Genomic DNA, 72,089 nt, shown 5'->3' with positions numbered 1-72,089 from the left:
ACTCCACAGGTTTCCCTTGACGTAGGTCGCGTCATTAACCTCAATAACAGATAATTGAAGCACGCGATGTTATCCACTTGAAAGTTTGAAATTTCACGGTAGGCGTTTGGACAGGGCTTGCAATCCATTCTGCCGTCTATAACCCGTTGAATAAATGATATACTATTATTAAAACCATAACAGCTATAGTGTTAGTAACGTTTTATATTGCTATTTGCAACCACATCCCCCGGAACCAACAAGTCTAGGGAAACATTTTTTACTTGAATTTGAAAAAGTCCGGAAGAAAAGTCAAATAATTGATGAACATGATCGTTCCCTACGCGAAATCAACTAAACCATCGCGGTCTAAACACAGTTGGGTAGTCAATGTATTTATCAAGTGCTTGTCTTATCAAGGTCTCCTCGTTCGAGTCCACAAGAAGAATTGGAGTTTTCGTTCTTGGATTGTGTTCGTGGTGGTCAACACGTACCTCATTCATCTCCTTTTGACGTACGCTTACGTAATTTACAGATACCAATGTCGAGATAACGTTTTAAGCGGTTTAATGCTATTGATACCCGTCACCAACGTGGCTTATTTTATAAACTCGGCGTTGATCAACGGAAAACTACTGAGCAAGCTGTTGGACATATTTTCGGATGAAGTTCTTTGCGTGTCCAACCAAATTAGATTCCTGAAAGTGTACCATTTATGTATTCTTCTGTTCAATTTAATCAGTGCAACTATGGATGTAGTCGAACTGTGTCGCTATGACGAATCTACTATTAGGCTGGAAATTGAATTGAAATTGTACGGAATTGACTATTTGAAGAAGCGCCTTTATGTGGGACACTTTTTATTGGTCTTAAATGAGATCCTTCACAGTTACGTCATATCTATGCAAAACGCCATCTACCAAGCTTTGATTTGTTTCTCTCTCGCTCGTCTGCGAGACCAGGTCGTGGTGTTAACCGAAGACTTGTCCGACGTCCGTTGTGATTTGGCTAAAGTAAGTGAAAGACACACGGAACTATTCGCTGTGGTTAGAAAATTAGATGCAGTGTTGAAATGGAATGTCTGTTTATGGTTGATTGAAATGACTTCGACGTTTCTGCTGACTTCGATTATATTAAAAATAATCCAAGACCTTGATGCTTTTACCATTTTGGAGACTTTCCTGTGGGGGTCGAGAATCCCAGTGTTGATTCTGTCCATGTCTATGATGAGCGACACTAACGACTTGTCGTTACGAACCCTTCATTCGAGATCTGGAAAAAGAACACCCGTTTGGTCGGAGCAACAAAGGATGGAATTGCTGCTGCAACAGAAACTCAGCACCGGTTATCTGCATTTCACCCTTTTCAAAAGCATCGCCGTTTTTAACCACGGTTTCTTCGCTGGTTTGCTGCTGTTTTTGGTCTCTAACGCCACTTTCGTTCTGACGCACTTTTACAACTCCGACGCTTCGGAAAATAACACCACTTCATCCTAAAATCAGTTTTGTCTGATTTAAATGAATAAGCAAGTTTCAATAATATCTGAATAATGGAAAGCCACAAACGGTCAAAATATTACGAGTAAATGGAAAAGAGTTAAGTGAGACCGTTTTAATTTGAAATAACTCGTTACTTCGACACAAATGCCTTCGAGGCGGAGAAGAAACTGAAACTAACGAAGGCATACGTGCTGAAGTACCGCGCTATTTCTAATTAAAACGGTCTAACTAAACCCTGGTCCATTTACTTCCAATAAAATCAGACACTTGCGCAGTTAGACGAAAAAGCAGACGAGGGCTGCGTTCAGTTGCTAAGGTGACGTAGAATCTTGTTGAACGCTTTTTACGCTTGTTGTAAATTTTGGAAAATATCGTCTGTTGCGGCGTCTGCAGCTAGCCTTACAACGTTCTGCGACGTCACGTGACAGTTGAGCAACGTAAAAGCCTGCTCTTACAGCCGATGACTTCGTTGCTCAAAAAAACCGGAAGTCAAATAACCCGTTCAGTAAAAAACCGCTGACCGTTGAACTCAGCACTTTTTTTAGAGTTACTGAACGTAGCCCAGGATAGTACTTTGACGTCATACCTCAGCTTGACCTCGGTGACCTATGACGTCAGCCTAAGCTTCCCTTTGTTGTGAAAAGTACCATCATAATAATTAATTTTAAAGCCGATAGAAGACGGTGCGGTTATTGAAACTCACTTATTTAATTTTAATACCGATAATTATATCGAGATTATAAATGATTCATAAAATATAGATTTAAAACACCTATGAAATATTTCAGTGTATTAATGAGAATCCCCAAACGTAGGTTCTCTAGGCATGCCAATTCAAGGAAATTTCATTTGAATTTAACTTTTAGCTAATAAGTAGATTGAATAAACATTTATTTCCATTTAAGTTAACTGAACTCAAATTATTAATGAATTTCTCGATTTAAAAATCAAATATCAACAACCCTAAAGATATTAAACTCTTAAGTTATCTTGAAGATTTTTCGAATGGAAGCGGTACTTCATCATATTCCATAAGAGTAGAATTTTTATTCGTATAAGTGTCAAATTCCTATCTTCGGAGCATTAAATTTTTGCTGAGATAAAATTATAATTATTTTTTCCTGACATAACTAGATGGATAAGATTCTATTATGTGTAATTACAAGTTAACAGATAAAATGTTGCCTCAAAACTCTCAGTTAAGCTTCTAGATGTAATCACAAAATGCCGTGTTAAGAGATTTGTTTAAGCTACTAGATGTTGATTCAAAATTCTCAGTTGACCTACTTAATGTAGCGTCAGAGACCCTGTAAAGATACAATTTCTTTCCTTCGTATTATCGGTATTTTTCTAATTGTAGCGTTAGATTAAAATTGTGAATTCACTGAAAACTAGTAAAGAAAAAATAAAACATGTGGCTTCTGTAAATAGTGTATTTATTTTTCTGCACCCAAGATATTCTTAAGACAATTTTTTCTCTTCGACTCAAAAATCTTAGTTAGGCCTAATACAAGTTTTTCGCGTCTATTAAACCAATTCGCATATTACATACAGGCAAACCAACCTTTAGAAACCGCCATCGAGTATAAAATTTTATTTTCGTATTTCTACACTGGATGACACCAGCGTGGATATTTTGGCGCAAAATTTAGGGAAAAAAATAAATTATTATGTTTATTATATAATTTAAGTGCTATTTCAAGCTGAAAGTTTGTATAAAATATTTTAGAAAATATAGTTATTCAAAATTTCAGCTTTTAAATAACCACAATTGAAATTAGACTTTCGCGGGTTTTATAATTTTTGTTATTTCGGATTGTTATATGATGGCGCCATCTAGTAACAAGTAGATTATTACAAATGTACACACAATGGCGGTACCCCTGTAAAAGGGTATTCTCCCTTCTTATATGCGTATTGGTGTATAAAATAGTAGGTGGCGCGTTCAGTATACATCTGTAATACTTCCTAACGAATCTCTGAATGGGTTTTATTGAAGCGTCTATAGGGAATGAAATAAGCAGTGTGAACAGATACAGGTTTTTAAATGCACTTTCGTTTTGAGATATACAACTGTTTTAAAATCAACTAATGATTATTATATTTATTTGTACTTCGTAAATAATCACACTGATTAGATTAAAATGGGGTTTATTGATATAATATGTGACAATAGTTTAACATAAGATGACACATATTGGAATACGTGCTCGAACAACGATCTGAGTAACAGCTTATTTATTGCGCATCTCCGATAGGAGTCGCTACTCTCAGGTAACCGCGCAATTCAAACTTTCTTAACTTTCTATTCCTAGCAATGATAGGTCACCGGTTTGTCATATAATATTGCTATTTTGAAATATAAACTAACTTTATTTGTGTATATATCATGTCGAAAAGCTAAACATAATTTCTAAATTTCATATTGAAAATAGTATAGCAGGGATAATAGCAGACTATAATAATAAAAACGAATAATCCTGAAACGTTAGGCCTTGTGTGGCACGTTTTACACGTTACTTTCTTGTTTCTTATACTAAATATTGTGAATAGCTTTGTGTTGGCAAATTTATAAAATAAAAATTTTGTGGTCTTTATAAACACAATTCCAAAAAAAAACACTTTGGGCCTTTATAAACGCCAATTAATTTGGCGACCAAATTGGTCCAACTAATTGGCAGTGTGAACATCAAACGCTGGTACACTTTTAGGGGACCAACACGCAACGTTTTTCGCGTAGGTGGACGATTTTGAGTGTACAATTTGTTCGAGATATCCAACTATTTGAAATTCAAACAAGGTAATTATGCTTTTTCGTAACCTCCGCTTATTATCTAACATTGTAATTTTCGAAATAGTAGACAAATACTTTGGACAGGCTAAACCCAATTTCTACATTTCATACAGGAAACTGTATAACAGACTATAATAAAAAATAGGAATCATGCGAACGATAAGCGAGTTTCAATAACCGCAACGCCATCTATCGACTTTAAAAACAACTATTAGGATGGTACTTTCCACAACTAAGGGAAGCTTAATTGCAGTTCACCGAGATGATGCTGAGTTATGACGTCAAAGCAGGGCCGTAGCCAGGTGTTCGAGGTAGAACGGGCAAGCCGTTTCTTAGGAGGGCCAAGTAGTAAAAATCCTCGCACTTTGCTTTAAAACAAATGTTTCTTTGTCGAGTTTATCACATTTGCACAATAGTTTATTGGTAATAAATTAGGTGATGGCCTGCTTGAGTCCAGGGAGTGTAGGCGTAGCTTCTCCTTTTTTGAAATAATAGGGGGTTGGTGGAACCTTCCAGGGCACCGGTTCAAGATTTATCAAGAAAAAAACAGGTACATGCTCTTTAGGTACAGGAGAGTCAAGAGAAATATTCATTAAACGCTCCAATGCACTACTGCATTCGCGTATTTTGCCATTATACCATTCATTACGGAAAATGTGTAGCAATAATAAAAAAATTTAATGATATTTCCAGTCTAAACGGCTATCTACGTATGAAACAAGGAACATAAGATTCGCGTTTTCTTGTCTCAAGCCAAGAATATCAAGCTCTTGGATAAAACTTTCAAACGTGCATACAGGGTGTCAAATCTTGGCCGCGTCCCCTCTTTCTTTGATTTGTATTCCCATGGCGGACATTGAATTAACAGATGATTTAAAATTGCTCCGATTGCACAAAGATTTTGGTCCATCAGGCTATTCTGAAACGCGGTATTAAATCCATAGCTGCTTCTGTCACGGACCTGAGTTCACGTTTTCCTTCCACTGCTGAGCTTCCCAGGGACTGGTACCATGCCAAAGGCTGGTGCTTTAGACGACATTGATGAGTGTCAGAAAAGTTCTTAAAAAGTGTCCGAGAATGTGGTGGCTTCCACGGTCACAAAAAAACTTGGAAACTCAAAATGCAAACAGTACCCAGGCTCCGTATAGGTTTCAGTGTGGCTACTCCACGGATATACAACTTTTGTTGCTTGTGAATGCTCCTTAAGTTAATATCCTCTCTTTTTATTTCAGGCGATCGACACTGTCTCCCCACCAATTTCTTACTAAACTACGTAATTAAGGAGTTCACGGTACTTTTTTAGGAAATTTATTATCATTAACTGCAAGAATTTCACGTGTTTTGTCCATGAGTTGTATGGTATTCTGTTTCGTCTGGTGTAGCCCAACGGCTTTTTTAATTTACAGTCAAAGATAACGGCGTTAAGCAAACGACGTCATTCATTCTTAGTGACCACGACACTCTTCCATCCGACTAGGAATAAATTTTGTCCTGCTGGAAGCTACAACCTAGGAGCAACAAACACAACACCCCACACAAGGAGAACGCAACCCGTCAAAAGTCGTGGATTTTCTTGTGTACGTTTTTCATTGGCTAGACGCTTTAGCGCCTGCTGCCGTCGGAAGGGGAAAATTCGGAAATTGTCTTCCCCCCGCCCGTAAAGGCGTGTTTAAAGGCTAGCTGCGTTCTCCTTGTATTTGTTGCTCCTAGCTACAACTAAATTTAAAAAACAAGGCCCTCAGTCTTCATTGCCCTGGTCCAACGCTCTTTTTATACGTCAACGATCGAAGATGGGCGTCAAACACGCCACTGCGCCGAGTTCAAATACCTGGGTTTTATTCGTACTTCGACATCTATTTGGTATTCACCTCACCGGAATAGTTTTCCAGGCCCATAGAGGATGACAGAGCTCTTGGATTTCTCCGTCGGCATCTCCATGAAAACTTTACGTCAAAACCCACTTCAGACCTATTTTGGAAAATTGCTTCGCCATCTGGGCTCCACATACGGAGGCCTAAAGGCAGCAGTTTAAAATGATCCAAAGGAAAGCCGTTCCTTTTTCCAGCACCATGCGCGTAATTTAAAAAGTCAACTGATCAGCTCTTGTCTTGCCCTGTGACTATAAACTTTTTTTCACAAAGCTAAATCTCCGATCTCAGATGCTATCACGTCTTGAACTCGGCTTCTAGGCGGGTCCTTCCCTTCATGTGGACCTAGCTTCGGAACACTTTACAGGAGTTCCTGAAATGTCACCCAAACGGATCTAAAGTCTTTCGTGGATTTCGTAAGTATCTAGCCCTTTGCTAGCCATCCAATATCCCACACTAGCGTAATAAGAAATGCTTTTGCCAGATTTAAGAAACTTGGAACTTTAGATAACTCAATAAATATAAATTGAATAATAAAAAGTCAGAGGACTCACGATGCAAACAATACATTTCAAAATATTGTTTGTCAGGATTAAAAAAAGGATGTCTTCTTTTTGGCCTAACTGCGCATGTGTCAGATATTTTTTAATCTCGTTTATTGTCGTACTATTCGAGCCACAACAATTGAATATAACCCATTTTCGGTGGACAGCGTAGGGCGACCAAATATGAAATTTGGCACTAACAAAATTGCAAAGTCATAAAGGTATTCAAAGCTCATACTTCGGCGTAGGTGTGAACTTTCATGTTTATGCCAGATCAACGAATTCAACACTTCTGCCTTCAGTTTCAACAAAAACTGGGGATGATTAGCGCTAGTTAAGTTTAAACCGCATGTTAGAGGACGATCTTCTGATTAAGTCCATACTCCCATCAAACAAAATCTAAAGAACAGAACCTTTGGATCTTGACTTTATGATTTAAAAGTCACTAGATGACTTGGGCCTAAGGTGGTGCCTTGCTGATTATTATTGATTATTATTCACATTTAAGTGGTTCAACAAGGACTACTTGATCAACAAAATGTGGATGCCTCATTCCCTATCATACCCGGTCAGAGGTCATTCAACTACTTTAAAATAAATGTACAAACTCAATCGAAAATATTCGTACATACCACAAGCTAGTCCTTCAGTTTATGAGTTCTCCTAAACGTGTTAACGACCCCAAATTTCTAAACTAACAGTCAGCTCCTACATGTACGCTAAAGTAAATAAGTAAAAAACATTAGCACCATAATACAAAAAAAAACAAACACAAAGAGAAAATTTTTATATGGAAATGAATTGTTTTCAGATACAGCACATTAGGGCAAAAACTACGTAACCTTTTAGTGAGCACATTGAAAAATACTGATTTGAATATTTGAAAGAATTAAGATTCCACGATAGTAATTTTAAAAATTGGTTTAAATATTTCGATTAGAATAGAAAAAAATCAGAACTAAACACGGGTACTACTTTACAATTTAAAATTTTCTCAGTTTACTGTTACAGTTTCAAGGCTCAAATTTAAGTGAAGGGTTTTAAAATATATAAAAGTTGAGGAAAATCGAAGGAAATTATTTTATAAATATATTTAGCTTTTGAAAATTCCAAAAACAAAACCCTTTCAACCTAAAACATTTTCAATATCTGCACCTTCATAGATCTCAACTACTCCCCCTTAAATCAACCTTTCAACTGCTTTGATAAAAGCATTTTTTATTTAATATTTAGTTAAGGCACGTGCTTTGTAAAATGTTAATGTCTTAATGCGAATATTTAAGCTTTGTTTTCACCACTGGTATTATATCAACGTACAATTTAAATATATATATTTAAAAGACGTATTCCATGTTACGTAGATTTGCTATCTGGCGACTTAATCGGCTTTCTGTTCAATAAACGCGATTTCGTGCCATTTAAAATGAAAGTCTTCGAACAAAGATTTTTCTTAAGTAAATGTTAGCGTTATTTATCTTTAAATGACCTTCCTTTCCTGACATTACGTTGGTACTTTTAGTGTAAAACCTTTTGAAACTATAAAAATTTCATTTATTTATAGTTAGTAAGGTACGTCAGTAGTATATTATAAAGCTCTAAAATATATTTTATCATTTTTATGCACTATTGGTTACTCTGAATGATGCCAGTAGAATCGGCTAAAATACCATTTTAAAATATAAAGTTAAAACGCGTCAAAAATAATTTATATGACGCAAGTAATTCTATGGCCCACCTTACAATTTAAATACGCCCCAAAATCCTACTAAGGTAGGTCCTAAAAATTTATAATTAATGAAAACGTTTCAGTGTAACTTTTCCTTAACATAGTACTGAAATTAATTACAAGGAGGATAGAAATTGAACAATTTTGAGAGTGAATTCCTCATACTTGGAAATGAAAAAGGGAACCGAAAGTCCTTCTAAGGGGTCTAGAAAATAGAAGTAGGGGTTCACTTTTGGAGTAGATAAACATGGAGGGGAAATTAGAGCGCGTCATCTATAAGACTGTACGATACCCAGAAGCCCTTGCGGTTTTGGTAGGGGCACGTATGTGTCGCCTTGGAGTAGATCTACTCCAAGCTTGGTTTTCTGAGGATGAGTATCAGCTGTTAAGCCTGTGATACTAGAATTTTTTTCGCGATTGTTTTTTAAAATGTCGTTTAAAAGATATAGCTTTCGAGATCATACGTATAGTATTTTATCTAAACAAATAAAAGGAGCAATAAAGCCTTCAAAGGGTGCTTTTTTTCGTGAAAATATGGATTACCCGAGAAAAATAGCTTCCCAAGAAATGAAATCAATCGGCACAGAACACCTTGGAGAGTTATTTAAGGTAAGTGTTGAGTGTATTCTTTTATATTTAATGCAGTAAACTATAATAATATTTATATTTGTATAGGAGTGTATCAGGAAATTATTGAAATACCAGAGAAAATAGTTTTCACCGAAGAGGTATATGAATATCTGGATATCTTTGAAGGAAACAAAGTTACGAATCAGTCAACCTACATATCTTGCATACACAGGTTAATGTCAAATGATAAATTTACTGATGCTATGGAAGATGTTTTTTTTGGATTTCAGAAAAGAAGATAACATAGTTCATCACATTGGTGCATATATTCTTCACGAATTAATTTTGATGTATGGATACCAATGCAGTAAGTTATAGAAGAACTCTGTTAATCCTGCAAGCCAGAGCAGTGAAGATTACGCGAAGTGGTCAGAGGAATTGAGTAATGTTGTACTATCTGTCAGAACCTTATTTTAAAAAAGGGAATATAACCGTAAAGGGAAGAGTGGAGTTAGCTAAAAACAATTTCGAAAGTAACAAAGATTTACTCAAGATTTGGCCAGATTTGTGGGGAAGTAATAAAGATAATATTTATGTCTGTAATCCTCCGTTCGGAAAAGCATGCCTAAACTTTCTTGAATTGTATGGGAAAAGGTTACTCGGGTAAATTGCGGAGTGAAATTCAAGTTTTAAAACGAGCTTCCCTAAAGTCTAATAGTTTAAGGAAGCAAATGAAAAGTCAAAAAGCTTGTTCAAAATGCAAAGAAAATTGTTCTGAGCCCCAAAAAACTATAAAGGTGACAAGAATTTGTAAAACTAAAAAAGGATTTTTAGCTTAAAATATGCTATTAACTAGGTGAAAGGTTCCTATTTTAATGTAGGATAAAATGTTAAACTGTGATACAATATTTAGTTCCTATTTTTTGTGTGGAAAAGTGATACATATATAAAAAAGCTAATTTGTGATAGTTTTTTTAAGTTCATTGGTTATAAATAAAAGTTTAAAATCCATTTTTGCAATTTAATTTCAGTTAAGACCTATGGAATTTTCTAATAAGATTCTGCTTCGTTTTGAAAGGACCAGTTCATCCTTTTCAATTGTTAAGGACCGATAGAACGTAATTTTATTCGTCTTTTGATGTGTTAACAGTTTCTTCCGAAGTAACTGTTGCTCAAAATATATTTCAACAACGCCTTCGTTTGAAATAGTTTTAAAATGGTTTGGCTGAATTATCTTTAGTAACAGTGTTTTGGGTAGAATTGTACTATTGGGGATCCGCCGTAATTTTGTTTTTTATTTTATTTATTTTTGAACATTCAATGGATAATACAATTTTATTAAAAATAAACCCCCGCTTTTCGAGAAACATTGAGTACTTACGTTATATTTCCAATTTCAGTTATATTCCAATTTCATAAATTCCGCTTTACTTTTCTGCTAACTTTTACTTTGAGATAGGTCTAGTAGAACACGCGAAACACACTAGTGGTGTACAGACAATACGAAAACTTGGTAAAAATAGTCTAACCTAACCTAACCTAACCTAACCTATGATACGATTAAATTGGTTAGGTTAGGTTAGGTTGGGTTTGGTTCAATATATTATCATTATTATTATATCATTTTATATTATAGTTCCTTTGATTTATCCTGAGGTAGTTAATGGTTATGTAAATAATATCTTTAAAAGAATGGATTTAGGTCTTACCATTGATTTAACGTCATATCTGAATTGTTTCTACCCAGAGACTTATTTACTTTGAGTTCAAGTAACGGTTCTCGATTATCATTTGGCTGGAAATTGTATTCCCCCAATACGGGCACCCCGATCTCTCTAAAGCGACTCAAACCTTTGGACACACGATTTTTAGCGCCATCCCACTACAGCCAGAGCAAATATTTTTCCAGACACCCAGACCAATTAAAAAAACCGAAGCAGATAATTTCTAAAAGTTGCAAATTTTCTACGCTAGATGTCAGTTTTTAACTTATGTCCAAGAGTTTGTGGTTGGCATTCTCGCTGCACACCGATTTACACTCCAGAAGTCCACTTTCATCCCCTAGGTGAAGCTGGCAGTCACGCGTACACGAAATGGCCCCCTTTACTCCTACCCCCAAATTGCAAAAACTTATTACAAAAACTGACTCCTCCATTTTCGTGCCCCTGCTTTGGCCAGTAGGAGATTCTTCAGATGAAACCGAGGAGGAGACATACCATTCCGTGCTTGCTCGTAACGTCATAAGCATAGGTCGTAGCAGGAATCCATACGTCTAATAGGAATGCTTATCCTGACGGCTTTGGCCCCGCCTACGAGAGAAAAAATCCCCTTTGCACCAGCGTACTATAATTTCAATCGCGTACTATATAGTACGCCTTTTGCGATAATTGTACTATAATTTTACTATATTTCCGATATTTGTGCGATAATTAAGAAAGTTCCGATCTGTTAACATAAGAACGGCGTTTTTTTTTTCAAGGAAGAAAGGGCTGATTGAGTCTGAGAAGACCGCGAGCCCGGCGAAACACCATCTGATTAATCAGGACGAGATATGTGTAACGGCCACGCCAACGGGGGGATACGTGGGGACAGGGGTGGGGACACCCGTGGCGGAAGTATTTCGACCACCCGTTGGGGGATTGGTGGTCATCCTTACACGGCCATCCACAAACTCTGCCTCCCGGACGCCTGGGATTACAGGAGTGAGCCACTACTCCCGGCCATAAGAACGGCGTTTCCAGTTTCTTTTGTTACTCCTAGTAGGCTAAGAATTGAAATATTATACTCCTTGGAGTGTTTGGTTTGTACTCGAAAATACGGCCGACTTGACTAATCAAGCGTGTTGTAGTCTAACGAAAATGAAATATGTTAGTAACGGCCAACTATGATAAAGTGCTACCACGCTCTAGCGAGTAATCAAAGTTGGCCGTACTTGTGTACTATAATTTTCTAGAAAATTCGATAATTTTTCGGCTTCGATACTATAATTTCAGTTTTGGGACCTGGCAACGCTGCTTTGCACGCGCTCCCCTCTCACGCTGTTGTTTGTTAAAAAAAACCGTCAGCCACATCGAGACGAAAATCTGCCGCGATAAGCATTCCTGGTCGTAGCTAAGCCCCGCCTTAAAACAGCTGCCATGACATTATTTAACGTTACAGATCACGAGGAATAACACCACATATTACTCCGATGCAAATAGACACGTGACCACTACGGGTGTCTTAATGTCATGGCCGACTTAAACTCGTTGCTTTGGCAACGGAAACCGGCCACAACCACAAGCAAGCTTCGCTGTCCAGAGGCAAAACTTAGTAAACGCCAATTTGGAAAATTTCTAGTTAGTAGTAGATTCAAATACGTACTAGAATAATTTCAAACCGCAAAATCCATTAGTGGATGAGATATACCAGTAGATACCTTTTTCATTACCATAGCAAATAATGCTAATCGAAATAAAGAAACTGGAAAACTTTAAATTTATTTAATATGTTTTGACATGGAACAGCTGAGTTACGAATATATTTCGTCGTCTGAACGCAAGATCCACTTAACTTTATAAAGAAACGTTTGAAAGCTTCGTGGCTTTTGCTTTCGGGCGACGTCTTCCGGTAGAATATAGAAATAAAAGAAACTCGAAACATATATTTAGTTTTTTATTGCGAGTACGTTACTCGATTTACACAAAACTTAAGAAAGAAAAAACGAACTCTGAAGTGTAAAACAAAATTTTATCCGTAGTCAGAAATGACAACTTAATCGGTATTCAAAATATCCCAACTGAAATGGTCAACAACGCCCCACCGTACATACACACGGCGGGGGGACAGTTACATATTTGCATATTTCTTTTTATTGATTTCTACGACACAGTCAGCATTCAATTTCAGGCGAATATACTTAATTACGCCATTAACCCTTGAAAAAATCGGTTGAACCTCAAAGATAATAAAATATATTTTGCATCTATACTTTGCATCATTTACATCGCTTCGGAATGTAAAGCAAAGTATAACGTTACGTTCTTTATTAGAACCAAGCATGTACTTGTTTATAATTAAAGCAACTGTCGGCTCTATCATGGCTACCGGTATTATGATAAGGCTCTTGTGATTAGAGATGGCAGTGAATCTATCAGATTCTTCAAAAAAACGACTTAACGAAAGATCGTGGTGCCATCTATTAATGGCGAAGGGAGCTAAGATTCAAAATAGTTAAACAAAAACGTCGTCAGAGAACCATTTATAATTATTCAATTTAGACAACTTATACTCTACTTAGTGGACTTTAACCTAAATTATATATAAAGTTAAAAATTACTATAATTTTTGTCAAATTTACAAACAGGCAATCAACGCGAGGGACATTATGTCCCGTCTTTTAGGTCAAAATGTAACTTAAGCATCTGTTGAAAAAAGAGCTACTTCACCTAGAGCTGACACTTGCTTTTGGAAGAATGAGTATGTTGAGAACAATATCTGTGCTGAAGATGGCGCTACACAAGACTAGAGAACTTTATTTAATTAACACCTGGCAAAGAAATATAATCGGGATGGCACCTTAGTGTTGTGTAGCGCCATCTTCAGTGTAGTCTTAGTAATATTCTTCAATAAGAACACGCGGATGAAATACAGGAGCGATTCGTTTGAGTGCTAAGGGGTAGGAGCTTAAAGGCAGAACGTGAGGTCGATGGTGGGAGGAAAGCTAAAAGCAGTCTCAAGAGTCAACACAGTCATTCTCCCTAATTACAAATAAATACATTATCGTTAGAACTGAATAGTAGAATACTTAGGACCAAGAGAGAGAAATAGAAATCAAAACGATACGTATCACAGTCTTAATATAAGTTAATAAAACAAACTTACAATAAATGGTTTAATACTGACCCTGAATATTATTTATCTAGTATATATTATATCATAAAAATATGAGGTTATTCAAAGTTAATTTTCATTAAAAAACACCGTTATTTTGATATTCACGGTTTCTATCAAACGGCGTGTGATCCGGTATCGAACGGTATCCGCTACTCGAACCGTTTGGTTTTGGTTTATTGCATATATATTAAATGCGTTCAACAGTATTTCAAAATATTGTTGCGAAGTATACTCTCGAAGTTTTACATTTAAAGTAAAAGCTTAAGAAATAATATTTTCCTTCATTAAACTTCAAACACTTCATCACTTTAATTTCAAAACAAAAATATTAAAAAGGCATTATATTTATTTGGAGAAATTTGTTTTTATTGTAACACAACCTTTAGCCCTTATAAATTAAAAAGAGTATCCGTTCAATTAAGACTAGAAGTCGTGACCTTGACCTATAAATTATTTTTTGGCAACAAAGCGGCTTAACAATTAAAGAGCTCGGAATATTTTACGAGCAAGAATTAACAAAAAACAATTTATTCACGAAACTTTGAAAATGAGTTTCACTTTCCTCATTTTCAGCGGTGTAAAAATTATCGTCTTAAGGCTAAATGATTGCAATGAATGCTGCATATTTACGGAGCAATAGATTAAGGCACTTTAGATAATGTCGGTTTGAGTGGTCGCCAAACCCAAGAAATACCAAGCTTAATTTGTACTCTAGACGATAAAAAGTTAAAAGATTGTCGAAATGTTCGGTTCGATCGTTTCAAGTCGCTTTCGTGTTTCACGTCCAGCTCGTTTCTAGTAAAGCTGCAACGAAATTAAGCAAATTAAACAGCGATACACTCGGATACGAAAATACATACAGAGTGTCTGATTTTGCTCTGACATGGAAAAACTATAGTAGGTAAAGTTTCGAAATTTTCAGGGTATACGTATGACCATAAGTAACATAATAACTATAAGTATGACAATTAACGAGATTTACAACCAAACTGATTTTCATTATTATTGCGTAATCACGATGTTTTCTCAACACAAAGCCCTCTAGTGTTTAAAATATGCGAGACTACCGCTAAGCCGAAATATCTGGTTTCCGATAGATAGGCGATCGAATATTAGGCTAAAATTATAAAAATTAAAAAGGTTTCACTCGTCGCCACGAGCTCATGTTTTTTTTATCACGCGTGATTCGCACGCGGGCTTCAAAGCAAAGCCAAAGCCCCTAGCGACTCCATAACGTGCGCTCCGATATTAGGCTTAAATTTTTATCAAAAAGAAGTCATCCAAAACGGTGAGTCGCGAGTCCAAGTCATGGCTTGAAGAGAGTATCAGTGCCGAAAAAAGGTTCGGTTAGAAAATTAGCATTAAAGCAATAGCAAGTGTCATACTTATTGTTATTATGTTACTTATGGTATGACGTAGAAAACATTAATATTTTATATTTTAATTAAAAATTTGAATGTACAACTTTTATTCAACCTACCATAATTTCCTCGCTAAAAATTGTGATAGTCCCACTAGTGGTTGGTATAATAATTGTCTATTTAAAGGGAATATAACTTGCAAAGACATCTTTATGGAAGACCTCTTCGATTTTTAAAATTTTCCTGTACAATGGAGCCAAACATTTTTAAAGCCAAAGGCAAGAGTGGCCAGAGCTGCACTGCCGTGCAAAGCACAGAAGCATTAACGACCAAATTTTTGATTTACAGGTTTTGGTTTTTTTTCACCTTATTTTATACGTTAAATTCAATTTTGAACAAATTTTTAAAATTTAAAATTTTTGTTCTTAGAGAAATGACTTGTTGCAAAACGCATTATTTTAGGTTTTTGAATTATTTTCCAACCAAAAACGCATTAATGTGTTTATTTTCTTTAAAAGTCCAATCAAGACGCATTTTTTTCGCGTTTTAAGACATAAATAGTCCAACATATACGTGGTAAAAAGCATTTCTTTAAGGATATTTCTGAAATATCGTTTGGCCTGTAAATTGTTTAGTACCAGAATATAATTTGAGTTGAAAAATCCAAGTCTACTATATAAACTTGAAAGAAGTAAGTTGGGGTATCTTAAGGCAAAGAAAGTTTGAATTTCGCGGGTTTTCTCCATATTATGGTTTTGGTCGTTAATGCTTTTTTGCTTTGCCCGGCAGTGCGAACGTTGGTGTTCCACACCAAATACCTGCGGTTATATTTCCTTTACTAATAATAAAACTGAAATTACGCGTGTTAATATATTAAAATTCAATGGTGTACCGACTTCATTTAGTCTAGTATAATTCCCTCGCTAAAAATCATTAGTTCCACTATTGGGCGCTAGATGGCGAAACGAGACGCGGGGGATATTTTCCTCGCTAAGTTCTCCCTTTCATCATACGGCAGATATATTCGGCTGCGCTGACCTCTCCATAGAAAGACCTTGTCGGTAGGATGGCTTACCCTAGCAGTGTACGGGAAATAGTAAATGGTCTGCGGTAGATTCATTTCCCAGTTGCTGGCTCGTAATTCGATGAGTTCGAGCAAGGTTTTTCGAAAAGGCTCCTGAGGGACGGTCAGGAAAGCATCCTTCATCATGAAGCAGAGCTTCTCCATCTTCTCGGGAGAATCTTGCTCCAGGTACTTGCCCGCTGTCGTCAGAGTAGACCGGAGACATTCGATCTGAACGGGATGAAGCCAATAATGCCGTTTAAGGAAGGACCTTTCAATCAAATGTTACGTTTTGTAATACAAAAGACTGGTGAATCCACCCAGTGGCGTCACTAGAGTATTTAAGGCGGCGCTTGAGCCACCTGTATCATTTCTAAAGCGCCACCTAAAATTTCCGAAAAGCGCCTACTAAAATTCAGAATTTTTCAATTCACTCAAGTGGCGAAAAGTTTCTTCGAAATGCTTTCTTAAAAATACTCATCAAAAACTTAATTTTTCCAAACCAACTTTAGAAACTTCTTTGGATCAGGGCTTATGGCTTAAGCGCCGCCAGTTTTGAAATCGTGGTGCCGCCACTGAATCCACCCCTTGAAAATATGTAACCTTAGCAACCTGGAAGAGGGAGTATGGAGTAGGTGGATTAATAAAATTCTTATTTTTGGCACTAGGAGTGGTCAAAAACATTTTCGATTGCCATGGCAAAACGAGTGGGTAGTGCAACGTCTCCTTTTGGGAAATTTCATATATCATATAGGTCTACATTACGCCCGACTTTTAATAAAATCGGCAATAAACACCTCGGGTACCCTCCTTGTTTAGAGGTCGGGGATGGTTAACTTTTATTCAATAGATAAAGCTCTCAAAATTATTCGTAAAACTTTTTGATCAACTAATTTATATTTCTGTATTATCCGACTAATATTTTGATAAATTTGTAAAATTAATCGGAAAAACGACGTTTTTTTCGATAAAAAGCTCAAATTTTACGAATAATACATTTTTTTAATCATTTTTATCCGGTAAATTTCTATGTTTACATTTTTCCCCAAAAAAATCAATTTAAACATGGATAATGATTAACCGTCCCCGACCTCTATCCTTGTTAGTGGAAATGAAGTTTTTTTTTAAATAACTCATTATACAAACTTGACAATAATGTGTGAAATAGAATTTGAAATTAAATTATTCTATTCTATTCAATTATTCCCACGAATCATCAAAATACCTGAAACACCTTTTAAACTTCATCTACTAAGACCAAACACTATACTTCCGCTACTAAGGACAAACCCGCAATTCATATCTTTTTGTTGATAGAATGACTACCAGGCTACGTTATTAACGATAAATGAAGTTTCAACGTTTTTTTGCTCTCAAATTTCAATCAATTGAAGTCAATTTTACGTATTAATTTTCAACAGAACTTGGAAATAAACCATCGTTACTTGGAAGTTGCACGCAGCGCTCAAGTTCGTTCGCGGAGTAGGAGTTAACTTTACAATCCGGTGGATAAATTTGTCCGTATTTTAAAACGCCTTTAATAGGGGCAAATGATGGCAACGGTCATCTATCAAAGAGTTATCAGACGCTCAGAGCACGAGTGAGTTTCCCAGTGACAGACTAATATTTGGTGAACGCCCAAAAGCTGTCCAAGATGAAGTGATCCCAATAGAAAACACCACGTATCCAGTGGCGCGATTGAACAATAGTCAGGGTAGGCTTAAGCTCAGGGGTTCTGAACAAGCCAGCGTGGTCAACCCGGCAAACACAGTTTTTTGCCGGGGCATAAGGGAAAAACTGTTAAAAACCGGAAAAAAGTGGAAAAAACTGTTTTCATGCTAAATTAATCATTGATATATCTATTAAGTGACTAATTTGGTCATTGCAAATAGGAGACATAAAAAAAGGCCAGAAGAAGAGTGAATAGAATAGAAGAATATACTGCTTTTATTATTTATTTTGTATTGAATTTTGTCACTAGAGGTGGAAAAAACCATGGAAGTACGATTTTCCACACGGTTTTTAACAGTAAAACAATAGGTGGAAAAAGCGCGGATAAATCTAGGTTATTCCAGCCGGTTTTTTTCACCCTTGGCAAAATTGTGCCAACCCTGAGCGTGGTAGCTAATTCGCCACGAAACAAGTTTTTTGGAGCAACTTTCAGATACTCTATGTCGGAGCTGGTCGACAGTGGTGTACGCGAGCTGCTCCGAGATTGCCCCAGTATAGTGTCAAAACTCGCCCAAAGCGCTCGGAGAGCAGTCGAGATCATCCAGTGAAAAACGTTGTAAGATCGTGGGAAAAGTCCACGAACTAAATTTATCTACTTGTGCGCAACAGTCAAGCGAGTCGAGATAGGCGACTTTTGAATATGCCTGACTTAAAATTGTTTCGCGTTGCTTTAACCTTCTTTTTAGTATATTTCAATTATTATAGATATAAAGTAGAACCAGAAGAAAATAGGGGAAGTACGTATCTGTAGCTTTGAGCCATAGAAGTCGTCGTGTGACCCACGAAAATGCCTTTTTACGCATAATAAACCAAACTGAAAAAGTAGTTCCACTTTTGTTTTGATTCAACTCGGCTATAAACGACGAAAGCAAATACGCCTTAGCTCAATTAGCAGAGAATGAGAAGGACATTATGTTACAATTGTTCTATTTAAGAAAAATTGATTTTTTAAACGATGTATTCATCCGCGATTTCCCGCCAAACCGTTTTGGCGCGAAAATTCGTGAAAAATGACGCCTTTCCAAAGCTGACTAGAAGCGTACTTCCCCCTATTTTCTTCTGGTAGAACCTAATTTTTCTCAACATCGGGTTTTTAGACTTGGTTGAGCTTTGCTCAAAAATAGCGTAATAATGGTTAAACAATTAAAACTTTCACAACGATAATACAACCATAATTTATTAGGTTTACAACCGACTACTCTTTGCTGTCTTATATTCGGTACTTTATGGTTGGTGGTCAGAAGGTCGATTTTTAGTAGATAGCTGAGGTACCCTACGTTAAGATAGTATATTTCAAAATATAGAAACATGATGAATGTAATATAACCGTTTTCAACGAGAGATTGATATTGTACTGCTTTCTACGGTTTGTTAAAAAATGCACAGAAATTAGTAAATATTTTTAATTAATTTCTCCATGTTCTGAATGACCCTTTCTCGAACCTTTCTAGCTCATAAATAAAATCGGGACTCTTAATCTCAAAATGCCGGAAACCAACACGGTAATTGAGAGAAGGGCCTATTTTGGGTGGCTAGACCCTATATATCGAGATTGAACAGTGTGGCAAAACCCCTAGGGCCCGACGTAAAAAGGTCACCAACACGTTTTTTAGGGTACCGGTACGATAGTGGTCTATCGCCTTAACCTGCACCAGTAAGACCCCCCCCCTCTCCGTAAAGTTCAAGTAGAAGGGCCCGCAACGATATGATTGTCCCCGGGGCCCGAGTGGAGCGCTTACTTCAGCCGAATTTCCCATGGACGGAGGCGTCAATATGATGAAACAGCATTCGTAGATCAGGGTGACCAGGGTCAGTTTCTGGGAGGCCAAAGTAGCGTCGCTGCTGAGGTCAGAGTTGTCCCTCGTGTGGCTTCTTTGATGGTCCTTCAGTTTCAAGTAGAGTTCCAGCAAAAAAGACACGTAAGCGGTCCAACTTCCGCCGGAAGTAGAATGGTGACGACGCAGTTTGTCTCTCTCGTTAAACCATTCGCGACAAGAGTTGAGCAGGCTTTCGAGGAAGGTTTCATGGACTTCTTTCTGGAAACAACAACGTGAAAGCTTCAATAATCGAACTAGAACAGAAATCCCCAATTTCAAAATGGAATCTAAGACAGGTATTTGAGGTCAAAGTTCATAATTATTAATACTAATTTTTGCTATGAATTTTATATTATCAGAAATAGCTCGTGCAACAGCGTTGGATAATGAAAATACGGATGACTTTAAACCACCTCTTCAAGGTCATTAAAATAATATTAATAATATAAAGGTAAACGAAATGAGGTTATCAAAGTATTAATGATATGAAGTCGATAATTTCGGCGACACATTTACTTTACCTAAAAATTAAATTTTGGATGACCCTGAACATCATTTTCAAGGTCATTGAGAAAACACCAAGATATTTATTAATTTTCAGATTCAAATAAAGGGTTTGTCATTACAATAACAGAGTTTAGGCCCAAGTGATCCAGAAGTTTTAACCACCTTATCACAATTAATCAATTATAGTTCACTCGTTTTTATATACAAGTCCATTACTAATAAACTGCACAATGAATTTTACCCCAAAAATTAACCCATATATGCGTTCAGGAACAAAAATAAACTATTAATATCCCATTCAAAGCTGAGTCGTAGACTAAACTCTATATTCCACAAAGGGGCCAATCTTTTTAACTCTTTAAATATAGACCATATCAAGACGTTAAATACCTTAAAAAAAACCGCACGCGATTATGTGAAAAACTTTTGTTAATTGTAATACCTATAAAACTTTGTTTATTCTTTCGGTTTAAATTAAATTAATAGTACTCCTGTGTTAAAATGGGCTTAAAAGTCTATTGAAGACTTCACCCCGCACATAATGTTTGTAAAATCGAAAAGGAATATAAAATTTATTATTATTATTATTATTATTGTTTAAAATCGGTTAAGCGCGCTTTCCAGTGACGCACCCAGGATTTTTTTATGGAGGGGGCCCGGATTGATCTAATGAACTAAGTTGAGAAAATTTTAAGACTTTTAATGAAAAAAAAGCCTAAACGTTCATTTCGTTCGGGGGGGGAGGGCCCGGGACCCCCTCCCCCTTGGGTGAGCCAATGGCGCTTTCAGTTCGCCGGCTAATGCAATCAGATAAATATACAATCTAATTTTAACAGTTCGCGCACCTTTAGCTAATCCAGGGTACACGAAGAATTGAAAACGTCGTTTGAGCCATACTAAAACAGGCGTTATGTATAGGTATGAGTGTTCTCGAAATGCATTTGTTTCTTCGTGAGCCCGGGTGTATAAATATCTCTTTAATTTGGCGAAATAAGTACGAGCGTATAGCCTTAATTGTACAAAGGCCTAGGCGTATTTCAATTCAAACAAGTATTTACTCTGTATCGATTTGTTGAGTTTGAAAACTATAATTATCAGAATTTTTAGCTAAACACTATAAATATATTACGACGTGTGATGTAATATCGACAGAAATATGGCGTTGTCTTGAAGTTGGGAAATATTCGACCCCGAAGTTCACAGGACTTCGTGGTTCCATCTTCTAGAATCTAGAGTGCTCTGCTTAACGATTTAAATCATTTTAGGCGTTGCTCCTAATTCCTCTCACACTACTTCCCACTAAACCAAATCCGCCTGGTATCTCGCAGGTTCTGTAAAACTGCCTTCGGAATCAGGGGCGTGACAACCACGGCGGCAGTGGGGGCGACTTGCCCCCGCTACTTTTTCTTTGGGCAAACTTTCCGCCGAGTTGTATTTCACTCATTACACCATAGACAGTATATATCCCTAAGGGGACGAGAATACGCTCTGATTTTTAGACCCCAGCACAATCGCTTTGCGGCCAACTGCAAGAGCGCGTATCGATGCTAGGGCCCCAACTGAATAAAGACGGCCGTACTTTAAAAACGGGAGAATTCAAGGTCATTTGAAGCGCTTAGAAGCTTACGTTTGTTCCCCCCTCTTTCAATAACAGAGCGTCAATGAGAGAAACAGTGAAGTTAATGCAGTAGAAGCTAGGTGTTTTCTCGTCCCCTTGGGGATATATACTGTCTATGAATACACTTATTTACCACTGATGGATTCTTGCGGTGTCGCAATTTTAGTCAACCTGACAAGTTGACTAATCACGCAAGCCCTTTGTGTTTTGTTTCTTATAACCCAGCATTTATTCGGACGCAGCCTATTTAACAAGGTTGTGCTTATAATAATGTTAAGTAAGTTAGTTTTTTTATGTAGTTTATTACTCGAAGATCTATTTGATCCGAGATTCGCTCGAAGACCTATCGGTAGGAGTTATTAGTAAGTTTTTTAATTTCTTCAAATTTGTTTAGGATTTAGATATATTATCCCTTTTATTATGGACTAATCTACTTTTTCGCGTATTTTTATCATCCTTATAATAATGTTGTTGCCCCCACTCTCGTTAAAACGTTGGCACACCCCGGTTTGTAATGCACGCCGCTGAGGCTATTCCTTCCTCCCACTCCTGTTTGGAGAAAACTCGACCATGATGGCCACGGATCGTCCCAACCAAGTCTTTCTCCCCAAGTAGAAATAAATGCATTATTGCCCGAGGTAAAGCTTGAATGATTTTGGGGATAAGGTTGAAGGTCACTGGTCAGTGGCGAAGCGTGGGAAGGGCAAAGGGGGACATGGCCCCGGGCGGCTTAGATGTAGAGGACGGCCAGCGGCCTGGAAAATTGAAACGAACGCCGAGATTGTGTATCGGAAAAGTGATAAGAAATTATTTAAGGTGTACAATGTGCACTTTAGATTAACAAATCTGGGTATCTTGGCAATCGAACAAGAGGTACAAATTTATATTGACCATTAAAGAGTTTGCGTTGCAAAAAACACGCAAAGTAAAATTTTAATTATTAAACGACTTTTATCCTTTTGCAATCAACCCAGATTTTCTGCTTAATTGCGAAAATAGGGGGGGGGTGGAAATGACGGGTTTGCCCCGGGTGGAAGAAATACACGCTACGCCACTGCCACTGTCACTGTTCACAGGTATTTTAATTAGCCAATGATCCTTGCAGGAAGTTGGCTCGGTCGTAACGTGTTTCCCCCCCCCCCCCGCGCTTAACTCGCCTAGGAGCCCCGGATATGATTTTGTAGCGCCATCTCGTATTTTTTTAAATAATTTCGCGGGTTTTTGGAATTTCGTGATTTTTGTCTGCTCTTTTAGTTGAAGATTATAAGCACATGGATCAAAACACGCTTCTTTTATAAATCTTCAATTTCGTTTAAAATTACAAATAGTAAATAGTGAAAAGGTTGAAACTGCAAAGCTTCAAATCCTAAAATAAAGATCTTCGGCAAGTATATAAACGAAGTATCATTGCACTTCCGTTTGTTTGCCCCTGGATAGAAAACCATTTCCGGTTTGCGGGTTCGCGCCGCTAGGTGGCAAGGTTACAGAGTATTTTTCGCTCGTGGAACATCCTTTAGTGTTTAATTCTAGCCGGGGGCCCCAACAGTTGGAATTGGAGATACGCTAAAAATAATCTCGACATATTCATTATCCCTGAGTATAAATAAATACATTCTTGTTATACCCTAATAAAAATAATATAAGCCTGTTTGCTAGAGATTTCGCCGCTCGGATTTGGCTAATATGAGTTAAACCCCGCCATAGACGTAAAGAAAACAGATTAGTTCCGCCAGCGTAAATAGCCGTTTGTGGCGTCATCTATTGGCCGTACTAAGTACAATATTATTATAATTTAATAAAATATTTTTAAATGTTATAATTAAATCTATAAAGATCTAAGAGTAAATTATATGTTATTTAAAATTACTTTAATGTAAGTTAAATAATGTGTGTTTCATATATATATATTACAGATGTCGCTACAGGAGACAATTGGATGAGCCTTGCTTTGCGTGTCGGCTGCGAACCAAATCTACGAACATATGTTTTATCTAATTATTGAAACCGAAGTAGGGATAATGTATTACTTGTTAACTTTTAATACTAACTAGTTTTTATTTTGAAGAACGTTTACATAAGACTAAAAAAAATAAACAAGCTCAGGCTGCTCACCAGTCCTCTTTTCGAAGGAAGGTTTAGTTTGAAAATGGGGGGGGGGGGGGGAAGTGACGTAGACCCGATTCTAGTGCCACCTATGGCCAGACAAATATTAATTTTCAAGGTTTTTCCCATTAAAATTCGCTCTTCGAAAGTTCTTCAACGCCGGGTCTGCCATAACAAATCCAAAGGCTAAGAGCTCTTTTAAACCTTATTTTTTTGAAAATTTTGCCTTAATTTCAAATTAGACCTTCAGCGTTAACTAATTTATTTTGATCCATGATGGTTTTCCGTCTATTTCAGTTTATTGAAAATAATTATCGATAATCCATTGAAGTTTACAAACAAATATAAGAGATCAAAAGATCCTTCATGAATATATTTTGAAGGGCAGACATGTTAAATAAAATAAAAATATTAAAAATAATAAATTGCGCATGCGCGTACTAGGATTTAAAGCAAACCAATCACGATTTGATTTTTTATTAGGAAGGAGCTGCTTATAGAGAAATATCGGCGTGACGTATGTCAACGTCACCCACGCTTTTTCCTGTAGATAAAAACAGCTCTCAAAATGGCGGCCATAGCCTAAAGCTACAGAGCTATACTACTCTATTGTTAGAGCGTGAGAGGTGTGCCGAGCCACACTAAAAATTATCCCCAAGTTGATATAAATTCGTTCTTGGCTATAGCGTCAAAACAAATGGTGAATAATATTGAAACTCTAAGACTCGAGCGTGAAAATTGTAATTGATAACCCGGCGACTCATTCTCATCCTCGATGAATTCGTGACAGCATAACGATGATACCGCACGCTATTAACGCGAGACCGTGACAGTCGACGCGCAAAAAATAAAGAAAACAGATGCTGAAAAGGCAGAGTCGCATTCGCACTAGACGCAATCGCCGCTGTTAGGTTCATAAAAACCACCTATGGACTATATAATTGTAACCGTCAAAAACTGGGTCTAGAGGAAATCTTAGAGGGAAGGGACACCGTGATTGGTTTGCTTTAGATCTTACAAAGAGACATCCCGAAGTGTAACCCACTGATTTTGTGCAAACTCGGGGAATTGGTAGACCATGCATTATGAAAAACCCTAAAGCGAATTTATTCGATGGGCAACCGTTTTGCCATGGCAACAAAAAGGTTTTTGACAACAACAACTTCAAAATTTTGTTAAAAGGTAAAAATAGTTTTATTTTGATTAACATTAAAGGTCTAATTTGAAACTAAACCAAAATTAACGTTTAAAAGAACTCGAAGCCTTTGGATTTGTTATAGCAGACGCTGAGCTGACCATGGATTAAAGTATTTTATCCATGAGCTGACGAACTTTCAAAGATCGAATTTCAACGGGAAAAAACTTGGAAATAATTATTTTTTTGGCCATAGGTGCCACCGTGGTACTAGCGTCGGGTTCACGTCATATCCCCCCCCCCTTTCTGACAAGAGGACTGGCGAACTTGTTTATTTTGTTTAACCGTCTATACTGCAGTTAAATAATATTCCACAGTTGTTTTTATTAACTTTAACCAAAAGTGTATAACCTTTTACATAATTGTGACACTTCCTGTTCTGCGCACGCAACCGTTTTACTGAGAGCTATTCACAATATAGACTGCACATAACGCACTAGTCACGGCATTTGACTACTAAAATAAATGCTCTGACTACAAAAATTAATCGAAATCTAGGGGCTCACAAGTCAATTTGACTAGTGAAACATTTACCTAAATATTAATAATGGCGAATATGGCGTATCATAAATTCATCAATTATATTTTATTTAAAAAAATAACATCATGTAACTTGGACGGATAAAGTAAAATGTTGGCTGTCCTTCTGGTTTTTATACCCCCCTTTTTACGTCAGTGACTAACAAAATAAATTAAGATAGGAGACTAACTAGTCAGGTGGACTACTAAAAAAATATCGTTATATCCAACCTTGTTGCTAACGCGTCACACGTAGCCTTTGACAGCGCCTCGCTAGGGGAGATTTTCTTCCTGTGATGACGTCACTCCGTTAACTAGCTCTCAGTAAAATATTCCCTTAAGTGACCAAATTATGGAACAATATTACAGACTTATGCTCTAACTTATAGTACATTTCGATCTCCACCACTCTCCCCTATTTGGCTTTTCGTTGCTAGGCAACGCGTGTTGAAATTTTATATATTTAGGCTTAGTTTCTCTATTCGGTTTTATACGCCTTGTCGGTTTCAAACGAAAATGACACGCAGCGCCTCTCGTGGTGCGATCACGCGTAACTTGGTTAAAAGTTTTTACCCGCCCCCATTGAAATTAATGTAAACTTGGTGATAATTAAACGTTAATTAACCTACCAAATGGTATATGAAATATTCCACTGACAATTTTTTCCGTTTATATGAACTTAAATGTAATATAAAATCGTCTTGAAAAATCGTTTATCGCTTTGTAACGTTCAAAAATAATATTTTTTAACATCTACTCGTTTAGGTAAAGTTTGCGTTGTCAACGCGCGTATTAGAAAGCAAAATGAGATTTTAGAAAGTAGGTTGTAATTCGGAACGATATTAATACTTTTCGCGAATTTTGTCATCAGTTAATTATAAATATGACTTTAAATAAGTTTCCAGGTTAATTTAAAAGCTAGTTTCATAACTTTTCATCCATTGGTTCGTTCAGAATGTATCTTTAAAGTAAACGAAAATTTGAAGGCGGTGACTCTTGCCCAGCCTTAAGCCTCGGTTTAATCTACCGCGTATTTTGAAACTCAAAAACACGAGTACTATCTTTAAATGATGGCGAACGCTAATTGTAAAACGAAACAATAACGAAATACGCGGGATTTTTGACGTTAAATGGACTTAGAACATATTTCGTTATTTGTTTCTTATTACAAGGAGCGTTTGGGTTTTTCCGTTTGAAAATACGCGGCAGATTAAACCGAGGCTTAGTACTGGGCAAGATTCACTGCCTTTCATTTGCTTTCTAATACGCGGGTTGACCACGCAAACTTTACCTAGACGAGCAGATGCTCGATTATCTACATGACGCGGGAAAAATAATATTTTTGAACGTTATAAAGCGATAAATGTAATATAAAATCTTCTTGAAAAATCGTTTAAGTTCATATTAACGGGAAAAAATGTCAGTGGAATATTTCATATACCATTTGGTAGGTTAATTAACGTTTAATTATCGCCAACATTACATTAATTTCAATGGGGTGGGGAAAAACTTTTAACCAAGTTACGCGCGAGCTCGCCACGAGAGGTGCTGCACGTCAATCGCTCGCTCCCTATAGTCGCAAGCCAGATTTCCCGCACGGTACTGACGAGTCCCAAATAGGACGAAACCGGTCTACCGTTGGAATTTCTGGCTATTTTATTTAATTTAATTTTTCACTCGAAGATCTATTTGGTCCGAGTATTTCGTATGTTTTATCATTACTTTAAATTTGTTATGGTTTAGCTTTTTTTTTTACAGTTTATATTATGAACTTTCATACCTTTTCGCGTTGATGAAAATCCTCTCAATAGATTTACCGTTGCCTACGTTATTATAATGGCCCGTGCAACGGTGGGTAAATTGTAGCGACGCGACTAGCTGTTTCATTGTTTCTGATTCACGTAAGATGGCTCTCCGATCTGGTTCTAACAAAAACGCCTTTTTCAAAATTTAGGCTCAACTTTTTCCAATGAGACAAAACCATTTAATTTAATGAAATACGTGTCATCAACTTGATTTTCCTTAAATTTTTATTTTTCTTAAGTTTGAACGATGAAAATTTCATTACTCTAGTTCGAAAAAATCCTTCATTTTATCCTAAATTTGTTAGAACAGTTCGCTGTATTAGTTTTTTTAGTAGGTTTTGAACTCTGAAAGTTCAAGCCTTTCCGTTGCCTAGACAACGAGGGTTCAGATACGAGAGAGCCTAGTGGCCCGAATTGTCGAATTAAAATTTTCCTTGCCAGAGCCTTGATAATAATAATCTAGGCAATAAATAATGAAGATCCAAATTCGAGACAACCTAGTGGCCGAATTATCGAATTAAAAAGCGAGAAACGAATTGAAGAAATTTCCCGTGCACGGGTCTTGATTTTACGCGGGTAACAAGGGTTCAGTATGGTCGCATTAAAATGACAGAAAGTAAAGAAATTCCCCGTGCTCGGAACTTTATAATAACGTAGGCAATAAAAATCCAGATACGAGATAACCTAGTGGCCAGGATTGTCGCATTAAAATGCCAGAAATTAAAGAAATACCCCGTGCTCGGAACTTTATAATAACGTAGGCTATAAAAGTCCAGATACGAGATAACCTAGTGGCCAGGATGGTCGAATTAAAATGCCAGAAATTAAGAAATTCCCCGTGCTCGGAACTTTATAACAACGTAGGCAATAAAAATCCAGATACGAGATAACCTAGTGGCCAGGATCGTCGCATTAAAACGCCAGAAATTAAAGAAATTCTCCGCGCACGGGCCTTTATAATAACGTAGGCAACGGATATACGCCCGATATTAGACGACTAATTTTGCTTGAGTGTGAATTGAGCCAACATTCCCAAGTCTTTCAAAGTGCTCTTAATTGATGATGATTGCGGCCAGAATGGGAGGGTGAAGGGGGGGGGGGAAACGAAATTCTTGGCTCGGAATCAAATCGAGCCCTTTTAACTTTCACGAAACAAATCGGTCGGTTTGGGTAGACGTCATTTTGGAAAGCGACATTAAGGCGCTTCCAATAAAAGAGAGAGCGGCTCACTTCTATTATCTTGAAACACATTCGAGCTGCCGGCTCCGCTGACTTGACGCTCGTGATGGCTTGCAGACACAGCACTCTCACCACTTCCATTAACTGCCTTGACGAAAGAGCGTTGGGGTCTGCACCAACGAAACAATACAAACAAATTAGGACAATGCAAAAACATTCACACTAACTGAAAACCTTTATACCAATAGGTGCTTTAATGAAACGTCTTCAAGGAAATCGCCAAGAAGTAATATATCCGAGAACTAAGACAACCTAGGCCTCCGCGACACTTTTCTTAGTTTTAGTCGGTATCTAACATATTTGATAGGAATTTAGGGGCCCCCTGAAGCCCTGTGGCCCTTCTGCATTGCGCAGTCTGCGGGGGCCTCATTTACGCCACAGAGGACTCACCAGTTACGGTTTATTTAGTGGTTGTTGTTGTTGGTTAAATGGGTGTTTCCCCCCTCCATAAAAAAAATTGTTGGTGTTAACGGTAATAGTTAGTGTAGGTAGCTGTTGGCTCGCGTGGCACAAAGGGCTTGGCACCACCGTCCTACGCATTGTAACCAGGCCACCTAAATTAAAGGCTTTAAAAGTCGCTCGATGACTTAGGTAACTTTCCACCTGTAAACAGAACGTCATGTTTTTGTTCAGGCTTATTATGTCAATAAAAACTACCTGGTTAAATGGAAATAATCGTTGCATACCGATGATACCGTACAGGTGAAAAGTTTCTATTATTTCAACAAGCACTGTATAAACAGCAACTTGAAGGTCATGGCTCTCGGTAATCGGTAATATTACTTCTTGGCTATTTCCTTGAAGATGTTTTATTGAAGCGCCTATTAGTCCAAGTTTCGGAAAATTTCGTGCTCCACTAACGAAAAAGAGTTTAAACATCTTTATGGCTTCCCCTTCGTTATCCCCCTTTTCTTAATTCAGACTTCCCTTTCTCAAGGGCATTGTCATTGCTGACAATTTCGACAGCGCTTACAATGATGGATTTAATTCTTTGACGTCAAACGGACAGTGCTGACAGTCGTTCTCAACAGAGGGGAAGACGTGTAGGGGAAGTAAAAAAAAATTCAACCCATTTTCGAGTCTTTAGGACAATAGTTCCCCCAAAATATGTTTGTTTATTATTTAATATAATCATAAGTGTGCCTCTGTACAGCATTTCCAAAGAAATCTTCAACTATAGATAAGACCACGGCCAACCTTGATGACGCATTGCGGCGCGAACACCGCGTCATCCAAATTGGCCGTGATAGGACAATACAGCGACCGATTGGGGCTGATTTTTCGGAGGTCACGTGCCTGAAGTGGGTAATCGCTTTGTTACCCAACCGTCCATATTAAAATATGGTAATATGAATATTGAGATTTATAAAAAATACTTAAACATTAGTTTTATTCTTTAAACTCTCCAACAAAGCTGTGATAAAGCCAATACCGGTCGTAGCGTACTTGATTTATCACCATGGCCTATGCTATAAATAAGGCCTGAGCAGTAGAATCGACGTACCTAGCGAACTTGAAAGACCAAAAAAACATTTCCGAGCATGCACCGGCCTTGATTAATTACTTAGGTAGTGGTCATACTTATAGTTATAATTTTACTTATGGTTATATTATATTTTATCATACATTTATTTATTTCTTATTAGAATTCTAACCAATATACTCTTAAGCATTCCCAAAAAATGAAGGATAGAAATATGGATTTTTATAGGACCATATGATATTTTAGGAATTACACGATATCTGGGAGGCCAGGAATCCATAACTCTACTTGGAGTATCGCGTATGGTAAGATGACTCTGACGGCTTTGGCCACGCCTACGAGAGAAAAAATCCCCTCTGCGCGCGCTCCCCTCTCACGTTGTTGTTTGTTAAGTTAACATAGTACCGTCAAAAAAAAACAGTCGGTCACATCGAGATTAAAATCTGCCGCGATAAGCATTCCAAGTAGAAGTATGGATTCCTGGGGAAGCTTATGTTATTTCCCAATCCAGATATAACCTACCACAAATGAGCCCTGTTTAATTTTAAATAAAAATAACGGTTCTGGAAATAACGGTATATAAATATATTTGGAACCATCTTCCATCTTTTTCGACAATATCATTAATCAAGTCGATTTCGATCTAAATTGAGGGTCTATATATACTATCAAATAGATCATTTTCCCTATCGTCAATGGCGGGTCGAGCAGACAACGCCCAACGGGTGATTTCCGTTTCGAAGAATAAAATGTCTTTTCCCCCTTTGGTAAGGAAGAAGGATGTGTAGAAAGGCAGCAAATTTTAAATTAACGATTGGTTCGCGTGCCGCGGAGCGAACAGACGCCACGCTGGCACAAGTACTTCTTCTCCTAGAGGGCGTTTCCTCCCAAAGAAGAATCACCTCCTAATGAAGCCTTCTCGAGACGATGCAGACAGAGTTCAAGACCTTTTACGGGTCTCGGTCGAAGTTGCTTACTTCCGCGTTTATGCCGGATCAACGTGTCATCACTGGGCTGAACAGAAGCTATGATTGCCGTTAGTTACGTTTAAAAATCAGTCGTAGGACGATTTCTGGGTTCCATATTGTAAATTTAGTTCATACTCTTTAGTTAAAAGACTTAAATTCCATATTTATGTTAGATGATTTATAGGAGTTCCTGATTTGTCACTTACAAGGAGACTACCCGAAGTGTAACACACCGACTTTGTTCAAACTCGGGGGTTAAGTAGGCCTTAATGATACATGAAAATTCCCAAAGGGAAAAGTTTCAACGGGAATTAGTTTGGCCATGGCAACCGAAAATGTTTTTGACAAAATGGATAATTCCTTACCGAAAAAAACATGAGATTTTAAAAAATTCTAAGGGTGACTTGCCCCCTTAATTTTCCAAAAAATTTTAATATTTTAAAATGCAAAAACTATAAAAAAATTTATAAAAATTTACGAAGAAAAAATTCATCAAAATTTTATCAATTTTTTCAATTTGATGAAAATAAGTAAAAATGCAAATGATTTGATATAAAATTAATAAAAATAGATTTTATTGATAATAAATCTTAAATGTGATAAATCCCATGTTTTTTTCGATAAGGAATTTTCCATTTTGTGTTGTCAAAAACATTTTCGGTTGCCATGGGAAAGCTAATTCCCGTTGAAACTTTTCCTTTTCGGAATTTTCATGATTCATTAAGGCCTACTTAAGCCCCGAGTTTGAACAAAATCGGTGTGTTACACGTTATACCTCGGGTAGTCTCCTTGTTAGTTCAAACTCTTCATCAAAGGGATTTCAAAAATTAAAATTTACATTGAATCACATGTATGTCACCAGGGGTACGTTCAGTAACGCAAATCTGGGAAAATCGGTTTTTACTTGATGTTTGCTTGTCGTCATAGTGAGGTAGTAAGTTACTGAACGGTGTATTTCTAGTCAGCGCTGTTTTTAAAGAGGGCGGCTATAAATGTTACGGGGCCCGTAAATCAGAAGAATCGAAAAATATTATTTTCAATAATTAATAAGTTGCTAAATGACCAAATTGTTGACGACAATATTTCTTTACTGTTGCAACGATCAGTCTTTTATTAAAAAGCGTAAACGGCCATTGCAGTAGCTGAGGCATTCCAATTTAATGAGAGGCCTTTGACCAAACCAGTAGAAGTGTTTACTAAAAACAACAGTTGTATAATTTTAACTCCTCCGCCAGCGGAACTGTAAACACAGACGCGTTTGACGTCAAGACATCAAAAAACCTTCTCCCGGAGATGGTTTTTTTTATGCCCGAAGCGACGTCAAATCTTAAACGCGAAAAATCGTACAGTAACCAAATGTTGGCATCGATTACTCATCGATGTTTTTGATGAGCGTTACTGAACGTACCCCAGGTTTAATAAAAGCCATAGGATGATTGACGCTAGTTACGTTAAAAACACGTTGCAGACGATTCTTCGATTTAGTAATACTCCTTTAACAGTTCAACTTCCTACTAAGCGCTTCTCATAACACACCTTATTGCAAGAGGTATAACAAATATTTCATTTCCCTTCACATCCGCTTCTGATGGTATTTGTCTAAAACATGTACTTTTACAAATTCCAGCTGTTTTTCAAAATTGATTGATTGACCATAAAAATAAAATACTTCAAAAGTATGAACTCCTTTTATTGACTGAATTGCTGCCATATTGTTAAATAAATAAGAGAAGTTATGAAGTCAAAACTTTCATCATGGGTCTATTAACTAATATAAAAAAATTATATTATTTGGGATACACATTTTGAAGTTCAAGGTGACTATTTTCCAGGTCGAAATTGCCTTATTATTTATTATATTTTACCATTTGGTATATGGCAGGACGTAAAACCCCATTTTCATGCTCGCTGGTAGCGGGTAAAAATCGACAAAATCCGCTTCAGCTATACACTTTTTCACTTTCCGCGTCGATCTGTTTCAAACAGATATTTTAGCTTTATTTTCACGTTTGAGAGTCGCGGAAGCGAATTTTGACGATGTTTATCCGCTACCAGCGAGCATGAAAATGGGGCTTAACGCAAGGCCTTGTAACGCGAAATATTCCAAATTTAATAATTACTCAAACTAATTGTACTTATCCAAATAAAATATTCAAAATTCATTAATTATCCAAATTAAGCTGAATTTTAGAAAGTTCATAATTATACAAATTTAGTTGAAGATGTTTCAATTTTACCAAATGTAGGCCTTTTCTATAAAAATACTTGCTGGTCAAATATTTTAGGAGATTAAACCAGAGATCCTGGCAGTTATAGAGATGCGAAACTCCCTATACCCTAAGCAAACCAGTTTTTTTTTTCAAATTTTTGCCGATCGCAGCGCCGCCTGTACGTGGGGAGTAATCGCAGAGATCCTAGGATTGTTACCGTTGTTTGCAATTTTTGCGTCTCTCGGCTTGAAACGGGCGCTTCCTTCCGGCCGAAGGGCGGCGCTGATGCTTGCATTTTTTTGTCAGGTTTTCGGCGGAGTTTCGCATCTCTACAACTGCCAGGATCTCTGATTAAACCCTTCATCGCGAGTCCTGTAGTTTTCCGAAACTCGTTTCCTGCGATGGGTTGGCCAGCGGTTCCTTAGCCAAGTCCGTAGTACCCCTCCCCCCTCTTTCCTATTCTCGACTCGGAAGTTTCCAACCAGAAAAGAGATTGCCAAAGAAATAATATTTTTCCTATACCGAGATTGTTTTATTTTTAATGCATACTACCGTACGTGTAAAATCGTTTTGTTTCGCTTCAAGTTGAGAAACCGGTGACTTACTTATTTTGGGGTAAGTTTGGGGACGCGATGGCACCCGAGGGGTAAGACAGTCTCAGATAATCTGTACACCGAGTTCGTGCATTTAGCACTGTTAAAGGTACATATTTTCAAGAGTTCGCGAGTTCCATTTAGCACTGTCAAAGGTACGGCAGTGTACACCGAGTTCGCAGAGTGTCTTACCCCTCGATGGCACCCAAGGGAAAATATTAAAAGACCCGATTCCCGGCAAGAAAGAGGAGACGTACGCAGAGCTGGATTGCAAGAAGTCATAACCTCTGGTCTCTTGGAAAACAAGTTCCAACAGTCTAATATCTGCTATCCTTACTCGATATTTACCGCGCCTATACACTCTTTTTAGAAACGTTTACTGGGCACCGCCATTATCGTACAGGCAACCGACGAGCAAGCCCTCTACCGCAGAAATTTTATCCCCCCAAAACCGGTTTTTGATCACCCTCCCCGTAGACTGTCAGGTAATGGCGGTCGATTGGGGAAGCGCGTTTAAGAGTTCATAAATCGGGTCCACGCGGCTAAAAAGAAAATAATGTCGGTGTTTTAACCAGCCACAAATCTGCGAGTGAACATGGTCTCCATATCTACGGTGTACCAGTACTGTCCATCGAAGTCGCTTACGCTGTGGTTCCGGTTCGTCGCCAGCTACTATTGTCTTCTCGGCGCAACTACGTTCGGGACTTCAATAGACTAAAGCCAGGCTCACACTTCCCCTAAAATCGCTTCGTTTAAGATAACTAGTTTTCAAAATCAGTGTGAGCTATTCTTTCGTGTTGGTTCGGGAAGCAACTCGTCCAAGTCGGTTCGCTTAGAATCGCTTTCAAAATGACAAGGCGGGGTAGTAAAATTGTTCGAATTTTCAAAAATAATGGGAATAAAATTCGAAATTATGTCAAATAATATAACTGTTTGTAAAGTAAACATGATTAACTCATTGTTGTGGGATACATTTTAGTATTTTCTAAATTCTGGTTATAATTTGAAATGACGCTAAGCCTTGGCTATAAGCGAACCGGGGTGAAGCGATTTCGTCGGCGGTCAAACTGGCATTCAAACCGACTTAAACTGGGTGTGAGTCCCTGTGACCGTGGCTTAACGTATCCCGACGTCTATGGGACCCCTCGAACCCATAAGTGTTGTTCCGAACTCTTTCGCCAAAACGGTATCCGTAAAAGCACTCCTTGTTGTTAAATTTAAAGTCAGCCCTTCTGGCTAATTGTTTTCCTTAAGCTATTAATAAATTGCGCAATAACTGTCGCGTGCACTGGCCAAGTTGCAATAATCTTTAATTTTAGTTTTTAAGTTAGATTTGTAATGTTGGTTATGATTAACTTGTTTATAAATTTCAATAAAATAGTTTAGTTTATTTGGTAATCTCTAGTTCACTGTGATTAATTCGTAAATATTAATTTAAATAAACCCCTAGTCAAATTTAGTTTTTATGTAAATAAAACCCCAAAACAATTTAGTTAAATTTAGTATCCTCGCTAACCCCGTCACAGACGAGTACCCGGGGCCGGGCATTATAACCAATTGTATCTAAGAAGCGTATAAAATATTTTATTCGCTACAGCATTTGACTATAAAACTAATTAATTCCCTTGACATTTGCAAATTTTGCGTACAGAATTTTGAATCTTAAAATGATTTCAGAAATCATAAACTGATTTTTCGCGTTTTTTTTTTTGTTTTTTAGGCTGATTTCGAGAATTTTTAAACTGATTTTCGTACAGAATTCGGGATTATCAATTTTTTTTGAAGATTTCTTAAATAATTACTATTTAATATTTTAGTTTGTCCAGATTTTCTATGTATTTTAATTTGTTTACCTATTTTTTGCCAATTTTTATTCCCCCATTGAAATACATTGTGATTTTAAGAAACGTTTTTTTAAAGATCACAGGATTGGCTGATTTTAATAGCGATTTACATCAGGCAACCCTGTACTGAATTAAAAAACCTTATGTCCTGTCTTGTTCTAGTAAGAGATATAAACAGTGTTTATTGCATCTAGGAGCGCAGCACCCCACACCAGGAGAATGCCACGCGTCAAAAGTCGTGGATTTTCTTGTGTACGTTTTTCATTGGCTAGCCGCTTTAGCGCCTGCTGCCGTCGGAAGGGGAATATTCGGAAATTGTCTTCCCCCTTTCCGTAAAACGTTCAGCGTAAAGGTTCGTCCAATGAAATTTGTACACGACACTGCGTTAGCATGTGTAAAGACTAGCTGTGTGGGGTGCTGCGTTCGTTGCTCCAAGAGGGCATAGACTTCAGATAAAAGGAAGGAGCTCACCAGCTAACGCCTTGCGAACCAGAGCTTGATACTCGGAAGACAGCGCTTCTTTCTCAAAGCCCATCTCGGCGTCCAGCAGGGCAGCCTCGTTGCTGCCACCGAAGCTCTTGGAACGTTTCAGAGCACTCTTCAGCAGCTGCCCGTCGCTGTTCAGGAACACCGAATTCTCTTGGTTTTTAAAGTTCACGAAACCTATAACGATCAAATACACGTTCACAACAGTCATTAAGTGTCTCCTTACTGGAATCTAGGAGCAACAAACACAGCAGCCCACACAAAGAGAACGCAACCCGTCAAAACTCGTGCCTTTTCTTGTGTACGTTTTTCATTGGCTAGACGCTTTAGCGCCTGCTGCCGTCGGAAGGGGAAAATTCGGAAATATTCTTCTTCCCCGCCCGTAAAACGTTCAGCGTAAAGGCTCGTGACGCTCGTCCAAAGAAATTCGTACACATCCCTTCGTTAGCGTGTTTAAAGGCCAGCTGCGTTCTCCTGGTGTTTGTTGCTCCTAGCTGGAATATACTGAAATCTAGGAGCAACAAACACAGCATCCCACACAAGGAGAACGCAACCCGTCAAAAGTCGTGGATTTTCTCGTGTACATTTTTCATTGGCTAGACGCTTTAGCTCCTGCTGCCGTCGGAAGGCGAAAATTCGGAAATTGTCTTCCCCCTTTCTGTAAAACGTTCGGCGTTAAGGCTCGTCCCATGAAATTTGTACACAACACTGCGTTAGTGTGTTTAAAGGCTAGCTGCGTTTTCCTTGTTTGTTACTCCTAGCTGGAATAGTCTCTTCTAGAATGGATGTAGGTGAACGGAGAATGTGTGGATATCACCTCGTTCGTCTGTGATTCCCGGAAGAAATGTTACGCCCCACTACCTTCCTGGCTTTATATTTGCCCATTTCTCCATAGGAAGCACTGAGTAAGCGCGGAATATCTTACCGCAATCATCAAAACAGAGGCTATACATATTCTCTTAACCTTAATACATTTCTTGGTCACTTCTATTTCTAGTTAGGCTGGTTAAAAATCAACAAATATCTGGCGCATTGTAACCCAGCCACCTGAATTAATGGCTTTTAAAGTCTCTTGATGACTTAGGCCATAGGTGTTGCCTTGGGTATTGGCCTAACTGATGATTATTACTTGGGTTTAATATTTTTTCGTTGCTGGGCCGATTTATTTGGGATATAACTAAGGCAGAGTATATGAAGAACTTATATTTGGAAATATATCAATAATATAAAATGAATATTTAAACAATCAATAAGGTATCATTATTGCACTGCATTCTATATTTTGTATAAAAATTATTCAGAATTAATAAGGTTTAGCACTCATATCAGACAAATCAAATATTTTGCAGGTTTTCCAGATAACTTCTCTTTCCTAACCTCCCTGGTTCAATATAAATGGTGATACCCTCGTTATTAGAATAAGCGCGGTGAATTAGGGATATTTAAAACGCAAAGGAATTTATGTAACGTTCTACTATACCTTTGGATTGATCCTGAAAATGTACACCCTTCGAGTAGGCGTTCCCCAAGAAAATGCGCGGGTCGTAAGCCCCGAACGGAGGCTCGTTGATCATGTTCTGAGAGTTTGGTGATGTGGAGAGGTTGCTGCCGCTTCTGTTTTGAGAGTCTCCGTTATTCGTTCTTACACCTGATGACTGAAATACTTGCTTATCTTCGGAAAAAAAATACGCCCAATTGTTCGAATTTATCAGAATATATTTAATTGAAGACACTACGGTATTCAAGGTGTTTCGCATGCTACATTAAAGGGAGTACAAATATGCACGTTTATAAGGTGGGGTAGTGTGGTGGTAAACACTGTCGTGGCAAAAGGAGACGGGTTCGTTCCCAGCCTGAGGCACCTTCCACGTTGACTTTTTAAGTTATCTCCCCACTGGTGAAAATGGTTACCCAACGCGGTTCTTCACAGTTTCGCCTTTCCATAAAAGCTTGTTGAAGTTAAGGATAGCCCAGCCATATCGAGGGGTCGGACATTTGGCCAAATCCCGTACAAAATTTGGACAAAAAATCTACAAATCCCAAGAATTTCGCTTCCATAGACTTTGTATAACAAATCCACAATAAAAAATCCAAAATCCCGTGTACACAAAATAGGCAAATGTTCGACCCCTCGAGCCTTATGCGTTAATCGCTTTGAAAGTCGTTCGATGACTTGGGCTTAAGGTGGTGTCAGTGGCGTAACTAGGAACTCTGCCCCCCCCCCCCCCGCGAAAAACGACTGAGCCCTTTTAAATAGCACAGAGTTTAATCATAACCGTTTGGGGGGCCCCCTAGTTCTGCGGGGGCGCTATTTACGCCACTGAGTGGTGTCTTGGGTATTAGCCTAGCTGATTGTTATTATATAGGATGTTTGGTAGAAGAGCAACTAACATTTTCACCACTATGAGTGCTGTTGGTGTTTACTTATGGGGTTAAATGTCTGTAGAGTCCCCTATCCCTACCATCATAAGTCTCAAAATAATAGAAGTTTGTCAAGTTGGAAAATTACGAGGGGCTAGTCACTAAGTCGTTAAAAAATCCGAATCTTTCAAGTAGCCTTTCAAATAATCTTGCGAAGACTGAAATTTTATGACCAAGTCATTTGAAGTTCGAGGTCTGGTGTACACATTTTCTCAGAGTAGTTAGCCCCTCGGAAAAGTATGATCGAAGTGATTTTCGGAGTATTTGCGCAATCAAGGTCTAGCGAAGGAAAAACGTCACCAGTGTGTGCTTCAATAGCGTCGGATGACGTCAGTTTTAACTGATTTGATCTTATTTATCGGAAGAAGCTTACTTATCGAGCACGAGCTAAAAATCCTCTCAACATTATTTACGAAGCAAGACTTTTTTGATGCAGATTTGGGGAGTTTCTAATGGTAATTATAAATTAAATTACAGCCCCCCCCCATGACTACCCCCGTTTTCTACTCCCTTTAAACACGGTTATTGAGGAACTGTTTGTGCGGGAAATTTATGTGGCGATCCACCTACTGGTGTATATAGAAATTTTAAAGAATTTTCGAAAGGTTCAAACTACAAGGTGAACAAAGGTAAAATGTCCTGTACTTGGAGGTCTGTAAATGGGCATTGTGGGTCTGGCCAACTTGTTCGCGTGCATCCCAACTTTTTTCGCCAGTTTCGACGCCTCTTGTTTCTTAAAGGCTTCGTCTTTCACCTGAAACCAAAAATTCATTATTTGCAAAAGCCACTGAAAACTAGGAGCAACAGCACCCCACAAAGTCGTGCCCTTTATTGTGTACAGTTTTCATTGGTTAGACGCTTTAGTGCCTGATGCCTAGGAGCAACAAACACAAGGAGAACGCGGCTAGCCTTTAAACACGCTAACGGTGTGCATATGTCATTGAGCAAACCTTTACGCTGAACGTTTTATGGAAATGGGGAAGACAATTTCCGAATTTTCCCCTTTCGAAGGCAGCAGCTAGGAGCAACAAACACAGCACCCCACACAACCCGTTAAAAATTCATGCACTTTCTTGTGTACATGTTTCAGTGGTTAGACGCTTTAGGGCCTGTTGCCGTCGGAAGGGGAAAATCAGGAAATTGTCTTCCCCCTTTCCGTAGAACGTTCAGCGTAAAGGTTCGCCCAATGACATTTGCACACCGTTAGCGTGTTTAAAGGCTAGCCGCGTTCTCCTTGTGTTTGTTGCTCCTAGGCAGCAGGCACTAAAGCGTCTAACCTATGAAAACTGTGCACAATAAAGTGCACGACTTTGTGGGGTGCTGTGTTTGTTGCTCCTAGCTGAAAATATGTTTCAAATATTTTGGGCAGAACGTTTGGGGTTGTCATAAATTCTTAGTTACGCTCCGAAGTACGTCAGTTAGTTAGTTGATTACCGATATATATCTTTGGAATAATAGTTCTTTCTATAAAATCGGGAGGCAAGAAAATGGGGTGAGAAAAAGCATGTACACGCCGCGTCACGAACGACGTCACTGGAGCGTTTACCACAAAATTTAGAAAGCGCCCCGAGATTTGACGAAATTCTTAAGAATTTTCTAAGCGGGTATATTTTTCTTTCGCTGTAGACGTTCTCTGTATGGTGTATGATATTTTCATGTAAATAATCAAGTTCAATCTTTTAGATTAACTTTTTGAACATGATTTTAAGTGGTAAAATTGTAATTCAATAATCGACCATTGAATTGGGAATAGTACCGCTAGAATTACATTCTGAAATTTCGAGTCGGCGCACTCAGCCGTCAACTATCATTATACGGTGGCGCCATCTATCACTTTCAATGTAGAATTTTTGAAAAATCTACCAGCGGATGGCGCCACCGACAAATGATAAGAGTTCTCAATTTTGAAAAATTTGTTTCGCGGAAGTCAGATTGAAACCATTGAGTAGGGAATATTTATCTAGAGGTCCAATCGAAACGTCGGATTTCAGTATTTCGCGAAACAAGTTTTTAAAAAATAAGTACTGCCGTCTGCTCCCAAATGACGAGAAAACTTTATCATTCTACCCATGGTTCGTTCAAATAAGACGCGTTTTCCGGCAAAAATATTTGTTTTTCAAAAATAATGGATGGCGCCACGGGTCATATGATAACGTTTTCTCGTCATTTTAGAGGAGACGGCACATTGAAACTAATTCTAGCGGTACTATTCCCAAATCAATGTAATCGACCGCCTTACTTTGAATTAATACGACGTGAAGCTCCAACTCGATCCACTAGAGGCTGCTAACACGCGTTTCCCTAGGCCAAAAACAAACTCCCTCACTCCCCTAAAAAATGAAGTGTTCGTGAAGAAGCGAGACCCACCTCAAACAAGATGGCCAAGCGTGATTATTTTATAGAAAGAACTATTGATGTCAGGGCAAATATGTATTTATTTTTGCTTCGAAAGAATGACTAGGTTGAGACCATAAAGTAACCCACTCACAGAGTGGAAGACTATCAGCCAAACTTGTTAACACTTTTCGTACGCAACAGCTTGTTTCCGGGGCGTGAAATAAACAAGGTGGCCAAAAGGTAATGTTCAATATCTGGATAAAAAAGTAAGTTTATTCTCTGAAGAATGTAAAAACCACAGCATCGCTCTTCGGACTATATTGATTCAACCCTTTAAAACAAGTTAGCTCGTTAGGATTAATGCTTATGGCGCTTCCATAGGGCCTTCCACTCTATGCGAGTGGGTTACTCTATGGTTGAGACGATCCTAGGGCATGACAGTCTCACCCCCCCCCTCCCGGCACGAGAGGGGGAAGGGAAAATGTCACCGGCGTGAGCTTCAATCGCGTTGGAAGACGTCGCTTTTAAGGAACCAATGAGATCGTCTCAATAGTAATTTTCCCGGAGTTATAAAACATTCTTGGTCATACCGAAAAGATAAGCGCCTGTAGCCGGAAAACTACTTTAAAATATATGATCACGCGCTTGTCCTACGCCTAGGGACAGCTCATGCACGCGTCCACTATGACTGCCAAAAACAAACCAATTATAAATCGAATTATTTAGTCGGAAATCCACCAAAATGCGTGCTCATTCTATAAATGCCTCAGCAAACGTCTAACACACTGCCACACTTATGAGAGAGATAATTATTAACTTATGGTTGGTTAAAAAAAGCAGTTTCAATATGAAGATATTTAACTATATGAAACGTTAGAAGCATTTCTGCAAGTACAAAGCGAAAGCCAAAAACAGAGAAAATAGTTAACAGTGTTCCTCAAAAGCCATCTTTTTGGAGAAACGTCCAGGCCAGTGGCAAATAGTGGAAAATTGGAAAAAAAGTGGGAAATAGTTGCATTTCAAAGCTTAAAAAAGTAATTGGAATTAAATATTTAAGAAGTTTATTGTAAAAATTTCTTAGTTTACACTGAACTTACAATGCCAGAATTAATTATTACAAAAAAATTAAAAGACTATTCTAATGCTAGTCAGAATCGAACCATTCCTATGCATACGTATTTGCCTTAATGAGCCCAAATCTGAAATTTGTGTTAAAATATTTTATTATTACTTTATAATTTTCTGTGGTCAAAATATTTATTGGCCACTTTTGACCAGATTGACCACTAAATTCACTTTAGTCCAAGCCGGAATTTTCCACTATTTTCCACACTATTGTCCACCTCGGAACACTGCTAGTCAAAGGACGCGTGTTCAGTGATTTGAAAATTAAGAACTAGTTACGTTTACAGACGTAATTTATCTCTATATAGTCTATTTAGGGGTAATGAAACTTAAAATTAGTTGATTAAGGCTTTAAAATGGATTCCCTTAACAAAGACTACTAGCAGTCCTTTTTAACATTTGTCTAGGCCATTTTCTTGGTCTACATCGACTCCACTTATTCAGCACGATAAACATTTTAACTGGCCAAATAATGACATGGTTGGCAAGAACCAGCCAAACTGGTTTAAACCACCCTGATTTCAGTCGGTTTTAACTACCAAATAAAATCCATGGTTAAATCTCCTTTTTTTTATCAAAAAAATTGAGGAATGAAATAGAAATATTGAAAACACTAAAACTTAACCTTTACTTTTTGTCGCAAGTAATGATAACTAGATATAAGCAATTAGGGGATCTTCAAATTCATTTTGCGCGTGAAAATTCGCTGCCATGTATAAAAACAGGTAAATAAGTCTGCTATACCTCACAATGTAACAGTACTGTCACTCGCAAAAACGTAATTTTGAAATTGGGCAATTTGAGCAATGACGGATAGATATAAGCAATTTGAACATTTTTTATTAATGGTTTTATCAGTTTAAGCCACCGGTTACAACCAGTTTTAACCATACTGGATTTTTAAAATTAAAAAAGCCGGTTTTTTGCCAACCCTGATATAAGGAGAATAGTGTTAACATGGTCGACTCAACTCAATTACCCGTCCCGGAAATAGAATGTCCATGTTCCAAAAGGTGGCCCTCTTTAAACTCATAAATGGAGTATTTAAGTTCCCTAAGAATCCCTATATTAGTTGGATCACAGAATTTAATATTTCTACCACCAGTTTTATCAGTAGCTGGAGTAATTGGCGCTAGTTACGTAAAACAAAACAAGCATAGCGGTTATTAGCAAATGGTTTTTCTATTAAGAGTATACATCACACCACGTATACCCAACGGGAATTGTATTGATATAAGATATATTCAACTCGTATAAATGAAGTTTTTTTAATCACTTTCTGGAAGGTGATTCGTAATTAAGTAATAGTTATAATTATATAACTAAATTATTTGTTACTACTTGTGCATAAATAAACTAAATACCATTTTTAAAATCAACGGTATTTATCGCGCAGTAATTTAAAATTTCAAACTATAGTCGGGTTGTAAAATTTTAGATTACTGTGCACAATAAATACCGTTGATTTTAAAAAATCTATTTAATTTATTTAGATTATAATTTTATAATTAAATATATTACGAATTATTATGAATAATTATCTTTAATTAATGGCGTCACCACTGTCGTAAGGCCAAGAAAATTTTTTAAGTAACCTTTCGAGTCCCATTGGATATGAGTGGTCTAATAATATACCTTAATAATAAGTTTATAAAATACTAGCTCCCTATAAGTTAGAAGCCGCCATAAAAAAAATTAGCACCGCTATAGGCGACTACCTGCGGCGACTTTTTGCCCTATCTTTTTAACTTCTTCCATCTCCATGGATACGAAACGAACTGAAGCGCGCGAAGTAAGCACGTTGAGCGGATCTAGCCCTAACGACGCTTGTTTAGAATTTTACAAGGACGGCGATGGGTTTGTTGGTTGGCGAAATCCTCGATTTGGGGGAAATTTAAACGAAACAACTAATGCGTCAACATTTTGGAATATAATTTTTGCATTTCAATATGAACTGGTATTTGGTTTAAGATATTCGTCGTTTAATGCTTATCTCTTCGCGACATCTAGCGTTAGGCTTAACGAGCTACGAACCCGTTGTTGAATCGAATCCGGATGCAAGCGCATATTTCAATTTGTCGCCATCAGATGGCGACACGCCGCGATTTCAACGTCTTGGGAGAAATCGCTGTTAACGCACAGCCTATGTACGTTTCTAACTTATAGGGAGCTAGTATATTATAACTTATGACCTTACTGCAATAGTGAGGCATGGATAAAATATTGCTCATGGTAGTTTATGAGTGAATCGTTTAGGATGAGAGCATAAGCAGTAGTATAATTGTAAAACTGCGTGAATATTATATTTTTTATCAAGAATGTATTTTTTCTACTGTCGGGAGAATAATTGTCGAATTTTCCCGCTGCAGGAAAGGGGGAAGGGAAAACGGCACAGTTAGGGGCTTCAATCGCGTTGAATGAAGTCAGTTTTAGGGACCCAATCAGTAGTGCTTCCAACAGTTGAGATTTGAACAGAGGTAATTATTAATACAGGGTGTTTCAGAAGTCAGTGCAATAAATTTGAAGTGTTATAGATAACCGGTTTTAAAGGGGTAGTAGTAAAATTTCCTACTACCCCTTTAAATCCGGTTTTCTATCTGGGTTCTTACGTTCGTTGGAAGCTGACATTTAGGCGTTTTTAGGCCAAACTTTAACGCCCTCTAGCCAGTAGCGGCGCTAAGGGTGGGCTAAAGTGGGCTTTAGCCCCCCTGCATTTCTGAGAAGGGCCACATATTTATATTAAAAGGGCCACATATTCATAATTAAGAGGCCACATATTTTAATTTATGAATTTTCATTATCTCTAGAAATTTGTTTTATTGCCAAGAAACCTTTTTTCTGGAAAAAATCTTTCCAAATCAATTTGTTTACTCAAAAAGGTAGTAGACCATAAACATATGGATTCGGGAGGAAGGTAGCGGAAATTGAGATAAAGTTGAAAAGAAAGGGGCTTATGGGAATTTAGGGAAATATCCCAGGCATGCACGTGTCCCCTCCAGGTCAGATACAAGGTCAGTAGGGGGTCCACAAAACGCGACGAGAGCCGCAACAATAAAACGACCTTGCTCTTCTCGCTTCCTGGAAAATGTTGGGTTTTTTCGATTTCACCACTTTTCCGAAATATAGTCAATCCAAGGTTCCCGCTAAAGGCCACAAAATTCTTTGGGGCCACAAAATAATTAGCCCACCTGTGAAAAAACCTTAGCGCCGCTACTGCCTCTAGCGCTTTTCCTATTCGTCGCAGAGGATCGCGACAAAGACAGTCAAACATCTTTTCTCAACCCCTATAACACCTCAAATTTATTGCACTGACTTCTGAAAAACCCTGTATAGATCCGATATCAGATTATGCGCATTTACGCTGATATATTATTAGATTAGTTTATAGGGTCAAAATGCAAACCCAAAATTTATCGAATTAATCTTAAGCCGACTGACTTCAAATGTCTTACGGTTATCGATTTTATATAGCGCCCGATTAAATTCGTATCGAAATTTTAATTATGTTTTTGATTTGAATTCAAAAAGATTATATAATTATATATATATACTAAACGTAGAAGTTAACTGAACCTGATGAGTTGAATTATAACATATCAGATCGGTTACTTGAGATAATGAATTAGGTTCAATTGGAAACCACATTACTGGGTTAGGAAAATACAAACAAATTAACCTAATCTAACTAATTAGCTTCAGATACATAAAAATGCCACCTTTAATAACCTGAACAGTTGGACGTTGGAAGCACTGTACAAATGAGATGTCCAGTGGCGTAGCGAGGATATTTGGCGCCCGGGGCAAAACACAAATTTTAGATACCATGTAAAGCAATAATTTATTAAAAAAAATATATATCCGCAAGTCTACATTGAAATTGTATTTTCCATCCATTTGTCAGTTATAAATTACGGGAGCGCCTCACTCCCTCGTCACTGAAAAGGGGCACCAAAACTAGCTTGGGGCCTAAAGCCCCACAAGGTCTTATTCCGGCCCTGAGCTGACTGTTAAGAGTATGAGGGCGATTGGGTGCAACACTTAAAATCGTCTCAACGTATCCATTCTCCCTGAGTACCAATACATTACGGATGGCATTATTAACTTTAAAAGCAGAAGCACTTAAGAATCCAAGCTGTTCTATTTCGAAAGTAGTGAATTGGAGCAAACCTGCATATGTCTCATGTGCTGGTTCCTTTCGATTTTTTTGACGAAGCCGTGCTCCATGTTCAACCCGGGTGATCGGAATTCGTCGGAAAAATTGTTCATCTAAAACCAAAGAAGCCGATCGTTAAAGATTTCTTGAGGCGGTCCCAGTCCCCATTCTTAATACGCCCTGTAAGCCTCGTTAAGTGCTGGATTAAGGACTAGGCCTACTAGGCACAGGCCTATGGGCCCCCACCACTGATGAAATCAATGGATAAAATCATATCAGGCTTGTCGCTTTATTATTAGAAAAATCATTATTCTCGTGGCATTGTAACCCGGCCACCTGAATTAAAAGGCTTCAAAAGTCGCTTGATGACTTAGGCCAAAGGTGGTGCCTTGGGTATTAGCCTAGCCGATTTATTATTATTATTATTATTATTAGTTTTACGTTTTTATATTTTCCTAACATAGACCCCCCACCAAAATCTGCCTTCAGTAAATCCGGTACTGGTCTCGTTGACAACTAAAAACCGTTCGAACAAATTAGGGTGTGGTGATGGAGTGGCTAGCACTTTCACCTCGCAGCAAGAGGAACCGAGTTCGATCCCAGTTTGTGGCACTGGGTCAAAATTCGGAAAGCTCCTACCGCGTTTAGTGTGCAAGTTCTCTCTCCACTGGCAAAAGAGGTTTCTCCTTTCTATAAAACTTGTTGAGTGAGTGTAGGGAGCTGTTAGCTGGCGTGGCATAATTATTTGCCAACACCCGGGCACCGGAAGTAAAGAAAGGCATTAGAAGTCTTTAGCTGTATTCGAAGGCATATATCTATAATATCTATCGTAATTTATATTGGAGAAACTCCTAGGTAGAAGATTGTTTTAAAATTACCAAAATTTCTGCCTGGCAGTTTACGGACGCAGCCTTAAATCACAATGTTGCATAATTATCGCGTATTTAGTCGACGATTGTTAAGAGCTTTTATTTAGTAATATAACCGTAGAGCTCAGACTTCTACGCTGAATCAGGGAAATTCAGGCACAGCCTAGTTCCAGGGATAAGAGAAAATGCAGCGCGTGAAAAGGAGGCCCAGACTCCTTATCTGCCTATGGGCCCAGGATCTCTAAGTCCGGCCCTGCTTGGGCCTTAGGTGGTGGTGTCTTAAATATTAGCCTAACTAGGTAGCCGATTAAATTGAAAACTTTATTTGCCATTGTTATATACTATTGCTGCCAAACCTGAAAAATATTACGGCAGTTATGGCATTGGTTACGTTAAAATTACCAATAGACAAATTTTCTAGCTAATTAAATAAGTGAAGTGTCACAGGTTTTATGTAACACTTCCAGTAATTTGATCTTAATTAGATGCATAGTTCTCAAAGCCAGTGTTGGCTCGACGTGAAGTAGCTATTTTTTCAACAGATGTCGCTATCGTCGACATCAAGACAAGATAAGTAAGCTACATTTTGACCAAAAAAGAGATACTTTTTGTACCCCTCGCGTTGAATGAATCGTTTGTAAATTGATCAATAACATAAATTATAGTGATTACTGGTTACTTTTACTTAATTCAATGGTTAATTACCATAACCTTTTTTGAAGGCTCAATTCAAAAAATAAAAGGTCAAAAACGCACTAAGCCTAATCATTTAACCGACAACAACGGCGCCATTTGGTTTAAATTGAACGTGAACGCTCCAGCTTCTATACGAAACTACGCCGGAAATCGTCTTCAGCGACGCCAAGTTTGTCCACATTGAACTAAAATTATCCGCGATTTTCCTATTCCCAGTATTAACGCGTGCTTTTTAAAGCCTAAACAGTGAGTCCCTTTAGATTCTTGGTCCATTTCATCTCGAGACCAAGGCCTATTCGAAATTTAAAACGCTTTCATGATAATATCTGACGCTTACTGCGAAGAAATTATGACAAATTATTGAATGTTATATGAAATTGGATATTATAAACACGCTTTTCTGTAAGTATAATTTTGAAACTTACGACCAAAACGCGTTTTCACTGGTATTTACGATGTCGAAGTAATTTGATTGTCACACTACTACCAATACGTCCGTTGCCTACATCATTATAAGGCCTGTGCACGCTTCTCGACACAATGGTACATTTTAATAACGCTACGACTTGCTTTCAAAACGATAGGCTTAGCCTTTCCCATTGAAAAAAAAACAACAAAATTATTCAAACCTTTAAAATTAATACGCATTCTTATTTTTCTTTATCTAAAATTTTGCTAATTAAATTTCTTTAAAATCTAAAAAAAAGTTAAAGTACATCCACAAAGTTATTAGAAAGAAACAGTTTGCGTCGCCATATTTGATAGAATGTTGAAACCTCGCCGTTGCCTATGCAACGAGGTCCAGTAATTTCCCGTGACCAGGTCTTAATAATAACGTGAGCAACGCTTCTATTGAAAAGAGGTTTAAAAGACCTTGAAATTGCGACGAAATACCTTTTTGACAATGCTATAGAGATTGTACTCCTGAGCTCCTTCAAGACGTCAAAAAATTGTCGATCCCTTAACCTCTATAATGGGTACAGTTTTTACACATAAATAATGCTAATCGTGCAGATGGCTGAAGTGCGTCTCAACGCAGGAAAAGAATACGACTCGAATGCTAAAACGACACGCAGCACAGCGGGCTCAATTTGTATTAGAATTCGCTTAACAAGATTTAGAGGTTGTTTACTTCTGCCTTCATAATATTATGGTGTAGTAGAATACACGACGACGAAACTTTGGCTGGACAATACTACATTCCCATTTTAAGCTGATTTTGACATAGACTACGGTTACATGGAGCTCGGAGCGTCGACGTAAGGAAACGTCGACGTTTATTTTTCTCATGTAACCGCACGAACGTCGACGTTCGGAGAGATACGTCGACTTAACGAAAACTACCTCGAACCGTCGATTTAACGCCTTACGTCGACGTTCGGCGCTGCATGTAATACTTGAAAAAACAACAATTTTTGAAGTTATTGAAATATATTTATTTGGTGAAAGACAATTTATAACACAAATTCTAGTTGTAGAAAGTACTTCGTTTAAGCAAACGAAAATGAGAGCTCCACGTTACATTTTCACGCTCCATATAGGCTTCGAGCTTAGAAACGATAGCTCCATCTACTTTAATACCTGCCAACTAAATTTGTGAAGAAATAGCAGACGACTTTTGAATGCCCATGATCGCCCCTCCTTACTTGATGGCCTGGATCCGCTCCTGGCAAGTCCTACGTTTCTTTGGTCTGTTTAGAACAAGCTCTAGTTGAAGATTTTCTGTGGGAAAGGCTCCTATTGGTAATTATGCCACTTATGGTATTATAAATAAACCCACAGGGCGAAGAACCAAAGAGTACACGCTTATTTAAACGAGCCAAGAATTTAGCTAAGCGTTGTTGACCAACCATTGACGGCCTTAGGGTTTTGGATGCCCCATGCAAAAACTACCTAACTTGTAGTAGGGTTTCTAATATAGCTATCATCCTGGAATTTTCGGTCGCATAGTACTAAGAAAAGGGAAAATAGCTAGTTATCCATACATTGTTTTTAGTTTTGGTTTATTGAAATGTGCACGTCTGCAGTCATAAATCATCACAAATAAACCATGTTATAAAAAATAAGAACTTAGATACCTCTATAATCTTAAAACTTCCATCACATCATAAAATTTCAAAAAATCGACCGAAATCCCTTAATTTTTATCTGGCGCCTAGTCGGTTTTAACCCGATCTGTCCAGACCGGCACAGCCCGACTAAAAAGCAACCCTACTTTTATCTCGCGCATAGGTAGGGTCCGAAATAGATGTATATTGGCAGCTATATACATTATATTTAAACAAAAAGACAAAATTCAATGCTTTCGTAGGATTTTTGCACTGGTAGGAAATTTATGAAATCATATCGAGCCCTTTTAGTCGCTTTTTTCAGAGAATCTTAAAATCAAACTACCCGTTATCAATACAATTTACCTTTCTTAGAGCCTTGGAATGGTTTTTTCTACCTTTTCCCTCATATTGAATAACCAAAATCTTACAAAAAAACAATGAAAATTTACCTAATAAAAAAACATATTTAAAACAGATAGTTTAAAACGTTTAAAACAAATTGGTGTTTGTTAAAAATATTTGTTTTAAACGTGTTTTAAATCATTGTTTTAAACATTTTGTTTAAACTTTCCATCCCTGCCGGGAGCGGGGCCATCAGTACACCCCCACTGCCCCGAATTCTAACTAATCAGGATGTAAATTTTGATGGTAAACCATCTAAATAGGTGATTATGAAAAATATCGGTGGTCACGTGATTTGGTTAAGTACTACCAAGTTGAAAGTATCAAAATTGGCCCTTATTGTAAATTCGTCTGGCTAGTTGGGCAAGGGTTAGCGAGATTTCTATTATTTCATTGTTCAATAGAAAGGATTTTTCGTTTTTCGTTTTGAGAGAAGTTTGCAAAGTCGTTAAATTAAGGTAATTGATTTATTAAATGAAATATTTTTAATTCTATCCAAATAGATTTTAATTCATTTTCAGGAATAATGGAAACATGTATGTAAATATAACCTTGTGTCTTCTATTAAAATTGGGCTGGTTTCTTTATCAATACTTGGTCTAGAACTATAAGAAATAAAAAAAATATATAATAAATTTGTTAACTTTATGTATTTTTAATAATTTTCGAAAAATACTAACTTTTCGGGCCTCGGTAGGTGCAGACGAATTTAAGCAGCCGACGCTTTGTCAAAAAATAACCAACTCCCGTGAGCCTCTGCGCGCAATTCTTTTTCATAATCACCTATTACATTCGGAGTTAGCACATTCTCTTACATTTTAATGTAGTATTGTCCAGACAGTATTTGCGAAGTCGTGTCGCCTACTATAGATAAGCAAAATATCTTTGAAATTTGGCGGAAAGATACTAGCACGAATTTCCGGTAAATAGCCGGCAGGAATTTAAAATTGTAAGTATACATGCGCGCGTTATATAAAATTTGGAAAATACCGTTTATTGCGTTAGATTTCAAGTGATAATTTACATAAATAAAATGAAAAAAATTGTCATAGTACTACAAGTAAGGCATACCTAAAACAATTTCGTTTGGCGAGTCCAGGGTAAGTATAGAAAAGGTAATGCCGAGATTACCACGTTGACGTACATAAACGTGCGATTTGATGATTTTTTTAGGAGCATAGTACTAAAATTACGCTATAATGAAGTATAAAAATAATCGATATTAAATATTTATTGATCCATTTGAAATTTAAGCAATAGAGTGCCTTTCAATTTGAAACTTACGACGTCAGCAATATAATTTGCCTATTAATAAAAACGGTAACCGTCATGGCGGCCATTATTAACACTACGAAAGCACTCTACAGATGGACATAACACCCGTTGGAGCCTATAGTGTGACGTAACATCCCACTCTTTTCCCTGATTCCCAATCCAACAAACAGACTAGCTTTAGGTTCCCACCCAAACATACGGGGATACCTACGAAGAACCAAGGCTTCGGGAGAAGCACTACACAAACGGGTTAACGCATTACCAAACTTTTCTCCGGGTTCCCATCCGCCTAACCGCCACTGGTATAGGAGTTAGTGGGTTTAAACATAGTTGTTGAGGGGTATGATGTGTGAGCTTACAGTAAATATACAGAAACAAGGATCTGGCATTAATCTTAATATTAAAAATTAAACAAAAGGTGATCGTTAGAATAAACAGTTAATATTGAAAATTAATAACAAGGGAAATTTAAAATTAAATACATATAGAAACACTAAGCATATTAAAACATGGTAACCTAACCTGGAAGTACTTCCAACTATGCACGACCGAACGACAAAAGGAATAACTAGAGCTCTAGCAAATATATACAAATACAGGAAATGCATTAAAATCGTTTATGCGACATGAGGATTAAACGTTAAGTCTATATTGACTCTTATTGAGTACTCAACTATAAACAACTATAAACATAAAATCAAACTTAGGAGTTCATGGTGACGAGCTGGCACGCTGTGCTTCTGATCGGCGGCGACCTGCAGGTTCCTGCGCCGCTTTTAGAGATTGGTGGTTAATGTTGACGTGGGCAACATGTTACTGTAGATGCTGTTGGTTCCTTTTTTTATTTATCTAGCTGTATACGCGTGAAACTTATACTTTGTCATATCGACTAGTACTAGTTTTAGGAAAGGCACCGGTGCCGTCACTTTCACTTTTTATTGAACCAGAGTCGCTATTAACGACCTCAGATGTGGTTCCGTTCACTGCTCGTCCGGCACACACAGTTTCGCGCCCAAAACAGCTCTATTTATACGTTCTGGGTCATGTGACCCAAACGCGCAATTAAAAGTGCCCAATCACCATTCGGGTGATGACACTTCTCCGAAGATCACGGCTTTCCTTGGTCCGACACTATAAACTATAGTTAGTATTTATCTTTCGTCCTTGCGAAGCGGAAGAAATGGGCGCACACACACATACATGTCACGGGGTAAATACAATAAATCACACACTATCACACACTGAAAATATTTAAAAAGAAGGGCATGGCATTCTAAGTAATATAACGTAATAAAACAGGCCTCTAAAATGGGGAAGTCTAACAATACTAGAAATGGAGCAATGGAATACAAGAAAAAGGCGAGGGACTTTATTCTGGGAATTTCCTCGCAGTGGCGGCTAGTTGGCAACTTCAATCAAAGAATATAAAGCGGGGGAACTAGCGAGCATCTCGGCCGAAGAATCATCGCTTGCTCAGGGCAAATGCTTTCACCCGCATTTGGGTCCTTACAATAGCCATTTTAGCCCAAGATGTTTGACTGCGTTAACAACTGGAAAGATTCCTTTTCTCCCTTTTCGTTAACAGTAGGCCTTCATATATGCCTAGTTTTAAGCATTTTAAGCATTACAACCGGAATTGAACAGAAAATAAGCGAAATTCGAAATTCCCGACGCCGATTTACCGGAAGTTCGTGCTAGAAAATAAACTTACAATAATATCGCGGGGACAGATTCTGAAGTACATCCGAAACGATTTATAGTTAACGGTTAACCCAGGGCTCCCAGCGATTTTGTTTTAAATATATTAGGAATAGGCCTTTCTATAAAGTAACATTGGCCTTCTTGTTTCGATGTTGCTGCTGCGTCACGGGTGACGTATCGATGACGTTTTACTAAGAAAAACCCTGGGCATACGAGTAAATTCGACGAGGCACCCTGTTTTTAGGCTTAAACGAACTGAACTTCTACGTATTTCGTGACGAATGAGCTACATAAAAACAAGTTCAGCAAGCGTAGCTTATTTTATTGAAAGGCCTATTATAATAAATTTCATAGAAAATATAGGAATTTATAGGAACATTTTTAGCCAAAAAATAGGAAATTATAGGAGCATATTGAAATTATAGGAATTTATAGGAATTATAGGAACTCTGGGAGCAATAACCAGATCTTAAGTATATCTTACGAGAGAAGTAACCTAATATGTAGCTTACGCTCAAGGCGGTTTCAGGCTGAACATTTAAAAAACCCTCAATATTTATTCCAATAACGATATAAAATGTACAAATTAAACTGCCTAGAAATACTTACATAACTATTTTAAGCGGTCCTATAAAGATACGTTTCGTTTTACAGAAAAATAGAATGGCTAGTGAATCTCATCTCTTGATTCATATTCAGGTAGAGTAGGACACGTTAAGGAAATAGATGATGGCCAAAGGAAACTATTGATGCATACACTATACATAGAAGTCTCAAATATGTTATATATAAATCTCAATATTTGCCTAAGTTATTGTATTAATAAATTAATAATATTTTTACTAAGGTAGTATTAAAAGAAATCTGATTTCACCAGATAAGCAAAACATTAAAGCAGACGACGCATATAGAAAATATTTCGAAACCGAAGGGCCGAATATAAGCCAAAATAAGAGTTCCGGGACGGTAGTCTTGTACTCGCGGCGACAGGTGTACGGATAAAATGATTATTCACGATAAATAAAATCAGCCGATCTCGTTCACCGCGCAGTGAACAAACACTAAGCGAAATATACGGTGCTCACCCTGAGATTGCCGAGTTGAAGTGAAAGAAAATTAGAACAGAGGACCTCTAGTCGGGAGGCGTACACCAAATATACATCGAGGACAATTAGTAGTGGTGCTGCTTCAAACAACAGAACGACGGTTTAACAATGTTTTAAATTTCATTTCCCTTAATTTTACCAGCCAGCTCAGGGTTTTGCTTGGGGGGGGGGGGGGGGCTCCTAAGCACGACCCTGCATATTTAAGTAATACTTGTAAAAATGCATTTTGAAAAATCAGCGGGAGCTCATTAGTAGCATCATATGTAACATAATTACTCCTAAGTGTGCCTCTGTTTAACATCTCAGTAATAAAAATTTATAGGAGACCTTGTTTCACAGCCACCAAAGAAAATACGGACTAACGTCGCGTAAAACTGATTCTAACTTTCTTCCCTCCCCGCCAGAACTAGTTTTGTTGACGATTAAACCGTCATTGACTAGGAAGTGACGTCAATTACGTCATATCCTTGCAACAAGGTCTCATTGGAAAAAAATCTTTCTGGCACACTTGTGAGTAATTATGTTACATATGGTAGTATAGAGAGACGCTTACTTATCGCCAAAAACATTATATTTTTCCGGTGCGACGCATTTTCTCTGAGCATCTTCTACGATATCTAATTTCACTCTCACGTTGTGTCACAACAAGAACGTATTTATTTAGAGAGAGTGACAACATTGAGATGATTTTTGGCGTTGCTCCCAATCCCAGTCAACTTTCCAAGAGCAAGTTCCTTCCCCCAAAACAAGCAAATCAGACTGGTATCTCGTTAGTTCCCTAAAGCTGAATCGCTCCCCCTGTGACTCGCCCCTCTAGTGCGTCGGGATTAGACTATGGACGAATTTCTGAAGGACACTTTTCGGGCTGCCTTTTACCACACTATCTCCAAAGTTTGACTTCTGTATCGAGACCGAATTATATAACTGGGGGGAAGACGCGTGTTCGGGGGATAAAAACGGTCTTTACAGGGGCAAGTGAAGTGATCACTCTCGAAACAATGTTGCCCTCTATTGGCGAATTTCGGAACTATTATAAATAAAATACTGCCTGCTCTCGAGCTAAATATTCAAACATTTTATTTTACGTTTTTAATAGAGGTATAAAGTGTTTTTTAATTACTTGCCGCTTGTTAAATCGCCAATTGACCTTTAAAAAATTGCACACTGGTTTGTTTTAAATACACGTGGAGATTCGGTGGTCACGTGACGTTTTATTTGCCCCTGAAGTCGAAGCCAGCGCACCCTTGCAAGAGAATCGCAAATTAACCCCATCTCTAGTTGCTACGGAACGTAAGCGGGAAATGAAAAGCGGCCCGAGAAGTGTCCTTCAGTAATTCGTCCATGATTATACCATGATGCCCTCGGATCGTCTCAACATATAAATTAATACGTTCTTGGTCATAAGTACCATCGAAAGATACGATTTAACAAGACCGTTTTTATAATGAGGCCCAGTCATATCCAATAGAATTTCTTGACACGATAGACGCTCAGGAATCCATAACTCTACTTGCAATGCTTATCCTGGCGTATCGCGTATGGTAAGATCACTCTGACGGCTTTGGCCCCGCCCACGTGAGAGAAGATCCCTTCCCCTCTCACGTGGTTGTTTGTTAAGTTAACATAGTGACGTCAAAAAACCGTCAGCATTATCGAGACGAAAATCTGCCGCGATAAGAATTTCAAGTAGAGCTATGGATTCCTGAGGCGCTTCAATAAAACATCTTCAAGGAAATCGCCAAGAAGTAATATTTCCGAGAGGCACGACCTGCTAATTGCTGTTTATAAAGTGCTTGTTGAAGTAACGGAAACTTTTCACTTGTACGGTATACAAAATGTTTCCTTTTAACCAGGTAGATTTGTTTTTGATGTGTTAAGGCTTAGAAAAACACGAAGTTCTATTTCAAGGTGAAAGTTACCATCATTTCAACAAGCACTATATAAACAAACTTGCAGGTCCTGGCTCTCGGAAATATTACTTCTTGGCAATTTCCTTGAAGATGCTTTATTGAAGCGCCTTTTATCTAGTTTAAAAGTATACGACCCTTGTCAGTTATTTGGGGAGGGGAAGTTACAATCTTTATACGTTAATGGATTAGCCCAACTAGCGGTCTCTTTAATTTTACGAATAAATTATACTTTAGTGGACCTTTAATGTAGTGTAATCGAAGCTTTACATTATAGTCCGTTTAGCCACGTGGTTGTGTGTTATCGCTATTTTGATGTTGAAGATGTTCACTTTGTCTTTAAATCAGGTAGTCCTTCCAACTAATATTGTAAGTGCATGGTATGATGTTCACTTTGTCTTTAAATCAGGTAGTCCTTCAACTAATATTGTAACTGCATGGTAACTCCAAAATTTCTGTTGCTGCTATACAAGTTGGCCAGCTGTCAGTTTGCACTCTTTGCAATTAGTTGGGATAATAAAAATGATCGAACAGGTTGGTCCACAATAGTTGTATAATTCGAACGAAATAAACATGGCCTGAGAATCCTGACTAACGTAATATTGTAGTAATAATAATAATAACAACAATAACATTAATCAGCTAGGCTAATACCCAAGGCACCACCTTAGGCGACTTTTAGAGCGTGTTACAATGCGTAGGAAGGTGGTGGCAAGCCATTCATGCAATTCAACAGCTCGCTACACTCACTATTACTGTTAACTTCAAGTTCTAATGGAAAGGGTAAACCTCCAAACTCAACGCGGAAGGAGTAAATCCAAGATTTCACCCCAAGCTGTGATCGAATCCGGCTCCTCGTGCCGCGAGGCCACCCCACCTGGATATGGTCTTCCGCAGATGGGCTAACAACGGGGAAATATTTTAATAAATGAAGCCCGGATGTTTATTCGCAATGCCAAGAACGACGGATAGCGAGAGTTTCTCCGATTTCCCAAGTCAGCATTAATAACAGAGTCACTGGAACTGAAAAACAAATTCAAGTTCGGGGTCTCTTAAAATGCATTCGTTCCGCAAATCGGGAGGGAAAAGGACCCTATAAATAGATCGCGTTGGTAAGTTCAATTTAAGAGGAATTGCCCAAAGGCGAGAAGTTGAGATCAGAGCCTAAAGGCCTTTTCACAGGAGTCAACTTTTTGATGCAACTAGATGAGTCAACTTGAGTTTAGTCAACTAGTTGGTTCGTGTGAATAAAAGTTCGATGAGTTGATCCACAAACAAAGTACGCGAGAAAAAAATGGATCATTGATCCATTTTTGCTGACTCGGCATTTTAATTTGAAAAGTTGGCTAGTGTGAAACGGTCTTAAGAGGAATAAAAATTCACCGAAAAGACGTTTCAATAAAACCATACGTAAAAGCATTTCTTTTAATGAAACCTTGTTCACGGGGTATGACGTAAATTACTTCCCTTCCAACTGGGTGGCGAAAAACGCGTCATCAACTTTACAGATGGGAAACTAAAATCAGTGAAGCGGATTTTTAAAACGCGCAGAATTCATCGCATCGAGTTTCTGGCTTTGACAATAGGATGGTTTCTTTCCGCTCGTTCCGGGATTTCAGAGTAGAGTAAGAAGAGTAACGTTATGACGTCATTTTACTCCACTTCTGTGGTGGCGAATAGAGGTGGTTTCTTTTCGCTTGTTCCGGGATTTCAGAGTAGGGTAAGAAGAGTGAGGCTATGACGTCATTTTACTCAGATTCTTAAGTAAAAAATGGGTTGCTAGTGGCCTTTTTAAGGCCTTTTCACACGAGCCAACTTTTCAAATCAAAATGCTGAGTCAGCAAAAATGGATCAGTGATCCATTTTTTTCTCGCGTACTTTTTTGGTGGATCAACTAATCGAACTTTTATTCACACGAACCAACTAGTTTACTCAACACAAGTCGACTCATCTAGTTGGATCAAAAAGTTGGCTCGTGTGAAAAGGCCTTTAGTTGATGGTAAATTCTGGCTAGCAGACGACAAAATCCGATTAACTTCTTTTCACCTCCTTTACAGAAGAAGTAAAAAGAGTAGCCCTAATACTCCGGCCCTGCATGATTACCATGGTAAACAAATATAAATAAGACCCGGCCAACTTTAATGACAGCGCGTCGCCAAGGTTGCCTGTCATAGGACAATACCGCGACCAATGGAGTCCGATTTTTCGGAGGTCAAGTGCCGGAAGTGGTTAAACGCTTAGCTTCAAAACCGTCCATCAGAAAGTACTCCGAATTCGAAAAGAGGGTACAGAGTTCTATATAATTTTTGGTTAGGCCTAACTGGGATTTTTTGCGCCGATGGACTCGATGCTTGTTATGGCGCCGTTTTTTCCATTTTGAAAAAAAAAATTCTGAAAAAATTGCGTTAAGTAAGTTAATTTCGAACCTAGTTGACTTCAATATGGATTGTAGTTGGCTTCTTTGACTATCCAAGCGAATCTGGTAACCGGCCAACCGAAAATACTTCATTCGCGTAGATGGGGACGTGGAAAAGAGTCTTTTATCGAAGAGCCTATTAAAAAAGCGTTAACATCTGGCGCGAGCTCATTATACGAGTGGGACAAAAAAAGTAAGAAACTTGAACTAATTAGAAATCCACAACCTTAGTTCCAAAACCAACTAAATGCGTATTTGCTTTACAGGTTGATACTGCGTTGCAAAATATTTCATTACTCCACATTTTTGGCGCGTTAACGAAATTTGGCCTTTTTGGGTGTATTTCAAACATTATAATCTGAATCTGACAACACTGCTGTTTTTTTGGCTGGATTATTTTGTTTCCGCCGCCAAAATATACTCCTAAATCGAATGGGCGCTTTTTCGTTCGAACCCCATTTCGGAACGTTCGAGCCCCAATTTCGGAACGTTCGAGCCCCTAATTTAGAATTAGTTATTTTTTTTAAAACAATTAATTAAAATCGCCTAATATACTCCAATGTATTTAAGAAAATATACGAGCGTATTTTCCTCTAGTAGTTTCAATTTAAAGTGAACTCAAATTTAATTATCAATTAAATTTAATGAAGGTTAATTTGAATTTAGTGTACATTACCGGCCGCACTCAAATTATTAATAAATTTGTCAAGAAAAACAAGCACAAAACCTTAAAATATCAATAAAAAACAATTAAAATAAAAACAGATTGAAATTAAATTTTCTTTTTTTTTTAATCGTACGGGTCGGGTTGCTATAGGTTTTCTACATCAATTCTCTAAAACGTGTAGAGGAAACGTGATGGAGTGTAGACGTAGGTTTACTCTGTACAATCTACAAGTTTTCTTTACACCTCTTCGACGGGGAAGTAATAATAATAATAATAATAATAATAATAATCAGCTAGGCTAATACCCAAGGCACCACCTTAGGCCTAAGTCATCAAGCGACTTTTGAAGCCATTAATTCAGGTGGCCGGGTTATAATGCGTAGGAGGGTGGTGGCAAGCCCTGCATGCCACGAGATCGAGCCAACAGCTCCCTACACTAACTATTACCGTTAACCTCGACAAGTTTTTATGGAAGGGGAAACCGAAGAACTCGGGGAAAAACCCCTTAAACGGTATAAACAAGTCTCAAGAACGAAACAGAATAATTATCGCACCTGTCGTGGACCGAAGGCGAAAATAAGAGATTTTTACTCCGACTACATTGTAGATGGCGCTAGAATGGAATAGAAATAGAAGCGGGATAGTCCCTAGTTTTGCCTAGCGCCATCTACAGCGTAGTCCGAGTAATAATTTTCTAAAATTTACTTTTGAAGTTCCAACAGACCATGTGCGAAATGCCGATATCTGATAGTTTCTATTAGTTTGAACATGCATTTAGATAATTTTTTCTTGATCTCGGATTTCGAGTTAGGATAGCTAGTACTTTTACTCTCATCGTGTTCTCGCGAGTAGCCCCGATTTATGGAACCAGAAGTAAATGAACCGAAGTTATCAGACTATTATACTCCCCATGTTAGAGAAGTTACATTTTGACCTAGAATTTGAAATTTTGCTCGCTCCTAGGCCGAAAAAAGGTTTTTATGAAACCATTTTTTATACATAGAAATAGCTATACCCATAATTCCCAAGCGCAATTTATCGCGTCAAAAGATGGGAATGGAAATTAGCGTTTATTTGACTCGATTTTCTCATAGTTTTCTTAAGGAAAATGCCCTCCGATTCTGAGCGCTATTTCGATAACTTCGGTTCATTTACTTCTGATGTAACGTAATGTCGGGGTAAAATGGTTTTCAAATTGGAATAAGTTAATACCATAAGTAACCTAATAGAAATAAATTACTGATTTTCATAGTTCACGGTTTAGTTCAGTATCGGATTTACCGAATGTGGGGCCCAAGGCAAATTTTGGTGAGGGTCTATGTAAAGAAAGCATAAAAACGCAAAACTTGCGTGCCCCGAAGAAAAATCCATTGATTTCATTGGTGTTGGGGCCTTCTGTTGGAGGGGCCCCATAGGCTTAGTCTTTAATCCGGCACTGGTTTAGTTAAGAGCAGAACGTTTAACTTGTACGTCCCAGACCAAAAGTAATAGCGTTGGCTGATACAAATCCATGATTTTTTTTAAAAAAATTATTGATTTAAGTAAATTTTTATATAGTATTTTTCAAAAAGAAAAACCTGGCCAATTGCTATAATTTAGGTTTAAATATAATCTTTCTTGTACTTCTCCCCCTAATGTTGCAATGGATTCTACCTGTGGGTGGAGATTCCGCTGAATTGTTTTGTGAAAAACCTAAATAGGTTTAAAAAAAACCTTTATATGATTATTAACTTAAATTTAATAAATTCATTATACATAATCTATATATATATATATATATATATATATATATATATATATATATATATATAGATTAAGTCTTTAAAAATTAAAGCTTTTGTTTTAGGTAAAATTATGATACTAAATTACATAAAACTTTTAAATTTAATTAAAATCAATAATAATCTGATTTAAATTAAAAGAATCGAATTTTTGATTTTTTTTAGAAATCAAAAAATTGCCAACCCGGTCTGAAATTCGACCGGAACTTTTCAACTGATTCTGTCGACCTTTCATTCATAGTTTGCACCGAAGGGAGGGGCCTATGGTCTCCTTGGAAACTGGGAGGGCGATCAAAAATTCAAACCATTTCGCGCGTAGCTACTAAACAGGTAGCCATTTTGTTGGTAATCTCGTCAAAGCTACAAAACGTATTAGTTTTATGCTTTAAAATTTTAAATGGGCCCTAAACAAAGCCAGATAAGATTCTAAGGCCGGGTTATTTAAATAAAATATCAAATTACGACAGAAATATCTACGAAAAAAGTTAACAAAGCTTATCAAAGTTAGGCCTTTGCGGTCATCCTTTTTACAATTACCTTCACTATCGAATAAAATAAACAATTTTCGCTCTCCCTTGGTAATTGAACTACTCGAACAATTTTTAACCAGGCAGATAACCATTTTTAACGTGAATATAATTCCTTAATCATTTGAAAATAATTAAAATCCGCAAACAGACGATTGAAACTGTTAACCTTCCCGTTTTACTAAGAAATCTACACCTTCAAAATGGCGGCAAAGAACCGTTCATTCTTGCTCAAATTAAATATTTATTCTTGGTTCTTATATCTATACTTGGAACTGCGTCATTGATGACGTAGGGATGCAAACTATGTAGGGATAAGAGTAAAAACAGACGTAATTCAAGTAACCTATCGGTTGAAATTTTTAACTTACCTGAGGTGTAACTCACCGATTTGTTTAAACTCGGGAGTTAAGTAGACTTATGTCACTTAAAAAACCCTAAAGGGAACCGTTGCTACTCCAACGCCCCTTTAAAATATTTAAAATATTCAAAGATTTAAAGAAAAAACGAAATGTGGTTTAATTTGGTAAGTTTATGTTAAATGGGTAAATGCAAGTGAAAATTCGCGGGGAAATTTTACCCATTTTACCAAATTTAATTATATATACCCAAATTTAAGCATCTTTTGATTTTTTTATGAAAATAATAATCTTTGAAAATTTGACCCTTAGAATCTTCGACTTTCCCATGTTAATTTACATAGGAAAAAGTTCTATTATAGTTGTTAAGGTTTTCGATTGCCATCATGCCATGGCAAAACTAATGCCCGTAACAACTTTTCCCTTTAGGGTTTTTTTTAAGTTACGGCAAGGTCTACTTAACTCCCGAGTGTAAACAAAATCTAACAACTTAGATTACAAGCTGAAATTTTGCATATAGGTAGTTCTTGACGAAAAAAATATACTAAAAGTCCCCACCCTTTAGACATTTGCGTCGCGGCCATTTGGGAAAATGGCCGCCATTGAGTTTTTTTTAAGGAAATTTTTATTTTCTCAACGGAAGGCAGTAAAAATTTAATTCCAACGGACAATAAGTGTTAAAGCTATTTCTACGTGATAAAAGTTTCCGAGTTGAATTAAGGCCGACATTTTTTACAATTTTCCGGTTAGTAAGACTTTGAAATGGCACATCAAAATAAACCATTTGAAATATAAATCTTCAAATATTTGTAACTACTTTGGAAAAAGAAACGGACTATACTAGTAATTTTCGTCGGCGTGATTATGTGAAATACAGTTAGGGTTATCACGGATTGTACAAAGAATATACAGATAAAATTTGTCCATGACTCAATGTTATAATACATATACTAATGAGTAATGACTAGTAGTTTTAGTAGAATATTTACGATTCAAAATTGATGGATAAGCGCTCAGAATTATCGCAGCTGTTACCTCGGCCGCCTGCACACATAGCTTGCCCTCGCAGTTTCTTTTGCAGGAAGCTTTGCAGCCACAACTTATCAGTTTTACAAGAACTTTTGGGGCTGGTGGAAGTAGCGTTGCAATAGGTTTAAAGCAAGTGTCGGCTCGACGTGAAGTAGCTCTTATTGCAACAGATGTCGCTAGCGTCATAATCAAAACAAGATGCTTAAGCTACATTTTGACCCAAAATTCGGGACGTAAAAGTACCCTTCGCGTTGATTGGCTCGTTTGTAAATTTCACAATAACTTAAATTAAAGTAATTTTTAACAATATATTTTATGTGGGATATACATTTTAGATTAAAAAATCCACTTAGCAGAGTTTAAGTTTTCTAATTATAATACTCTACAATGGTTTTCTGGCGACGTTATTGTTTGGCTATTTTGAATTTTAGCTTCCTTTGCCACAAATAGATGGCACCACGCTCACCAGTAAAGTCGTTTTTTTCCCAAGAATCTGATAGATTCATTGCCATCTCTAATAACAAAGGCCTTATCATAATACAGGTGGCAATGATAGAGCCGACAGTTGCTTTTCCACCCAAACTTTCAGGATACAAAATGGCGTGAGGGGTGTGGACTTTAAGTATTTTTTTACGTCCAAAACTACATATATACTTAATTTCAGCTTGTTATCTATATTGTTCGATTAACCCGCTTTTATTAATTTATCGGTCCTGGGCTATTGTTAGTTGATTTTAATTTTACAAGAGTGCCCGTGTAAGTATCCGTTTCAGCTAACACGGTCACTTAGAGGCCAACGCGAGAATCTCGTATTAGTACAGTGACAGCGATCCCGTGGAAAAACCAACGAGGGCAGAGCCAGGGCCGTGCAGATGGGGGGCAGGGGGGGCAAAATCCCCAGGGCCCGTAGCTGTAGGGCCCATCGAAGAAGCTCAAGCGGGGGGGGGGTGCAAATCTAGATAACTTGGGAAAAGTTTTCAGGGCTCAAGGGGGGGGGTGCAAATCGAAGGGGCCCGCGAGTAAGTTTGCCCCGGGCCCCAGGATACCTCTGCACGGCCCTGGGCAGAGCCCCCACAGAAATAAAATAGAGGAAATAAAATCAGGGAAAAATTTATTATCTCACTGCCTTTATTTGGTCCGAATTCAGGTCTTCACAGAAGTTAATTTGAGATTGCAGATGGGAGAAGCATTCAGATGATATAACCGTAAAATCGATTTCGATAGATTCGTCCAAACAGAAAATCGACCCGTCGTGTACCCTATTTTACCTAAAATATCTTCGTAAAGTATGTGGCCAAGTAAGGCTTAATAGATCGATTTACAATTTTTAACGGGCAAAGTTGACTTTAAGGACGTAAAATTCATCCGAGGTAACGTGGTGGCGGCGTTATTTGTTAGTAGATGGCGCTCTGATAGCAACATGACGTCATAATTTTGATTTTCAACGATTGGTTGAAAGTGTTCAGTTTTTAGTGGAGAACGGTTTTGTCGAGATTTAAAATACCAAATTATCTTCCCTGATTGGATAGTTTAAAATGGTATTATAGTGTCATCTATGGCGGAGTGTTAACTACTGTTAAAATTAATTGTTAATTTAAATTACAAAAATTATATATTTTTATAAGAATTTAAAGTACTATAATTTAGTAATTAATTAATAACTTTTTAAAAAAGTTTATTTTTCATAAACTTTATAGTGTCGCCATCTACCTCAAACATTATTAAATAGGAAGGTACCTCGGGTGGATTTCGCCCCTTTTTGCATATTTCCCTGTATACAATATTATCTAGCCACGTACGCAGATATTTTTCTAAAGAGATCGACTTCACTTTGGTTATCAATGTATTCATTGAAGGATGAGATATTAGAAAGAACATATCTTCAAAAAAATATATATAGTAATAAAAATCCAGAGCTGTAACATTTTCTTGCTTAAGTTTTAAGTATATGAAATTGTGGATTAAAAAATAATGGCCCGTGCCCCCACAGAAATGCTTTCCGATCGCCGCCGCTGGTACTAGATCCAATATAGTTAAAGCTGCTAGAGTTGGCCGCTACGTAGCTACAGGTAAGCAAAAGTCCAATTGATAGGGTTAAAAATGCAAATTTAGCATACGACAACACCAATATGGTTGGGTCCTGCATTTCTGGTCCTATTTTCACTCGAAAAATGCATATAAAATATTTTTTCCATTAATCAGTTATAACGTAAAAGAGGCGCAAATACACTTATCCAAAATTAACACCGACCAATTACAGGAAAGGGATTATAATTCGTTTTAAACTTAAAGGGGAATTGTCACCACCCTAAAAATGGTTAAAAACCATTTAAATGGATAGAGGACGTCCGAAAATGGTTCTACAAAAAATTTTCATGTTAATATTTCCCGTATTTGATTTATTATTAGCAACCAAATTTCGAGTTTTATCCCCCCGACTCGAGAATCTCAGAACCACTTGGTTGAACCTACCTGCAGCGCCATCTCATGAACGAAATATTATTTTCCCCGGTTTTATCGTATTTCGGGTCGGAACTGTCGTCTGCTACGACATTCTCCTTGGTTTTCAAACGAGTTATACTCGTAGATTGTAGTTAATCGCGTTTTTAGTTTTGCCGCTTAAGTTTTTTGGCGCTGCACGTAGGTTCAACCGCGATTTCTAAATTTTTTGGAGCCGTTTGATATAGGTTGCGGAAAAAGTTGCGTAACTTTTTAAATACTTTTCCAATAACTATAAAATTTCAGGGACATATTCATTAATATATTTTCTATCATTCTGTTAAAAAACCTTGTAAATTTTGGTTTTGGTGACAATTCCCCTTTTAGTCTTATTAAGACTCAACTTCTTTTAAGAATTAGCAGTTGAATATTTTAGAACGTTCTGTGGCACAAAATATTAAAAGAAAAATACTAAAATAATTTCAACAATAATTTCGACCCAGAGCTAATTAGATACACGAAAACCTTATCAACTTGGTCGAAATTACACTTTGGTCACGAATTCTTAGAGGTTATTCCGAAATCTGCCATTGTTCAAAAAACTATAGGTCTCAACATAATTACTCATAAGTTGGCCTCTGTGTAACATTTCCACAGAAAAAAACTGGAAAATTCTTGAACTCATTGCCCTATTGAAAACGTTACCATGGAAACGAAATCACGTGATCGAGAGACTGTAGCTAAAGAATATAAGCGCGTGCTCAAAATCCGCTTCGCTAACTTACGTTGCCCTTCTGTAAAGATGATGACGCGTTATCAGTCACTGAAAATTGTTAGTAAGAAGTGACGTAAATGACGTCATATCCCATGAACGTTTCATTAAAGAAAATAGGTATACCTATGACTTACTATGTTACAAATGGTGTAAATAACCTTAAGTATTCTATGTACCAAATTATACTTTGAATTTGACTACACTAATGTTTATACATTATCACCTTGAAGAGGCTCAAAAACTCGTTGATACCTTAAAAAAATATCGACTTGTTTACATAGTTTACAAATTCGTCACAAAAAAAGGAAAAAAATTTAAATTTCCAGTTAATTTTTGCACGGGGCCAAGGCCTATCGAAAATTAAAACACTTCTATAAAATAAATATACTTTATGGAATCGGAAAGTAAGATTACCTATTTTAAACACTTATGACGTCAGTGGCGTAGCCAGAAATTCGTCAAGCGGGGTCGAAGTATGTTAATGTTAAGAGGGGGTCGAGAAGGGGGTGGAAATTTAACAGGTAGGCCCAAGGGGGTCTGGGCTCGCAACCCCCCCTCGTCTACGCCACTGAATGACGTTTCTAAAGGTATTTATTTTTATATTTGAGAAAAAAACGCGTTTTTACGTATGTTTACGGCTATCCATGTATCAATGTATCCTAATAGTCTTTCTGTCAACAAAGAAATGAACTAGTAGCTTGTCTTCAGCGGCTGAAGTATATTGTTTTATCAATGTAGAAGAGGTTATAGAGCCTTTAAATACATTTTAAAATTTCCTACTGAAAGTCATTATGGTCTATTCGTACGCATGGGCCATGATATAGCGAAATAAGTTCTTGGTTCTACACTCCACAGATCAATGTATTCCGCTTTGTGGCTTTCGTAACCAAAAGTCCACCGTATCGCGAACTTCACCGGTCTTATAAAACGTTGGCAACCACGCTTGTGAGCCAAAATTATCAATAAAAAAGTAAAAAAAATAAGACAGTTCCGTCAGTAGACGAAACAACTGCGCGTTACCTTAGTTCCAAAATCAGGTATCTCAAAAAAGGAAATGTTTATAAATATTCTAGTCCTAAATAAAATATAGCCCAATAGTAAAAAAATTGATAACTTTTTAACTACATAGGGACACAATTTTTTTCATAAATGTAAATTTAATTTATCTTAAGAAAACAGCGAAGAAAACCAAATTCATTTAATTTGAGTTACCTGGTTTTGGAAACTAAGGTAACGAGATACGATGCACCAGGTCCTAACGCGTCGTCAAACAAAATAAAATAAAAAAACTACTTACAGTGTAGGAAGTTATTTCGAAATGTCGTGTTTTCGTTTTGTCGTAAAGATGAGTTTCAGTGTACGTAGATTCGAGCCCGATCTCAAAAATACAAGCGCAAAATCCTACGGAGAAATGATAGACATATAAGTAGTTCTATAAAAAGGCGAAGATACGCATTTGGAACCGTAGATTTTCCATTACAGAAAGCTCGCGATTTCTCTACAACTTCCAAATTTTAAACACGTGATAATCACGGTGGAGATAATAACGGAATCGATAGACTTTTATCAAGCCTCGGTTATTATACGCGATAGAACGTAATTTTGAACTTACAGCAGCTGTTTATGGCCGGGAAAGCGCGCTGAGTCGTCGTCTCGGCCGAATCTTGTTGTAAAACTTTGGCGGAAGACGAAGGAAGGAAAAACGGGGTTTTCGGAAGCTTCCCACTCCGTTCAGTCGCTACCCACCCCGGTGCCGTACGACTGCCTTTTGCCAGAGACTAAAATAGTTTCTCCATCCAGGGTCTACGCCCAAACGCGCCGCTTTCGTCGAAGGCGATAGTTTGGGAACAAGTTGAAGGTGGAAGAGAAACGGGTGGGAGCGCTTAAAATATTAGCGGACGGCAGAGGGCGCAGCTCTCGATACCCATCAACTGAAGAGGGAAAAAAACGGGGAACAAGGTAGCCAAGGACTAAATAATGTTTCGCTACCCCGTCTCATTTTGGTGGCTCGTTAGAACTAGGAAGATGGAAATTATAAAGTAGACTGGGTCAGGGTTGGACATAAAGATATTTTTTAGTAGTGAGCCTGACTAGTGAGCCTCCTATCTTAATTTATTTAACTAATCACTGAGTAGTAGGGGTAAAAATGGGGATATAAAAACAAGAAGGACCGCCAACATTTCGCTTTACCCGACAGAATTAAAATAGTATTTTGTTAACACTTGAGTTACATGATGTGATCTTTTTTTAAAATGGGATTGTAAAATGCTGAATTTATAATATTCGCCATTATTTATGAATATTTAGATACATTTTTCACTAGTCAAATTAAAAAGTGAGCCCCCAGATTTCGATTAATTTTAGTAGTCAAATGCCATGACTAGTCAGTGGCGTAGCTGATGGTCTGCAGGGCCCGCGGCGCGGGGGAGGGGCCGAGCTTCGGGGGGGCCTCTGAGTTCTCAGCTACGCCACTGTGACTTATGTCCAACCCTCGACTGGGTAGGTAGGCTTAGCCAAGGGCGTATCCAGGATTTTATTTCAGGGGGGGTTTTGAGGGAAAATTTCAAGGGGGGGTGCTGACGGAAGTTTCACTGCTTTTTATTATTCACCCCCCCCCCGGTCATCAGCATTTCGGGGGGGGGTTGAACCCCCAAAACCCCCCCTTAAATACGCCCTTGGGCTTAGCAACGTTAAACCATTGAACTTAATACTATATAGACATCTAGCGGAAATAGTTTGAACTTGTGAAAATATTGTCGTCTGCTAGTTGTTGGCACTCAAATTGTTTCTATAGTTTTTACAATGAAACAAGGAAAAGCGTTATATTTAATTTTCCAATAACATCACTACACAAATAATAATAAATATATATTGTTTAATTAGAAATTACAATTTTTTGCTACTAAAACCAAACATTCAGCTTCCTCCACTAATTAAAATCAGTTCCCACTAAACCAAATAAAAACCCGTTACTACTTCTTATTTCGAAGTCTGGCAGACGAAATTATACAGGGTGTTAACTGAAAATGGACCAGGGCGAATATCTCAAAATGTGTTTTAGCTACGATTTTGAAATTTTAGGTTGTTATAGAGTAGTATCACCTCGTAGCTTTGGCCATGGCCGCCATTTTGGGCGCGTTTTTTTCTCTATAGGAAAAAGCATGGGTGACGTTGCGTGATGTAGCACTGACACTACTCTATAGAGCGCTCAGGGGGTCAACCAATTATGAAAATGTCAATGACCTTGAACCATGTCTTCAAGGTCATTTGAAAATTAACTTGAGAACCGTAAGAGCTACGAAGTTGGTTCCAATTAGAAAGTTGTTCCCCGTCACATTGTATGTTTAACTAGCTTTGACTCGATCTGATTTGCGAAAAAGGAAGTCGAGAAATGTTAGGCCAAAAACAAGACGGTCGTTAAGTTGATTTCTACAAGCACTATATAAATAATAACTTGAGGTTCCTGGCTCTCGGAAATATTACTTCTTGGCGATTTCCTAGGATGATGATTTATTTAAGCGTTTATTTTTACCTCTCCTAGTGGACTTTGTATAGAGTAATCCACTCACATAAGAGTGGAAAACTATCAGCGAAACTTGTGAACACTTTTCGTACGCAACGTCTTGTTTCTGAGGTGCGAAATAAACAAGTTGGCCTAAAGGCCATGTACAATATCTGGATAAAAAAGTAATTTTATCAAAGAGTATAAAAACTACGTAACCTAGAGATATGATGACGGTCGAAAGCAGTAACGGAAGTTGTAGCAACCGGGGGGGGGGGGGGGGCACTCAGTGAATTTGCACTTCCAAATTCGGTACCGCAGCGCCACTACGGCAGTATTTAGTACAATAAATAATAAAACCGGAGAAAAATGGCAGTTACGGTGTTGCGGAGGTGCTAAATTTGGCATTTTGGATATTTAATTGTCTAATATCTGTCAATTCAAAAAAGTGACAGTAATTGGTTACTGTTTCGTGATTTTTTTAGTTAGAATTTGTGGATTCGTTGTTTCGGTGTTTATTTTCAAAAAGTGAAGAATAGGGCGTTTGTTCTCTAACGTTGCCAATTCCTAAAGGTAACAAATTCCTTAAGGAATTTTCAAGAATGTTGAACTAAATCAAAATGATTGCCACTTAAAACTGCCGTAGTGGCGCTGCGGTACCGAAATTTGAAGTGCAAATTCACTGAGTGACTTCCCCCCCCCCCCCCCCCCGGTTGATACAACTTCCTTTACTGCTTTCGACCGTCATTATATCTCTGTTTTCTGCACTTCCTACGCTGCTAGGCAGGCAAAACAAGCCCAAACCGATTGGCGACCCTTCGGAGCCCGTTCGTCGTGGGTATTCTTAGATTTGTCACCAGCCCTCGGGCGATGGAATGTTTTAGCGCAGAATTTCGATGTATGGTGAAATACTCGACCTCTGGTGACCTCGTAGAGTAACCCACTCGCATAGAGTGTAGTCAGGAGTCAAATGTATTTTACGTGGAAAAATTTGCCACGTTTGATTTTTTTTAAAAATCCTAAACTATCAATTGTGACTTGTCTCCAAAATGGTTTTTAATTAAATTTAGTATTTTTTGCTATAGTCTTAGTCGATAGCTACGCCGAAAAATTTTCGTTTTGAAAACGAAAACATTTGAGAGAGTTGGTCGTTTTCGGTCTATCGAAATCTGGCAGCCTTGCCTGCCTTCCGGCCTGTATCTCCATACCGAAAATGGCCGACGATTACCCTGTCGAAAATATTTTACTAAACTGATCGGCGGCGTTTTTGACCGATATTTTTAATTATCGACTAAGACTATTTAATTAAAACGGATAAACATCATTGTCATGCTCAAGTTCGGTGTATATTAATTAAATAGCTTTTCTTATGAAACGCCTACGAGTAACATGATCTGAGCAACAAATGCAAACAAAACGTTTCTTAATATTTGTAAACGATTTGAAGCGCATTTCATGTTAAATTTATATAACTTAATGAACGAAAACGTGCAAATTGTTTTTCTACACGTTTCTCAAACCAATTTTTTGGTGGTGAGCGATAGTCCTAATCGATAGCTACACCGCAAAAATATAATTTTTACCTCTTGATATGGCGGGAAAATTAAAAGTACTTGAATTTCGGAGTGTTTAAATCAAAATAAATGAAATCTGGCAACACTGATATCTTTTTTTGCCTGGCAGATAGACATTTATTTGGCAACGCTGTTTTTTGATTCCGAAATTGGTTTCTTAATTTGGTTTTGGATTATCGATTAAAACTATTTATTTGGATATGATTTTATGAACAACTAATATGCCAGTTGCCACCAATAAAATTGCAGAGTCTGAACGGTACTTGAGGGAACCACCCTATATTTGTTATCGTGGTACAAATTTTCACTTCAAAACTGAACGTTATCTTGGGAAGGAACAATGGAATGGCTGACATTTTCACATGCGCAGAGGGTACTGTTTAAAACAGTCATAGGTGGCAGAACCCTACTGTCTGCTTTCGTCACCTGTCCTGGCTTGTGGATGCTGGCGTAGGTATATAAATTCCTAACCCTATGTTCCCGCTAGTGGCGGGCAATAAAGAAAAATTATTTATGGTCAGTAAGATTTTGGAATCAATAAGCCGATCTCACCCTATGTAGGTAACGTTATAGCTCGAA

The 72,089-nt window shown here is 37.7% G+C and overlaps 1 protein-coding gene across 3 annotated transcripts; it reads right to left on the bottom strand.

Moving 5' to 3' along the window:
• Nucleotides 1–14,326: 14,326 nt before the first annotated feature.
• LOC149966758 (MIF4G domain-containing protein A) lies at nt 14,327–68,270 on the bottom strand. 3 transcript variants are annotated; one of them, XM_090154199.1, is made up of 10 exons: nt 68,047–68,269; nt 67,732–67,835; nt 46,449–46,547; nt 39,465–39,573; nt 37,879–38,070; nt 36,384–36,575; nt 28,806–28,924; nt 19,751–20,047; nt 16,293–16,511; nt 14,327–14,660 (listed from the first exon to the last, which is right to left on the bottom strand). In XM_090154199.1, the coding sequence occupies exons 3-10, from the start codon at nt 46,545–46,547 to the stop codon at nt 14,652–14,654; spliced, it is 1,236 nt and encodes a 411-aa protein (XP_090010325.1). In that variant the 5' UTR covers nt 67,732–67,835; nt 68,047–68,269; the 3' UTR covers nt 14,327–14,651. The 3 variants fall into 3 exon arrangements, with proteins under 3 accessions (XP_090010325.1, XP_090010342.1, XP_090010334.1); XM_090154216.1 differs by lacking the exon at nt 36,384–36,575 and having other exon boundaries at nt 68,047–68,270; XM_090154208.1 differs by lacking the exon at nt 46,449–46,547 and having other exon boundaries at nt 68,047–68,268.
• Between the last annotated feature and the right edge of the window lie 3,819 nt (nt 68,271–72,089).

This window comes from Leiobunum rupestre, chromosome 1 (genome assembly GCF_980474605.1).
Source record: "Leiobunum rupestre chromosome 1, qqLeiRupe1.1.hap1, whole genome shotgun sequence".
Classification (NCBI taxonomy): Eukaryota; Metazoa; Arthropoda; class Arachnida; order Opiliones; family Sclerosomatidae; genus Leiobunum; species Leiobunum rupestre.
Note: the sequence above shows the minus strand (reverse complement) of the source record. Positions and strands in the feature narration are given on the sequence as shown.

What these genes read in the sequence shown, in the direction of transcription:
- LOC149966758 (XM_090154199.1), bottom strand. Translation starts at nt 46,547, where the DNA reads ATGAACAATTTTTCCGACGAATTCCGATCACCCGGGTTGAACATGGAG. An exon ending in GGTTCGCAAGGCGTTAGCTG is followed by an intron (nt 28,925 to 36,383) that starts GTGAGCTCCTTC and finishes TCGTTGGTGCAG; the next exon opens with ACCCCAACGCTCTTTCGTCA. An exon ending in TGTGTTTCAAGATAATAGAA is followed by an intron (nt 20,048 to 28,805) that starts GTGAGCCGCTCT and finishes TGTTGTTTCCAG; the next exon opens with AAAGAAGTCCATGAAACCTT.